The following is a 71224-nucleotide window of genomic DNA, read 5'->3' as shown; positions in this document are numbered from 1 at the left end:
ATAGCAGAAATGCCTATATTAGAGACTTAGAAGAATTGTGTCAGAAAACTCTATATAGCTCAAGTTGGCAAACAAATTCAAAAAGTGTTATATTTGGAGCAAGAACAGGGAAAGGGCCAAGGGTGCTGTTTGGGCCTGAAGATGTCAGTTTGGAGGCAACAGAGAAAGCAAGATTCATCCAGCCTTTTTTTTTTTGCCTCTGTTTCCTATCAAAGAGAATGATTTTTGCACAACAGCAGCAGCAGGAACTTGGTGAGGTGGGGAAGTGAGCTAAGAGAAGAGATGCAACCCAGAAAGCACCAGACTAATCTAAAAGGGATCCAAGTAAATGACAGTCACAGGCACTGAAAGAACATGTGAGGGGCCACTATTGGTAATGTAGGAGCGTCTGAGAAAAAGGGGCCAGGAGCCTGAGAAGCCACAGAAAAGAAGGTGGATTCTGTAAACAGCTGGTGATTTTGACATAGTTCCCCAGCAAAATTCTAGAACAAGTTGTCAGGGCCTGCTCTGGGGGCCTGGGTCCTGAAACAGCACGCATTAGGAGCTAGTGTGGGACCACGATGAGCAGGTGGCTCAGACAGGCCGCACAGCCTTCTTAGAGTGAGAGTCCAGGTCCATAGAGAAATTAAAAGTTAATTCAGTAAGTATTTATTGACTGTGTACTGTGCCCGTCTCTGTTCCAGGCTCTGGCCATAGGCCAGTAAACACAACAAACAACAGCCCATGTCTTCACAGTTCCTTAAAAATTTAAACACAATTACTATGTGACCCAGCAATTCCACTTCTGGTTATAAAGCGGAAAGAAATGAAAGCATGAACTCAGAGACATTCACACACCCGTGTTCATAGCAGCACTATTCATATAGCTTAAAAGCGAAATAACTAAATGTCCATGAACCGATAAACAAATTGCCATATACATATACAATGGAATACTATTCAGTCTTCAAAAGGAAGGAGATTCTGACATATAATACAAAATGGATGAACCTGGAGGACATGCTAAATGCAATAAGCCCTTCACAAAAGGATAAGTATCGTATGACTCCACTTATATGAGGTACGTGGAATAGTCAAATTCACAGGGACAGAAAGTAGAATAGTGATTATCAAGAGGTGGGAGGAGGGGAGAATGGAGAATTACTGCTTAATATGTAGAGTTTCAGTTTGGGATGAAAATTTTGGGAGATGGATGGTGGCGATGTTGTGTAACAATGTGAATGACTTAATGCCACAGAGCTGTAGGCTTAAAAATTTTCAGTTTTAGCCCTGGCCAGGTGGCTCAGTTAATTGGAGTCTTGTCCCACACACCAAAAAGTTGCAGGTTTGATCCCTGTCGGGTCATGTAAGGGGAGGCAACTAATCGATGTTTTTCTCTTACATCAATGTTTCTCTCTCTCCCATCTTCTCTCTCTAAAATCAATAAAAACATATCCTCAAATAAAAAAAATTTAAAAATTGCAAATTTTATGTATAATTTTACCACAATAAAGATTTTCTTAAAAAAATAAAATTTACATTCTGGGGGGTGGGGGAAGGACAATAAACAAAATAAATAAGAGAAAAAGTAGATTGCATTAGCTGCAGAAAAAACAAGCAGGAAGGGGGACAGGGAGTTCGGATGTGGAGGGGGTGGACAGGGAATATCTCCCTGATGAGGTGACTTGAGTAAGGACCTCGAGGTGAGGAGGCAGCCATGCAGAGACCTGGGAGAGGAACATCAGGCAGAGTTGGTTAGGGCTACTCGTAATACTGAAATGCACGTGGGCCACGGCATACTCGGCATGTTAGAGGTGCAGCACAGCGGTCACCTGGAGGGCGCAAGGAGGTGAGCAGGAGAGCAGGCGAGAGGGCTGTATGAGTGAGATGGGAGCCTTTAGAGCAGTGGTTCTCAACCTTCTGGCCCTTTAAATACAGTTCCGCATGTTGTGACCCAACCATGAAATTATTCTCGTTGCTACTTCATAACTGTAATGTTGCTACTGTGATGAATCGTCATGTAAATATCTGATATGCAGGATGGTCTTAGGCGACCCCTGTGAAAGGGTCGTTCGGCCGCCGAAGGGGTCGAGACCCACAGGTTGAGAACTGCTGCTTTAGAGGTTTTTGAGGAGAAACTGGCCGGATTTCTATTTTACAACAGTGCTTCTCAAACTCTGCTGTGCACGAGAGCCTCCCAGGGACCAGGTGAAAATGCAGGTGCTGATTCAGGGCCTGAAATCCCGAACACCATCCCTTTGGAAAACTGAGCCCGCTATGTCGTGAGGAAGCTGGATCCAGCCCACTGAAGGGTGAGAGACCACACTGAGTGAACTGAGGCACCCCGCACCCACTGCTCGGTGTGAGGGAGGTCGTCTTGCACCTTCTGGCCCAGCGGACCATGCAGGGGACTGCGGCTCCATCAGTGTGAGCACAGGTGAAAGCAGCAAAGGAGTGCTTGGCCAACTCACAGAATTCTAAGAAACAATAAATTGCTATTGTCTTAAGCCACCAAGTGTTGAGGTGGTTTGTTATGCAGCAGCAGGTAACTGAACAGAAATTGATTGTAAAGGATCCTGTGAGAAGGTGGGGACAGAAGTAGAAAGAGGTTCGACCTGGCACAAGGGCACAGCTGCACCCACCCAAAGGCGGAGCCTTCTTCTAGTTTGCACGAAAACACTGACTGGGTCTAGCAGCAGCTCTCAGAGAAAGTGGTGGGATTCTGGATGTGTTCTGAAGTTAAGACTGACAGCATGTGGGGTGAAGTCAAGGATGACATCAAGGTTTGGGCCTGAGTGACTGGAGGGAGGGAAGGCATGATGCGACCCGAGATGGGAAGCCTGTAGGAGGAACTGATTTGGAAGGGTAAATCCAGATTTGGACAGACTGCTTATCAGATATCCAAGTGCAGATGTCAAAGCTGGAATTTTGGGAAGAGGTGTGCACTGGAGATTTAAAAGTCAGCATATTTAAGATCATGAGAGTGGGTGAGCACCCAGGGAGCAAGTACAGGTAAAGGGGATCAAGGACTCCTGGGTTTTGCCAAGCATAAAGTCATGAATGACTTTGACAGAAGCAGCTTTGGCAGCCCTAGCCGGGTAGCTCAGTTGGTTAGAGCGTTGTCCCAATATGCCATAGCTGTGGGTTCAATCCCTGATCAGGGCACATAGAAGAATCAAGCGATGAATGCATAAGTAAGTGAAAGAACAAACTGATGTTTTTCTCTCTCTCTTTCTCTCTCTTCCTCTCTCCCTCAAATCAATAAATAAAAAAAATTTTTTTAAAGAGAAGCTTTGGTGAAGTGCTGAGTATAAACCCCTGGTTTACAGAAAGTTTAAAAAAAATGGAATGTTGCCCTGGCTGATTTGGCTCAATGGATAGGGTCCCGGGTTTGATTCAGGTCAAGGGCACTGTACCTCTGTTACAGGTTCCTCCCAGACCCGGGCCCTGGTCAGGGATCGTGCAGGAGGCAACCAATCGATGTGTTTCTCTCACACTGATGTTTCTCTCTGTCTTTCCCTCTCTCTAAAATTCATTGGGAAAATATCCTCTGGTGAGAATTAAAAAGGAAAATAAATGGAATGACAGGAATCAAAGGCATAATATAAATAAACTTTTTTTTTTTCCTGTACAGGTGAGCAGAGAAATGGGCTATAGCTAGAGTGAGGAGGGAATTCAAGCTTTTTGTTTGCTTTTGCCTTTTTTAAGGATGAGAGAAATGACAGTATGTTTATGTACGTACAGGAATGAGTCAGGTGTGAGGGAACAACTGATGATGCATGAGAGAGGAGAGTGGCTGGAACCATGGCTTGAAGGGTTTGGGATCTAGTATATAAATAGAGGGGTTGGCTACAGACAGCTCGGGGACCACTCATTATTAATATGTACACAGGAACAGAGGCAGGTAATAGGCAGATGGGGGGGGGCGGGGATAGGAGCCTTTGGCAGTTCTCTTCTGAGAACTTTAATTTGTTCAAGGAAACTGAATACAAGGTCATTAATTGAGTGAGGAGAGGAGGGGGTTGAAGGTGCCGCGTGAGTAGCTAGAGAGCAGTGGTTCTCAACCTTGGCTGCACATTAGAATCACCTGGGAATCTTTTTAAAATCCGGAATGAGGCCCAGAAATCAAGATTTTAAAAAGATTCCCAGGTGATTCTAATGTGCAGCCAAGGTTGAGAACCACTGATCGTGCAGGAGGCAACCAGGCTCCTCACAGAACATAGGATAAAACTATTTATACTATCCTTGTGGAGTAATACAGCCTAGTTGTAAGGACTAAGTGGGGTGGTAACTGACTATCAAGGAAAGGAGTGAGTGATGCCAGTCTAAACAAAAGTTCTTCCACTATAATTTGACTTGAGTTCTTTTTGAATTGGTATTATTATATCAAACCAGGGATAGGGCTAAATTAAGGCCTTTAAGCAATTAAAAAAATTAACTCACATGACAGAAGAAAGTCCAATAATATAATGTGTCCCTTATGATAGTGACTCTGGCTTTTTTGTTTGTTTTTAAAAAGATATTGAGTATGAAATTCTTTGCAAGATCTTTTGTTTTGTGTCCCACTTTATTGGTACCTTCCCCATGGGCTTAGTGCCCTTTGGGTAAACATAGCCCCTGCAGGCCCAGGGAAGGAGGGACAAAATTGTGAAACACTCAAAGCTAGAGCGGCGACCAGTAAGCTGATAAACAGAGAGATTTCAAATGACTGAAGAAATGGGCCAAACTGACCAAGATGAGAATTTAACAGATTCCCTGCTCTGAGGTCCAGGAAACCAATGAACTCACAAGTAACATGGGGACTGGGGAAGAATGGGGAAGCCATGGCTTAGTGGCAGCATATACAAAAGGCTTATAGTAGGGTCATTAGAAAGCAGCTGACACAGGAAGGATATACCCCCAAATAACAGCAAGAGTGACAGGTAAGTTACAGAATTTGGGATCGTTTTTATTTTCTTCTACTACATGCTTCCCCTTCTCTTCCAAATTTCTTACGATGATAATTACTCATAAAAAATGTTCAACTTGCTGTTAGATTAGGCACCATTAATATGGTCTCTAACAATGGACACAGCAGTGAAGCCTTCCTTTGCGCCACACCTAGACTGCTGAGTTGCGTCTGGGTGTCACAATTTTGAGGTGAGCAGCCAACATTGTGAATGGTCTGGGAACCACTCCAGATAAGGAAAGCTTGCAACAGAAAGCCCAGAGAGAACACTTAGGGGGAGCCCAGAACTTGAATGCTGTCCTCAAATATGCCAACGGATGGCCTGTACAAGTGGCAGAAACGAATGGGAGTCTGATGCCACCCCACAGAGGAAGAGCCCAGCAGGGCCGATGCTTCGGGTGCTGGCGAGATTCTAGCCGAGTGGGTGGTTGAACTAGCTGGCCCTCAGGATCTGTCTCAGCCTTAACTGGAATTGTTAGAAATTGAAAGTGTTCTATCAGAATTTACTTCAAAATCCCATTTTCGAACTGGTGAAATCTCAGTGAAGTCTGTAGTTGAGTTAGTAATATTGTACCAACGTTAATTTCTTGTTTCTGCCACAAATGTACCATGGCCATGTAAGATGCATTAAGGGGAAACTGGCTGAAGGGTATATGGGAATTCTCTGTACTATGTTTGCAACTGTTCTATAAATCTAAAGTTATTCCAAAATAAAATGTTTATTTTTTATTTAAAAATATTTTATTGATTTTTACAGAGAGGAAAAGAGAGGGATAGAGAGATAGAAACATCGATGGGAAAGAAACATCGTTCAGCTGCCTCCTGTCCAACCCCTACTGGGGATCGAGCCTGCAACCAAGGTACATGCCCTTGACCAAAATCGAACCCGGGACCCTTCAGTCCACGGGATAACGCTCTAGCCACTGAGCCAAACCGGTTAGGGCTAAAATGTTTATTTTTCAAAAATTAAAATTTTGAGCCAAAACCGGTTTGGCTCAGTGGATAGAGCGTCGGCCTGCGGACTGAAAGGTCCCAGGTTCGATTCCGGTCAAGGGCATGTACCTGGGTTGCGGGCACATCCCCAGTGGGAGATGTGCAGGAGGCAGCTGGTCGATGTTTCTCTCTCATCGATGTTTCTAACTCTCTATCTCTCTCCCTTCCTCTCTGTAAAAAAAAATCAATAAAATATATTTAAAAAAAAAAATTAAAATTTTGAAATCACACAAAAGTGCTTATCTCAGACTAAAGGTCAAAAATGTCCCGAGAACTGATGAGCTAGAGCCTTTCAGGCTTCAAGTATCAGAATTATCATCTGTATTTATGATTCACAGTTTACAAAACACACAGTATTCTATCTCCACCCCAAGAACATGATGTAAACAGGGTTGTTATCATTCTGTGCAAGCCAAGAAACTGAAGCAGCTCCGCAAGCACAGGGTCACTCGGCAGCTGGCTGAGCTGGGTTTCGAATCCGTCCAAGGTGCCTTCTACCACAAACTACCTACCCTCCAAGATCCGGAAACATCCTGTGCTGCCTCCAGTGAAACTGAGTTTGTTCTCTGAGTTTTACTGCAGATGGAAAGGGTGTTCACTGTTGCACTGTTTGCAAGAGTGACACATATCTGAATGCCCCTAGGCAGAAGAATGATTAAATAAATTACAGGTCATTCATTCTGGAAACACTATACAGTAGTTAAGAAGAATGTGGTAGATCTGCATATACCACGGGACAGGACATGTGGTTAGATGAAAAAAGCAAATTGCTGGGGCAGCATGTAATATGATTACATGTTTGTAAAAACTGTAAATTAAAATAAAATCATAAACACACATACATATATAGAGAAAAGGTCAAGGAGGCTATTTTGAGGGGCATGAAATAGCTTTTTAATGAAAACAACAACGAAGGTTAACAAAGTTCAGAAAGTCTGGGATAAAAGGGGGGATGGCTTACAGCTCCCCCCCCCCCCATTGTCTCCTGTTGCTACCCCATTTCTCTTCTGTCTCTTGTCCAACAAAGGAATAATAATGTTCCTCTCTGCCTTCCCTTCTCAGGCTTGGAAGTACTCTAGGGCCGCTGGCTTTTCTTTCAGGTGGGAGGTCTGGGGCTCAGGTCCACACAAAGGTTCCACCCAAATCCTAACCAATAGCAAATGAACTTCAAGATCTATTTTGCTCATTCACCCTCCTCTCCTGTTTTTGTTAACCCAGATACAGGTTGGTTTCTTTGTGTCCCTTGTTCCCCTAAATCTCTTATCACTAAGGCATCAGATCCTTTGCCACCTGAGTCTGCCAACCTACTTATTTGCTCTAGAGCTGGCCCAACACAGGGTGGCTCCCGCAATCCTCCTTCCCACGGGAACCCGCCCTGGAATTCTGCTTCTTTCTCTTTCATGTGGCCGGCCAGTGGGGTGGAGTGGCACTTTAAGAGCAGTATACCATGACGGAAAGAACACAGGCTCTGGAGTAAACCAGACGTGGCACAAAATCCCGCTTCTGCCATTATTAGCCACATGACCTTGGGAGAATTTCTTAACCTCTGAAAATTTCTTAACTTCCCTGAACCTCAGTTTTTGCTTCTGTAAAATGAGACTAAAACCTGCTCATAGGGTTGTGGTAAAAAATAAGTGAGATGAAAAATACCGAGTGTCCAATCCAGAGTGAGGAAAACCTAGGCAGTAGCTAGAGTGATTAGGTGGAAAGGGCTGGGCTTTACTTGTGGGTGGGCAGAGCCCCCAATGGCGGGTTCTACGCCATCCTACTTCCAACAGGGTGACTTATGCACTAGGCACAGCAGGCACTGTGCCTAGGCTTCATGGTACTTCTAGGGGCCCATGAAAATGGTTTTGAATGACTTTAATAGTAATGGTTTTAATTTCTTTTAAAATTACAGGAAAAAAACTGAACATGTAGGTCAAGGAAATTGTAGTATTGTTATTATCAATTAATTATTAATTATACGTACAACTTTAATATTATTTTATTTTTCCTTACACCAGCACAGTTGTAAAATATAATTTTTAATATATATCTTTTTTGTTTATTTGATAGTCCTCACCCAAGGCTATTTTTCCATTGATTTTTAGAGAGAGTGGAAGGGAGGGGGAGAGACAGAGAGAGAGAAACATCTCTGTGAGAGAAAGGCATTGATTGGTTGCCTCCTGCACAGGCCCTGACCAGGGCCAGGGATCGAGCATGCAACTTGACTGGAATCTAACTCAGGACCCTTCAGTCCAGGGACCAACACTCTAATAATATACATCTTTTTTTTTTTTAAGATGATAACCTTCTTCTTCTTCTTTTTTAAAATATATTTTTATTGATTTCAGAGAGGAAGGGAGAGGGAGAGAGAGATAGAAACATCAATTATGAGAGAGGATCATCAACTAGCTGCCTCCTGCACACCCCCTACTGGGGATCGAGTCTGCAACCCAGGCACGTGCCCCTGACTGGAATCAAATCTGGGACCCTGCCCTAACCAGTTTGGCTCAGTGGATGGAGCGTCGGCCTGCAGACTGAAGGGTCCCAGGTTCGATTCCGGTCAAGGGCATGTGCCTTGGTTGCGGGCACATCCCCAGTGGGGAGTGTGCAGGAGGCGGCTGATCGATGTTTCTCTCTCATCAATATTTCTAGCTCTCTGTCCCTCTCCCTTCCTCTCTGTAGAAAAATCAATAAAATATATTTTAAAAAAAATTTGGGACCCTTCAGTCCTCAGGCCATATCCACTGAGCCAAACCCGCTATATATATCTTTTTAAATGGAGGAATGAGCCCACAAAGGCAAAAGTGCCAAGAGCCCATGAAAGTAATAATGTGGCCCTCACTTAATTCTTTTTTTAAAAAATATATTTTTACTGATTTCAGAGAGGAAGGGAGAGAGGGAGGGATAGAAACATCAATGATGAGAGAGAATCATTGATTGGCTGCTTCCTACTGGGGATTAAACTCACAACCCAGGCATGTGCCCTTGACTGGAATCGAACCCGGACCCTTCACTCCGCAGGCTGACGCTCTACCCACTGAGCCAAACCAGCTAGGGCTGTGGCCCTCACTTTCAGCACTCCAAGAGTTCCTTCAGGAGATCTTTATAGACGGACCAGGGGAAAGGATGGGAGGGACGGAGGTGGGAGATGGGGAAGAGACATACAAGACCCGCAATGATCTCACTGTTTGTGATTTCTCCCGTACTGTCTCTGAACTTGATCTTTGCTTGGACCCAGTGGGTAGGGGACTGCATAATACGTCCTAAAATACCACATCACTAGTTGATGTCACCAGTTGGGTCAGGAATGTAAATATACAACTCAACAAGAACAACAAAACAAGCCAATTAAAAAACGGGCAAGGGGCTTGACTAGACATTTCTCCAAAGAAGATATACAGCTCAACATCACTAATCACAGGGAAATGTAATCAGAGCCACAATGAGATACCACTCCGCACCCATTAAAATAGCTACTATATAAAAAGATAAAGTAATGAGAATGTAGAGCAATTGGAACTCTTGGGCACTGCTGGTGGGAATGTAAAATGGTGCAGCCACTGTGAAGAACAGTTTGGCAGCCTGGCCAGCGTGGCTCAGTGGTTAAGCATTGACCATGAACCAGGAGGTCATGGTTTGATTCCGGGCCAGGGCACATGCCCAGGTTGTGGGCTTGATCCCCAGTGTGGGGCATGCAGGAGGCAGCAGATCAATGATTTTTCTAATCATTGATGTTTCTCTCTCCCTCTTCCTTCCTCTCTGAAATCAATAAAAATATATTTTAAAAAAGAAAAAGACTATGGCAGTTCTTCAAAAAAATTAAACACAGAATTACTACATGATTCAACAATTCCACTTTTGGGTATATATACCCCAAAAAATTGAAAGCAGGGACTCAGAGAGATATCTGTACGCCCATATTCATAGCACCGTTATTCACAATAGCCAAAAGATAGAAACAACAGAAGTATCTATCAGTAGATGAATGGATAAACAAAATGATATAAATAATATAATTCAGCCTTTAAAAAAGGAAAGAAATTCTGACACATGCTACAACATGGATGAAACCTGGATATGTTATGCTAAGCAAAATAAATCAGACACAGAAGGACAAATGTTATATGATTCCACTTATATAAGGTACTTAGTCAAATTTATACAGATAGGAAGTATAATGGTGGTGGTTACCAAGGGCTGGGGGGAGAGGGAATGGGGAGCTACTGTTTAATGAATACAGAGTTTAGGAATATGGAAAAGTTCTGGAGATGGATGGTAGGGATGGTTGCACAGCACTGTGAATGTTAATAATATTACTACACTGTCCACCAAAAAATGGTAACACATATTATGTGTAATTTATCGCAAATTTAAAAAAAAAGAGAAAAGGAATGTAAATACCTCCCCTTTTACCCAAGTGCTAATTGCTCAGCTAGCTGCCGAAGCATCACGTCGATTCCCTATGGAGGTCCTCTGCCCTCTCTTTCTCTCTTTCAGAACACCCTTCAGGGAAATACAGTTCCACACATGGTACTACCTCCATCGGAATACTGTCTATACCCCACTCTGCCATATCCATTCTTCAAGGGTAAGGGCTCCGCCCCTTCCCCACTCACGAAGACTTTGCTAACCAATCTAAACTTCTACCCATTTCTCCCACCAGACAACTAACAGTCTGAATTGTGTGCATCACCCACCACTGAGGACATAGTTTTAGCTTTCCTTGGGGTTCTCATGCACCCGTTTCCACATCAGTAAAACAGAGAATGCCTGTCCTATCGATAAATGAAACTGTGTATATGAAAACAAAGGTGTTTGGGCCAACCAAGTCTCTACTCCTCCCTTAACCTAACTAGCACATAATGAAAGTAATCAATGAGTATATTATCCCACAAGCAGCTCAGCTTGGTGGGAATCCATTCTCCAAGTGATGAGAGCATAACTCCAGGAACAATGGGTTTTTGATACTGGAGTGTGTCACCAGAGGAGTGGAATTAGAAAGATGCAGAATTCCTTTCCAGGAAAAGGTGGGTTTCTAATAAACACGTAATAATAATCATTATCATCATCATCACCATCAATGTTATTGAGAGCTTATTAGATCGGAGACACTGCACTAGGTGTTTTATATAGGTTGTCTTATTGAACCCTCACAAATAACCCCAAAAGATAGGTATTATTTCCCCCATTTTACAAATAAGGAAACTGGAGCTTAGAGGTTAGAGAACTCGCTCAGTGTCACAGAGCTTTAAGTGGTAGTGCCAGGAACTGGCCCAGCCCAGGAGACTTAGATGCAAATGGCACTAAAGTGCACCCTAGTTGCCTTCTGCTTTCTCCCAGGAGCTTTCAGGGCTGAGGCAGCCAGAGGTCCTCTCCTCTGGCCTGAGGCCTCAGGGCATTCAAAGATGGGCTGGGGTGAGGATGTCGAGAAAGTGTCTACCGTTCCAACGGGAAAAGGCCTTCACCTACCTCCTGGAGAAGGCGTGGTTGGGAGGCTAGTCATTGCCGCAAGCGGATGGGCACCTTGAGGACCTGGAGAAGGTGTGACTGGGAGGCTAGTCATTGCTGCACGTGGTGGCCACCTCAAGGAAGGAGCAGATCTGTAGGAAGAGGGGGAAAGACAGGAATGAGGTGGGGGGCTGGAGACAACTGGAAATGCAGAAAAGCCGTTGGTGCCAGATTCTCCTGGCCCCTTCCAAGTCCCCGCTTCCCTGTGGAGCTGGTCCTAAACCCTTGTTTGGTTTCCCTGGTATCTCCTCGGGCTGCAGTTATCAAGAGCAGATCCGCGAGACCACCTGTATTGGGGGTGCATCATCTTTCCCGGGGTCACATTTACCCGGAAGATTTCTCCAGGCCGAGAAAGTTGGGCACAGGTATGCCCATGAGCCGCGGCACCGGCTTCGCCAGTCTCGGCAGCAGGTACCCAGTTCTCTCACCCCGGGAATTTGGGCGGAGCCACCCTCCCGGTGTCGGGGTTGGGGGTGCGCAGCACCTGCACCTGGCTCGGGGGTGTCCTGGGGGCGGTGGTGGAGGGTGAGCCAGGCAAAGGAACGGGGAGGTGAGGGTCGCCTCTTGGCCTGAAACAACCGGTCCACCGGGCTTGGCCCGCTCCCCGCAGTCCTCCCTGCACCGCCCACCGGCGCCGTCCGCGCACAGTCTACCGAGCTCCGCTGGCCGGCCACGAGGGCCGAGCCCCAGCCTCGGACGCCGGGGGACCGCGACCCGCCCGCGGCGCCTGGTTTCGCCTCGCCGAGCGGCCCCGCCCCCGGGCCCCGGGCCCCGGGCCCCGGCCCCGTCCCCCCGCGTTACCCGCACCCGCGTGCTCGCTGCGCTCCGAGGGCGCCTCCGCCGAGAGCCGAGCTCGGGCCGCTCTCGGTTTCAGTTCCTGCCGGGGCTGAGTGTGGGCGACGGGCCGGCCGGCTCCCCGCCCTCCCCGGCCCCCTTCCCGCGTGCTCACCTTACCAGTCGGGCGGGCTGCGGGGCAGGGCGGGCGCCGCTCCGCGCGTCCTTCTGCTCGAGGGGGCGGGACCGCAGCCCCGCCGGGGGACGCGGCGGCCGGGCCGGGGGAGGCGCGCGGAGCCGGCTGGGGAGGCCGGCGGGTGGGGGTGCGGGTGGGGGTGGGGGGTCGGCGAAGGGGTGGGACAGGAAAAGAGGAGAGAAGCCGCCCTCTGCAGGTTCGCTCGGCCCGCCCGGCGCTGCGCCCCGGGAGGAAAGGCTGCCTTTCCTTCTCCGCCGGTCGCGGTGCCGTCCATCCGGAGCGCTTCCTCCCTCGCCCGAGGCTGGGGGCGGGGGCCGTGGGAGCGGAACCCGGGCTCACTGGGACCCGCTCGTTTTCCTCCCGACCGGCCTTATTTGAGTTTTCAGTGAATGTGGGGAATCACAGTGACTTGCGTTTCCTTATCACGTAGGCAAATAGGTCTGTGCAGAAGCGGAGCGCAAGGTAGCTTCCCGCGTGCGGGCGGCGGGGAGGCGGGGGAGAGGGACGCCGCCCGGACGGACGGGTCTTCCTTGTGGACATCCGTCTGGGGTTGGGGAGCGGCATGGCCTTTGGACTCACACCGTCTCCGCTCGGCCGCTGTTGGTTGTTGACTTTGGGCAAATAACTTAACATCTCTAAAGCCTGTTCCCTGCCCCTGGAAGGGGGGCGGAAGCTGGCCGTGCCCGAGAAGCCGTTTCATTTCGCAGACATGGTCCGCACACGGCAGGATTTAATCAATGCCATACTGCAGCCACCTCTTGACTCACCTCTTTGTGGCAGGAAAGTTGCCCAATTAACGATGAGCTCAGTGACTAAGGATGGGCTGGTGTACACACAGGCTCTGAAATCTGCTCTGCCGCGAGATCTTGGGTAAATTACTTGTTTCATTTCTGTTGTGGGGGCAATCCTTGTCTCATAGTTACTGTGAGGATGGAATGCGTTACTACATCTCATGGCACACAAACTAATTACTAAAATTCTAGGGCACATAAAAATATTTTTTGCCGATCTGACAAAAATAGGTATAATTTTGATTCAGTCACACTGGACGGCTATTGTGTTCTCTGTTGTCATTTTAAAAATTTGCCAACCTACATAGCCAGCATATATTCCATTATGTATTGAAAATTGTTAGAACCACAGACTCTCAGAGGCCATCCAGCCGAACTGACTGACTACTGATCTGCACTGTTACTTTCATAATTTAAAGGTTAATAGTCTCTCACAAGCATCTTTTTTCTCTGTAAAATGTAACCTTAAAAGTTTTGCTGATATGTGATTTGATCCCTGTAGGCACATACCATTCATTTTAAAAGCGTAAACATGTAGAAAGAGGACCCGGTATGTACACACTCAGCACCAATTTAGCGGTGTGTATACTCTGCTCTTTGCTATACCCTAGATGACCTGGATATTTCTAGTGTACTCTGGACATATTACCTAGTCTGTCAATATTGTCCTTCAAATTGATAGAAAGCAGGGACTGGGTGATGTTCTTGCAATTAATTCTACACAGAGATGCATACAGATGATGAACGAAGCCTCGTGTGGTGACCTGCCAGTGTTCCCCGAGGACTAAATGCTGAGCCTCAGAAACTAGAGCAGCCATCCTTTTGTCAACAGACCTCCAAGGGCCTCAGGACAGGGGATAAGATATTCATCTCTGCCCAATTTTACTGGATTTCAGCCCTTTATGTTGCTGCCAAGATGAGTCTTCTGAGTCCTGACCTTTCCCCCCTGGACAACTTTACCATTTTGTATATCTCAATAGACAGTTTGGTTCTTACCTGGGAATAGCTATCCTAGATAAGCAAAATTATCACTCATGCCCAACCTACTGGCCCTTTCTCCTGCCTTTCTGGACCCTCCAGTAGTGCGATATACAAACAAAGCGTTCATTTCACAAAGAGAATCAATTTCCTAGGGGAAGAGGGTCAATGAAAGCCCTGCAGAGAAAAGGCCTGAACTGGGTTTTGCCAGGTGAATGGGTGGGGCATTCCAAGCAGCTCAAAGAACGCCCTGAACAGCTAGGGGCCTGTATTCCCAGCAGTTTCCCCATCCTTCTAATAATACCCCTGGAGTATCACTCCCAGCAGTGATTCTGAGTGCTAAAGGACTGGGGTGCCTTCTAGGAGAGGTATTAAAATACAGGCAGTAGGCCTTTTAGAGGGGGGCATGCAACCTTCTCTCCATTACAACAGAAGAGATTCTCTGAAGGTTTTTAAATAAAAGAATAGCAGGATTCAATCTTAGAAAAATGACTTCTAAATACAAATATGTAGCCTGGCTGGTGTGGCTCAGTGGTTGAGCATCAACCCATGAACCAAGAGGTTCCTGGTTCGATTCCCAGTCAGGGCACATGCCCGGGTTTTGGGCTTGATTCCCGGTGGGGGGTATGCAGGAGGCAGCTGATCAATGTGTCTCTCTCATTGATGTTTCTATCTATCCCTCTCCCCGTCTCTCTAAAATCCATAAGTATATATTTAAAAAAAATAAATATAAACATGTATTTCCAGTTCCCTAATGGAAATATCTACTGGAAAGTCCTGCAAGTTCTCAAATATTTGTATGAGATTCCCAAAAATCTGCACATAAAGCATACAATTTGATCAGTTTTGACACATGTATACATGTAACAAACTATGACCACAATAAAAATTAAGAACATTTTTATCACCCCAGAAGTTTCCTTGTACTTTTTTTGGTTATAAATATGTTTTCATTGATTTCAGAGAGACGAAGGGAGAGGGAGAGAGAGACAGAAACATCAATGATGAGAATTATTGATTGGCTGCCTCCTGCACACCCTCCACTTGGGATGGAGCCCACAATCTGGGTATATACCCTGACCAGGAATCAAACTGTGACCTCCTGGTTCATAGGTCAATGCTCAACCATTGAGCACAACTGGCCAGGCTCCTTGTACTTCTTTGTAATCCATCCTCCTTACTACCATCCCCACCACTGGTCTTCTTCCTGTCATTGTAGACACGAACATGCCTCCCCCCAAACTGGGCCCGTCAGGGTCTTTCTCCAGGGAATCTGGATCTGGAAAGGACACAGTGGCAGAAGGTGGCTGAAGCTGTCCTCCAATGACAACTGCCTAGAGCAGCGGTTCTCAACCTGTGGGTCGTGACCCCTTTGGCGGTGGAATGACCCTTTCACAGGGGTTGCCTAAGACCATCCTGCATATCAGATATTTACAGTACGATTCATATCAGTAGCAACATTACAGTTATGAAGTAGCAACGAAAATAATTTTATGGTTGGGTCACAACATGAGGAACTGTATTTAAAGGGCCAGAAGGTTGAGAACCACTGGCCTAGAGGGACAATCCACACATTCCTGCTACAGATATCTGTGGGCTGGTTCCTGCCTTCTGCAGCTTGTTTGTTTTTTCAGTTCTATGAGCTGCCTAATATCCTTTTACATATCCTTTATTGCTTAATTGTGTCTGTTGCTTGCAAACATAGAACCCACATACACTGCACTTCCTCCTATAGTCACTATTTCAGGGAATGGCACCATGAAATTCTAGTCTCTCAAGCCTAACCTAGAGTAATTCCTTAAAACTTGAGTCTTTATCATGTGTCATCTTCTAACATTAAATCCTGCCCATTCTTCTCCCTGCTCAATATTCTGTCTCTATAAAATTCTTACTTGTTCTACTCATTATTTTTCTAGTACCTAGTACAGTGTTTGGCACTGAGCAGGTACTCAATAAATGCTTGCTGAGTAATTGAACGAAAGGTGATATTGTCCATCACCCTTAGAAACAAAAACAGATGGATGGATGAGTATTTACATGTGTGCGTGTTTACCAGGGTGGGAAAGACTTCTAAGTTAGCTTTTAATGTATCGCAGAAGCAAGTGATACAGCTGAACCAGGACTTTTGATTCCCAATTCCATACCATTTCCATTATATTATTATACTTTGTACCCTTTTCCTTGGAATTCCGTTTCTTCTTCCATCCTGCTCAGGTCCTTACTTCACCACCAAGTACCAGACTATTAACACTAGATAGAACTCTAAAATGTAACCCCATTCCAAGGATATTTGCTTATTAACCAAGGGTGGGGGGTAGGTGCATGCAATAGAGCAGGGGTCCTCAAACTTTAAAAACAGGGGGCCAGTTCACTGTCCATCAGACCGTTGGAGGGCCGGACTATAGTTTAAAAAAACCCACTATGAACAAATTCCTTTGCACACTGCACATATCTTATTTTGAAGTAAAAAAACAAAACGGGAACAAATACAATATTTGTATTTGCATGTGGCCAGCGGGCTGTAGTTTGAGGACCCCTGCAGTAGAGTATCTAGATCAGTGGTTCTCAACCTTCTGGCCCTTTAAATATAGTTCCTCATGTTGTGACCCAACCATAAAATTATTTTCGTTGCTACTTCATAACTGTAATGTTGCTACTGTTATGAATCGTAATGTAAATATCTGATATGCAGGATGGTCTTAGGCGACCCCTGTGAAAAGGTCGTTTGACCGCCAAAGGGGTTGCGACCCACAGGTTGAGAACCTCTGATCTAGATTGAGGAGCCTGTAGCCCAGTGGTTCTCAATTTTGCTGCACATTAGAATCACCTGGGAATCTTTTTAAAATCCTGACTTCTGGGTCTCATCCTCCAGAAATTCTGTTTCTTTGTTATAGGGTGGGGCCACATCATTAGTAACAAAGAAACAGAATTTCCAGAGGATGAGGCCCAGAAATCAGGATTTTAAAAAGATTCCCAGGTGATTCTAATGTGCAGCCAAGGTTGAAAACCACTGCTGTAGCCCATGGCATCATCATATAGTTAAAGCCAGAAGGTCAAGTGAGCTGGAGGTCATGGATGTGACTAAAGATTTCTGAACCCAGGTTTAGAAGCAATAACCTTGCCAACTCGGAGAACAGTGTGCTGGACTGGGATAACCTCCCTGTGTCAAGCAAAGACTCCATACATAGAATAAAGCTTTATTTAACAATCTGAAAATATGTTCTTTTGGCTTCAAGTCTTGAAAAAATGAGTGGTAAATCCAAGATTTGTTTCCCGTTCTCTAGATGTATGGTTGTGTGTATGCATCTATAGATGCTTTTGCTTGTTATAGTCATGTTAGCCCCACTTTATTTAATATATAAAGTCTTATTATATAATAATGCTAAAGTCTGAATTAAATATTCCCTGAGTCTAACAATCTCTTCTTCCAAGCCTGTCTGCCTCCCTCCTTCCCCTAAGTCTGCTCCTCAGCCTCCATTAATGCTAGGTCTTTAGAGACAACCAGCATCCACTTTGAGAACCTGGAAATGAATGTCAGACCTTAAGTCTCTGTGCTTATATACCCTCTAGCTGAAGAATCTCTCTGGGAGATGTACATATGTGGGAGGTCTTGGCAGTTACTCTTCAGAGTTGTGCACTTTGAACTGTAGATACCTGGAAAGTAAACATGATTGCATTAGATGCTCACCTGTCCTCCCACCAACCACTCAAGGAGGGTAAAAACTCAATTTGCTTCTATCAAACTATATTTCATGTCATGTAATATTGAGGGAAGTGAAGCTGGTTGTTGGGATTATTGTCAAAACTTTTTGCAGATACTGGTCATTGCATCCTTCATCATCTCTTTACAAGGATTCACAGGAGAAATTTCCTTTTCATTTTAGTAGCAGGAGTCGTTTGAAGGAATGGCATCATGAATTGGGTGCACGGATCAGATTTTTCTCTTCTTGGATGTTTAGAAAGTCTGGAACCAATTTTGTGATCCATACTTAGTAAGTTTATTTCATAGAATGTATTTTTCTATTTGCCTAATTAATCACTCCATTTTATGTCACTGTCATTAATATATTTGAGTTACTTTGCTATATTTTGTGTGTATATGTATTTGCCTTTTTGTATGTAACTTCTTTTTCTTTTTGAAATAAGTTCAGAAATAAATAAGTACTTGGGAGATAGGGTTATGGTGAGAGTTCAAGGCCAAGTATTGGGGAATGGACACCCCAAACCCACAATGTCCCAGTTTATGCTTGGTTCCCCTGTTCCCACCTGCTTGACTTTGCTCTAAGGATATTGTTCACTGCTGGGTTCCCCTAGCAGCCATGGTGAAGATTCTAATCTGTAGTCAAACTTCTGTGCACTCCCAGTGACCAATCTTACCACCCATCTTGGTCTCTGTGTATCTGTCCACCTTACCTCTTCTTGAAGCTCAGGTGCTGCGACGCTGCTGTCTTCTGGAACCACAGAGGCACGACGCTGGAGACCTTGGCTCTATAAAAAGAAGAGTTCTGCCAGTGAGAGGTGGCTCAACCTCCCCAGCCTCTCAGCTTAGGTCTTCTTTGCCTTACACTACAGGGTCACAGACAATACAAAGGGTAAACATACAATGTTGTTTCACTACAGCCTGACGGCACCAGGGAAGGCTTTACTGTCATCCTCTTTCACAGGTTAAGAAACCAAGATTCAGAGGGTGAAATGACTTGCTGAGACAGGTATCCAGGTCTTTGGGCTCCAGAGTTGTTTCCATAATCAGACACTGTAATTTGTGTGACATGCATCAGTATGTATGTCTATGTGGGAGTCTGTGAGGATATAAATATAGGTCTTAAGAACACTACCTACCACTTTTAGACTAACTCTCCTTAAGAATACACTGCAGTTAACACACTGAGATGATCCTAACCTATGGCAGTTAGGAGAGGCAAGTGGTATGCAGGGGTCCTCAAACTTTTTAAACATGGGGGCCAGTTCACTGTCCCTCAGACCGTTGGAGGGCCGGACTATAGTTTAAAAAAAAACTATGAACAAATTCCTATGCACACTGCACTTATCTTATTTTGAAGTAAAAAAACAAAACGGGAACAAATACAATATTTGTATTTGCATGTGGTCCACGGGCCGTAGTTTGAGGACCCCTGGACTATAATGTTTTCTTTGGGAAAAGTTCTAGGTTCTGCAGTAGGAACCCAAAGTGTGAAAAGCTCTGTCTAGGAGCTGCTAAGCCAGGAGAAGGCCTTGGAACTCTACAATTAAGAATTAATTTATTTTTAATTGAAATTTAATTCACACACTATAAAATTCACCATTTTAGAGTATAACCAATTTCTATCAGTATGACAGCTACTTGAAATTTTCTGATTTTTCCTTATAGGAAAATTTTCTTCTGCTCTCTCCTCTGATTTCTGGCCAGGAATTACCTGAAAGGTAATACTACCTCCCAGAAAGTTATCATCCTCTCACAGGTATTTCAAATGCTAAGCAAGAACTAATTTCCTCATAATGATCTTTTTTATATGTGATCCATTTTATATGTGATATGTCCATAATTCTGCTTGAGAGAAAATACGATTTATGATGTATCTGCAAGGGAAGGGAAGTAAACAGATCTAGTAGGACAAAGGTTTCAGAGAATTGATGACACTGATAGGCCTAGGATCTAAGATGCTCTAGCTGCTTAATTCCATAGGAAAAATAGGTTTCCTTAGCTGATGACCAAAGCAATCCCACAGGAAAGGCTGTGAGTAAACACTATAATTCTCAAACAAAACAAAACAAAACAAAAAACAATAACACTGTAATTCTCAAATATAAGGAGGTCGCCTCAGGGGAAAGGAGGTTGTGTCTTGTACCTCTTTCCAAAGGAGAACAGTATGATTAGCCTGTTCTTCAAAATAGACAGCAGCATCTTGGTCCCCATAATCTCCCTTTCAATAAGATTACTCCAAGAATGAAAATTTCTTTTATTATTCATCAGAGCCAAAAAGCTCACATTATTGCTGCCTCCATACTACAGTCATATATTAGAAAGTCAAATATAAATTAATTTTGGATTTTCCATATTGTTGAGTTAATCTTCTTTGTGCAGAAATGTGAGAAGTAGCTATACTTGATTCGAAATCCCACAATTACCCTGGGCTTCTTCACTATCCATATGCCCCACATCTCTCTATCAGCATAGTGACCTCACACCAGAAACCAGCCAAGAGAAAGTTTTATATCTTGCTCTGTTAGGACATTCAATACCTCATGTGAATCAAGTCTCAGGGCATAATAATGTTGATGACTTAGATTTTAGTACCTCAGGGGAGTCAGCCAAGATGAGCTTGTTGTTCTCTTCTTTGTCTTCCATCTTACTTGCCTTGTCAGATTCTGAAAAACCCTGCAGATCAAAGAGGACAACGTAGAAGAAAGTTCCAAACCTTCACACCCTGGATACCACGCTGGTGCCTGTTGTTCATGTTAACTCCTCTCAGATAGCGGGAGGCTCCCAAGGTATCGTGGTCAACCTTCCTTAGGCATAGGCAGGGATAGGGTAGTGTGATCTGAGGGGTACCAGAAATCTCATACTCCCAGACAGCCACATGGCTCGTGCCCTGGCCTCTTTCATTGCCCCAATGTCACCTTCTCTGGCCACTCTGTTTAAAATCGCAATTCAGCCCCAATTCCCTACTTAATTTTTCTCCCTATCTTTTATCACCACTAATTATAATTTTACTTATTTACTCTGTCTTGTATTCATCTTCTCCCCTCCTCCACTAGGACATAAGATGCAGGAAGGCAGGGAATTTTACGCTTTGTTCACTGTAATACCCCACTTCCTAGGAAAGTGCCTTGTACATTGTAAGGACTCACTAAGTAATTGTGGAATGTGTGAATGAATGAATTTTGGTACCATACAGTCAGATGTCTCACCCAAATCCTCCCTACACTGCACCTGACAGATGATCATATATCTTAGCTTTTAATATCAAGGAAGGAGAACTATTTGTCATGGTGGCCCATCACATTTTGTTGTTTAGAAGCCCCTTGTGTCCCATTTCATATATATATGTGTGTGTGTGTGTGTGTGTGTGTGTGTGTGTATATATATATATAATATTAATATTTTTATTGATTTCAGAGAGAAAAAATTAGAGGAAGAGAAGCCTAGAAACATCAATGATAAGAGAGAATCACTGATCAGCTACCTCCTGCACGCCTCCTACTGGGGACTGAGCGGCAACCCGGGCATGTACCCTAATGGAATCAATTGTGGCCTCCTTCCTGGTTCATGCACTGACGCTAAACAACTGAACCATACTGGCCGGGCACCCCTATATAGTGGGGCCTTGACTTACGAGTGTCCCGACTAATGAGTTTTTCGAGTTATGAGCCATCTCTTGGCCGATTTTTTGCTTTGAGTTGCGAGCTAAAATTCCGGTTACGAGCCAGCTTCAGATACCCCACCGCTAGTTGGCGCAGCGAACGTCACAGTGAACGCCACAACATCAGCCCAGCATCACGTGTCTCACTCGTTCACTGTTGATTTGACATACGAGTAATTTGAGTTACGAGCTCCGTCAATGGAACGAATTAAACTCGTAAGTCAAGGCCCCACTGTATTTAAAAAATTTTTTTCCATACCATTTTTTAACAGAGCTAATTGCTAAAAGTTTCCCTGGTATTGATTCAAAATGTACTTTAAAAAATCTTTATACATAGGGCCTAGTTCTGCCCTCAGGAATCTCATAGAATACATCAAATCTCTCTATGATAGCCTTTCCATCTGAATAGAATATGACTTGATTGCTAGATTCTTCACAGACCTGCTTGTTCTCCAGAGGGGCTGTGTCTCTATTTTAACACCATTCTTTTCTCATCCACAATCTCATCTGTCAAAAGCCCATCTTTTTTGCTTTCCTTCCTCTCTGAGTTCCCTCTAGGTCTTTCTTATCAATGAAATGATTCTTTGCCAATTTGGTTGAGGTCTATTTACCACAGTCACAAGTATGACAAACTGAAGTGAGACCTTCTTCCCTACCCCCTATTCAAAAGTTAAAGCTTGCTGTTACTGGTTTGGCTCAGTGGATAGAGTGTCGGCCTGCGGACTGGGGGGTCCCAGGTTCGATTCCGGTCAGGGGCATGTGCCATGGCTGCGGACACATCCCCAGTGGGGGGCGTGCGGGAAGCAGCTGATTGATATTTCTCTCTCATTGATAATTCTAGCTCTCCATCCCTATCCCTTCCTCTCTGTAAAAGATCAATAAAATATATTTTTTTAAAAAGTTAAAGCTCAAGATGTCAGGTATAGATTCTTTTTGCCCCAAACTTGTAGCAAAAAATAAAATTAGTAGAAATCTTTCATAATATTCTTAGAGATAAGCCCTTTGTAGAAGTCAAATACCCTAAGAGTACAGGTCAGTAAATTAATTGCTCTGGAGATGTGAAACAATCCCCAGAACAACAACAAAAAAGTGGTCAAGAGTATTCTTGAGACTATAATATGACAAAATCTGATTAACTGTGGGACAACCTGGCCATAGTAAAGATGATCTACAGGGAGGTTATAAGAGAATAGAGACTTAATCAAATGCACTCTCACCTGAGGGGTCACCGAGGTGGGGGAAGTACAAAGATCTGGGTTCAGATTGTCGGTGTTTTCCTTTTCTCTGTCCTCAGGAGTTCTTACTGGCTTCTGTGGTGGCTGTGGATCAAGAGGAATCTCGAAAGTGGCCCTAGAACTAGGACTTGGAGGCCCAGTCCCCAAGGAGGCCCTGGGGCTGGTGGGTGAACCTGGTTCAGAGGCTGCAGGACTGGAGGGTATGTTCCCTGAGGGGGTTCTGGAGCTGGGAGTGCCTCTAGGTGGAGGAGGCCTATTAGGGGGTGCTGAGGTCCTCTGGACAGGGGCTCTCTTCTTTACTTGTTTAGACCCTTCACTTGAGGTTCGGGTTCGGAGGACAACTTCTGGGAGAGATGCCGGCTGCTCTGAAGGGATTAGGGCTCTGCCTGGGGATGGATCTGGGGAGCTAGAGAAAACTTCCTCCTGGGAATCGCCACCCTCAGTGGGCTGGGGAGAAGAGGGCTGGGCCTGGGTAGGGCCATTGCAGGCTGGCAGAGGCTCTTCCTCCTCAGAGGAGTTTGCTTCAGCCGCTTCTTTCTCTATTTCCTTTTCTTTTAATGGCTCTTCTTTAATCTCAGAGTTGTCTTCTCCCTGAGCTGGATCCGATGTTAGCTCTTCTTCACTTGCTGAGATGGACTCCCTCTCACTTGTCAAGGAAAGTGTAGAGGGACTGGTAGGTGAGGTAGGAGGGCTGGAGACTGTAGATGTTCGAACTGGGGAAGAGATGACTAAAGAGCGTCTGCTGCTGCTAAAAAATGAAGGACACTCAGATTCAGAAGAGCAAAAAAATGCAAGTTTTATTGGGTATTTTTAAGTACCCCCAAATAATGATGCATGCTATAGAATAACAGAATAAAATAAAATGACACTAGAAAGTCTATATAATTTGCAATAATGCTTATGTTATCAAGTAGAGTGTAAAAGGCTATATCAAAATCTCAATTATTTACAAATATATAAAGAAAAAGAGACCAGAAAGTAACAAGAACATACTAACAAAATATTTTCTCTAGGGAAAAGATTCATGGGTGATATGCAGTTGATCTTCATGGATTCTGCATTTGCAAATTCACCGACTCCCTAAAATTTACTTGTAACCCAAAATCAATACTCGTGATGCTTTCATGGTCATTCATGGACATGTGCAAGCTGTGAAAAATCAGTGCCTAACAGCACTTTCTCACCTGAGGTCTAACAAGGAAATATTCTGCCTTCTTGTTTCAGCTCTCACATTGTAAACATGTCCTTTTGCCATATTTTTCACTGCTGTACTTTTGTTAGTGGTTTTTTTGTTTAAAATGGCCTCCAAGTGTAGTGCTAAAGTGCTAAGAGCTAAAGGACTATGATGTGCCTTATAGAGAAAATATGTATGTTATAAGCTTTGTTCAGACATGAGTTATATAGTTCTGCGGGCTGTGAGTTCAATGTTAATGAATCAACAACATATATGAAATAAACTGTCTTTAAACAGAAACACACAGAACACAAGGTTATGTATTGATCAGTTGATGAAAATGCTGGGACCAGGGACTCACAGAAACCTAACCGTGTTTCCCCTGGGAACAGTGGTTCAGTACTCACTAATTTAGTGCTTATGGTGACTTTATAGAACGTAACTACCATAAATAAAAAATTTAACTGTAACATATATCCAGTAGGCTGGATACTGTGTTAAGTGCTTGTACAGCCAGCATTAGCTTAACTCCTCACCTTCTTAAGGCCTCCTGTGTACTGTACACTGAGTGATTGGGCAACTCAAGTCTTTCCTTGACAGGTGCCAACTATGTGTTGTGCCCTGAGCACTAGGATGGGAGATGGGGATAGGAAGAGAAAGAGGTAAAGAAAGTTCCTTCTAAGGGAGTTTCTGATACGACATAAGCTGAGTGATACAAGGTTCTTTCTAGCACTACAATTCTAGAGGTCAGTAGGTGTAGAAGGCCCAGGACACAGCAAGAAAACACCAGATTTCCCTACGAGGGTCTGAGACATCTTGGTGTAATCATAAGTTTTAGATGAATGAACAATTAGAGAGAATCATGGTTTTCAATATTGGAAAGAGGAGAGAATTTTTTGATCAAAAGGGATTTCTCCTAGGAAGTCTACTTTGGCTCTTTAGTGATTCTTTTTAATAGTTTGTAACTAATTGCTAAATGAGAAGTTCAAGCAACAGATGTGAGCCCTATTCTTTCCTCAAGTCTCAAGCTCAATTTCACCACCTCTTTAAAGCCTTCTCAGGCTGTCTGTACATTGGCAATTACTTATCTCTCTGGCATTCCTACCGGTCTCATTAGGCACTTTATATGTGCAAAAGTTTAAGTTGGTCCTTATCTCCTAATGCACATTTTCTGTCCTTTCAACTTTTTGTAAATCACTTCAGGGAAAGAACAAATCTCTATGTCTTTGGATCCCTAATTCTCAGCATAAAACTTGACCATAGAAAGAACGTAATCAAACGTCCTGAATAAAGGCTTCCAAATAAGAAAGTGATCACATTCTGAGGGACCAGTGAATTGCTTATACTCACCAGCATAAAGAATGTATGATGGCAATTGACACCACAAAAAAAGGAAAAAAGTGGAAAATCAATCCATAACAGATTAAAAATATTTGCAATGAGTATCATTAAATAATTAATATCCAGAATATTTTTAACCCCCCCCCAAAAGTTCATATAACTAAAATATTTTAAAAAGGGTATAGAGCCTGGCTGGTGTGGCTCAGTGATTGAGCACTGACTCATGAACCAATGGGTCACAGGTTTGATTCCTGGTCAGGGCACATGCCCAGGTTACAGCTCAATCTCCAGTAGGGGGCGTGCAGGATTCTCTCATTGATGTTTTTACCTCTCTCTCTTCCTCTCCCTTTCTCTCTCTCTAAAAAAAATAAATAAAAAGGGTAAACAATCCAAATGAAAAATCTGAAAAAAGGATAAACAGGAGACTTACAGAACAGGAATCTTAAATGGCTAATAATGTGAAAAGATGTTCAAGCTCATTAGCAATTGTGGAGATGTGAATTAAAACTGCAAAAAAATTAGATTTCATACCCATTAGGTTGAAAATTAAGTATGACAACGTTACATATAGCAAGAATATGGAGCAATGAGGGCTTTTATTTACTGTTGGTGGATTGTAAATGGAAACGATCACTCTGAAGAACAATTTGGCAATGGCAGTATCTAGTAAGGCTGAAGAAGCCCAAATGCACAGACTCTGTGGCTTGCAATGCCACTCCCTGTACACACCCTAAGGAAACGCCTGATAATATTCACAAAGAGAAATGTAAAATGTGTTCACTGTAACATTATTTGTAATAGCAAAAACTAGGAAACAATCCAAATATTCATTAGCAGGAGGAGAGATAAATTGTGAACTAGCCATACAACAGCATCCATAACAGTATGGAAAGAACAGAGCTAGCAACATGAAACAACAAGAATAAATAAATCTCACAAACAATACTAAGAACAAAAGAAGTTTTTAAAAAATACAGTATAATTCTATTTATATGGTTTAAACATGCAAAAAAATAATTTCTGTGTGTATAATAAAAGTAATTATTATACCGGTAGGAATGCAGGGGGATAATAGACACTAAATTTAAGATAGTGATTACCTTTGGTGGAAAGTGAGTGGAGAAGAGATACTGGTAGCTTCAATTATATATATAACTAGAGGCCTGGTGTACAAAATTCGTGCATGGGTAGGGTCCCTAGGCCTGGCTGGTGATGAGGGCCGATAGGGGCCTTCTGGCTGCCAGCTGGGACCTTCCTTCGTTCCACACCACCCCTGGTGGTCAGTGCACATCATAGCGAGCGATAGAACTCCTGGTCTCCCAAACTCCCACAGGGACACTTTGCATATTAAACTTTTTTATATATAGTTGTTTTCTTAAATTTTGTGGTAGGTATGTGGCTATTTGTTGTCTTACTCTTTATACTTGTAGTTATAGCTGAAATATTTCATAACAGGTAAAAGAATTTATATAGGGTGTAACAACAGACAATATCATGCACATAAGCACACAGGAATGGCCAGGATTTGGGATGGAAGACAAGACTGTTGAATATGTTCACATACCGGACAAGTAAAACAAGAAAGAGTCTCAGAAATTGCTCACCTTGATAGTCCTTTGACCACAAAGACTTTGTTGGAATGTTGCTTCTCCAGTTTGCTCATCACTTCGTAGAGATTGTGGTTCAGCTACAGCCAGCAAGAGAGAAGGAGATGCTAGCCAGATGGAACCTGAGACTGGCATATCCATTCTCTACTTTCTTTCAGACAGCTCTCCCAAATAAAACCTTCCCACCCTTAATTATAAAACTCCTCTTCATTTCTTGGCAGGGTCCTGTCCCACCACCCCTTCCTCCTTGACTTCCTTCTTAAGTTCTGCTTCTTCCATCAGACTGGCTGCTTTTAAGGTTGGGTCCTTGATGTTTGAGATTCTAGCTTCTCAGGTGATCCAGGAAATGGAAACTCATGGTAATATTAACTAGGCAAATCATAATTTAGCCAAAATAACTGTGGAGCGGAACATGTGTGCACGTGGATGTGAATATAGTTGATGATAGCTAAGAGTCTTGGAATCCCAGGACTAGAAAAGACCCCATGAGGTCAGTTCTGTGCCTGCATGTCCTGGGTAGGGTTGGCCCTATTCAAGACCAATGAACTACCAGAGAAACTGACTGGTGCTTAAACACTGTCCTCTTTGTTCTGTAGCAACCAAAGACAGATATTCCACTACTTAGTTCCCCATTTCAGCTGTTCCTTCCATAGGCCTAACCTCCTTTATTCATCTGAAGTTCAAGTTTTGATCCTATTATTCACTTGTTAACGGGGATGGAAAGGACCCTCTGATATGTACTTATGCTTTAATATGGTCAACACAGTTTAATCAAGTGCTTTTGTTTCATGAGAAAAGGGTAAAAATCTGTGGTGCTGATATGGATACTAATGATTATGTAAATTAGGACTACTTTCATATTTACTAGAAAAATCCACGGAGATGTCTAAATTGACCAGCTGTGTCTCACCTTGCTCATTTCTCTGTAGAAGACATCCTTCAAGTTGGAAATGTTTTGAAAGATGGTCACATAACAGCCAATACGACTATCAGGAGACAAAACAACAAACATCCAGGTAAAGGGTTGGTAAAGAAAGTCTTTTTTTGAAAACACAAGGTAGGAGCTTTAGCCAAAGCCAGCCACCACCAAGGACCATCAGAGAAAAGCACCCCACATCCTAAGACCCAGGATGTTCTGGGATCTGCTTCATCAGAGCCAGCCCAGGAGCACACCTGACTCTCAGGAGTGAGAAGGCCAGAGGAGACACTCAGCCCAGGCTGACACCAAATTGTAACAGATCTCTAGCTGCATGAAGTTATCTGATTCAGGCTCTTTAGGTATTGAAGCAGACATTAAAGTGCTTTGAAGAATTTTTAAAGTGCTATATAAATATAAGGACATACAAAAAAGGGAAAATATTACATGCAAATAAAAAAATAAATATAGGGCCAATTACAATTACAATAAGTAATTATTCTTTCTCATTATGCAATATTGAACTTCTGTGAAGCTATATGTGCATTAGTGGAATTCTACTGGAATTGAATTGGGAAAATTTACATTTCAAGAAACTATTAAATTTCACTTCTATTTAAATTAAGTCATATAATGTTTTAGAATACATGTAGTTATTTAAAAGGTTCCATCATATGTAAACTAATATTCAGTGACAATATGAAATACAATGGCTGCAAATGCATTAAAGCATAGCTTGTACAGTGAAAAGAAAATAGGATACAAATGGAATTTCTGCTCAGATTCCTCTTCCAGTGTAAAAAATTTACATCTAAAGTACTTTTACCTACTGTGAAACAAAGACATCTTCATTAATGGAAATAATCATCCCATGATTTATCTATGTAAATGTGGATGGTCACAAACCACGCTTGTTTAAAATAATACATCCTTGTGGCATGAAACCAGATACTCTTACTGTGCATAATGACAGCACTTTACTTGCAAGCTCTCTCCTATTCAACAAGCATCTTGTCTTTAAAGCCGGAAAAGCTGGCAGGGCAAGGATGGTTATCTCTGTATTGCATATGAAGAAACCAATGTCTAGAGTGATAATATTGCCTAATATTATACAAGTTAGCCAGGCTGAGGTTACAACCTACTCTTGGATGCTTTTTTTTCATGAGGTGACAGCACTTTCCAGAATCGTAGTCATTACCTATTATAAAGAACAGGTAGCTCCTCTAGTAGTTCTTGGTTCAGGTCTTCAAACACAAGCTGGGCTTTGTTGAACTCTTCATCTGCCTGGTTGGTAAAAGAGACAGGACAATTCCCCTCAATCCTGAGCCCCAGGATAGACGCTGCTGCTTTTATCCTTTCAGGGACCAGGCTTACTTGGAACCATGCCTCTCCTTCTCAGAGCCATGCCCTCCCCAGCCTTGACTCTCTGGCTATCCTTAGAGCATCAGTGTCAGAGGAAACAGGGACTTCCTTCAGGACACTGGAGGTTGAATTTATCATTTCCTAAACCCAGCGTGACAGGGGAGGCTTTACCAGGCTTTTTTTTTTTTTTTTTACCTTGGCAATCTTGGCCTCATCTTTCTTCTTGGCATTCTGCACCGCCTCCAGGTGGTGTCGGGCACTGTCATAGTCCACAAGTTTCCGACCCCTCTTGGCAATTCTTTCCTAACCCAGAATCATGAGGAAAAAGCCTTGATATTCTTCAGTGGCCACGAAGTAGGTAACAGAGTATCAAACAGAGAGGCAAGATTCCTGGGTCCTATTACCAAATTTCAAGTTCTTTTTTTTTTTTTTTTTTTAAATATATTTTATTGATTTTTTACAGAGAGGAAGGGAGAGGGATAGAGAGTTAGAAACATCGACCAGCTGCCTCCTGCACATCTCCTACTGGGGATGTGCCCGCAACCAATGTACATGCCCTTGACCGGAATCGAACCCGGGACCTTTCAGTCCGCAGGCTGACGCTCTATCCACTGAGCCAAACCGGTTTCGGCAAATTTCAAGTTCTAATATGCTTTTGTACCCAAGGGATCTCCCTTATCTGGAAAGAATGGGAGTTTTCAGGGGGAAATAAAGGGCATTCCCACACTTGGAGGCCTGCATTAAATATTAACATTTCCTACGAACTCACTAGAAACTAGTTCAGCCTCTGGGATAAGTGGTCTTGAGAATCCTATGAAATTGAAAGGCAGGAGTTTTGGATTTCACGCCCAACACTGCCATTTATTAGCCTTGTGACTGAGGGCAAGGCCCTTCTCTTTTGAAGCCTCAGTATCCTTATTTGTCTTTTGGTGTTATTTTAAAGATCAAATGCTGAATATGAAGTGCTTTGAAAATCCTAAAGCACAATAAAAATATTATGACCACTGAGAGTCTCCTCAATCTCATCCAAACTACAAAGTATACTGTTATTGACCCGTCTCATTCTTTCAATCACAGAATTTGAAAGGATCTTAACAATTATTTGGTCCACGTTCCTATGCAATACATGAGCTATCTCTACAATTACTAAATTAAGAAGTACTTTGACTTCTGTTTGAACAGAGAATAGACAACCCATTATCTTATAGTATATTCCATTTTACTTCGTTTTGGGAAAGCTCTAACTATGGGAAAATTAAGGCTCCCTCTCATTTCTTCCTATTAATCTAAAATTAGTGCCTGGCAGACTAGGTGATATAATTGAATGAATTCTAATTCTGCTTTCTGGAACTATTTAGAACAGGTTCACTTCCTTTTTAAACTAACAGACTTTCTAATATTTGCAGATAACTATTATGACTCCTTCTGCTTCTCTACAATAAACATCTTTTAGTCTCATTAGTGGTTTCAAACAACTAAAAGGGATGCTCTAACCTGGATCTAGTTTAAAATCAGTCCAAATCTAGTTCACTGAAATCTAAGTCTAAACATAACCTCCACACTACCTTTAACCCTCCACCCTAACCTCTTGACTAACCCTCAACTTTAATCCTTCTCCTAACCTACTCAACTTTGTTCCTAACCACGGGCTCTAACTCAGCTTATAAGTTTAACCCAATATGGTCTCTTATATGGGCCACTCATAACCCATCCCTGATTATGTAAATCCAGTGAGTACCTTAATTTCACCAAACTGGGCTACATAGTTTTCCATGGTCCTCAAAGCCTGGTCAGCTAGTTTCTCTTCATAGTCTTCCCAAAGGAGATCATTATTCTGTGGGACAGAGGCAAAGGGGAGTTGTGAGGGCTCCACTTCTCAACAACTGCATACCAGGGAAATACCCAAAGTCTTTCTGCAATGGACTTCCTTGTTTGAGCACTGAGAAGAATCAGATGAAGAAACAGCCCTTCCCCAAGGAACTGCCCTATAAGAGGTTAGACATACATTCAGGGATTAAAAACAGGAATAGATGGTCAGAGTATTGGACTCTAGTGCTTGAAGGATAGGTAAGTTTGGGAGTAAATAATTACATGAAGTTAGGTTTCATGAAACCTTCCATAAGGTTTTAAAGAGGGGAAAAGGGTCAAAAACAGAGAGTCCAGATTAGGAAAAACTTGTTTCTACCTTCATAGTTGCAGTTTTTTCTTCTACCTGTGACCGAGACTATACAAATGAACAGTGTGAATTGGCTCGTGCCCTTGACCAGAATCAAACCTGTAGCCATTCAGTCTGCAGGCGGATGCTCTATCCACTGAGCCAAACCGGCTAGGGCTGGCTCCTTTGTTTTCCTATTTGCTTGATGGAGACGCTAAGGTGATGTTGAAATGAGGGCAGGAGTGAGCTGGGAAGAGTTGGAAAGCCGGGAACACTTACCCCTACAATGGCCTTCAGCTCCTCATGACCGTCCCACTCACTGCTGTAGATCTCCTGCAGGGTTTCTGACACTCTCTTTGAGCTTTCATGCATTACTGAAAGGAGAGAGCTCCATAAAGTTTCCCAAAAGTAGTTTGGAATAATCATACAGGTGACAGGCATATCAGGGGGATAGACTGAGAAGGTTTGGGTTATCAGTGAGGGAAGCTGGCTGGGGCTGGGATAGAAAAAGTTACTCTTCCTTGGCCCACCAAGTTCCAGGAGTCAGAAGCAAGCAAGCAAGCGATAAAAACCCTGAGTACGGTTGGGTTTTCCCCATCCCCCAAACCTGCCAGAGCTGCATAAAAGCCTCTGCATTTTCTCCAGTGCTACAATACCCACCTTTGACTGCACTCAGGAAGTTCTTCAGCTCCTTGTATAGCTTGAGGCCCTCTGCCTGAAAGAGAAATGCCTTTGGTGACTAAAGAGATATACAGTGGGGCCTTGACTTACGAGTGTCCCAACTAACTAGTTTTTTGAGATACCAGCTGTCTCTCAGCCGATTTTTAAAAAAAAATATATTTTATTGATTTTTTACAGAGAGGAAGGGAGAGGGATAGAGAGTTAGAAACATTGATGAGAGAGAAACATCAATCAGCTGCCTCCTGCACATCTCCCACTGGGGATGTGCCCACAACCCAGGTACATGCCCTTGACCGGAATCGAACCTAGGACCTTTCAGTCCGCAAGCCGACGCTCTATCCACTGAGCCAAACCGGTTTCGGCAATCAGCCGATTTTTTGCATTGAGTTGATAGAGTAATTTGAGTTAACGAGCTCCTTAATGAGCTCGGTCTCGGAAAGAGTTAAACTCGTAAGTCAAGGCCCCACTGTATGTGGAAAGATGCTGCAGAGGTCAAAGTGTAAAAGTAGCTTAAAAGCAGGGATCAATCCTGAATTTCTTCAAACACTTGCAAATGTAAATTAGCTTTTACTCTCTTTACCAAGAAGTTGAAGGTTGTCTCTTTGGGGCAATTTTTAAGGGGAAATTGTTCCCACTGCATTGGTATGTCTTCTTTCCCATGTCCTTCCTTCCGGTGAACAAGAGCCTATACCTAAGTTTCTTTGTTGAAATTCAGTGATCATCTGGCTTATGCCTTCCTCTCTGGGTAAATTGCTACCATCTTCTGCAGACACCAGACCCTCTTCCTTCCCTGCCCCCTCACACAGGCCATTCTTCTCCTCCCCTAATGTCCTTCTCTGCCTTGGCCCACTTTACCCTTCCCTTCCATCAGCCACCTGCTTTATACTTTCTTCCAAGGAGCCTCATCATTGACTCTCCTGTTCCAACTCCAGTGTCCTCACTTATAGTTCTATCTATCTGCCTGATTCGATCTTTGCTCCTGTGTCTGAATTCTCACTTTTTATGCTAGGACTCCCAAGCAGAGGTTAGGTCTCTTCCCTCTAAAAACAGAAGGGAGGAAGAAATGAAGGTATCATTTAGGTTTGGCAGTTCAACTCTCAACTCAATAGATGAGCTACTTTTGTTACAGCACTGACAAATGTTCATTTAGCCTCTGCTTCTTGAATACCTCCAGCAACCAGAAACTCACATAATCTTTTGTTGAGGATGAACTTCATTTTAAAATAGCTCTATCAGAACTTTTGCCCACTGACCTTACACTGGCCTTCTGTACTCTTGGCAGATATAATTTCTCTTGCACATATGTTTAAAGAGATCTTTCACATGCCCTGTACCAAGTCTTTTTCACAGGTTTCTTCAGTTGTTCCTCAGGGTGTTTTTTAGAGACCCTTCCCCTTCTGTGTGAACTCCAGCTTTTAGGAGTTAGATAAGAAGGAAGTTAGAGGCCAGACCAGCCGTGGGCAAACTACGGCCCACTGGCCGGATCCGGCCCGTTTGAAATGAATAAAACTAAAAAAAAAAAAGGCCGTACCATTTTATGTAATGATGTTTACTTTGAATTTATATTAGTTCACACAAACACTCCATCCATGCTTTTGTTCAGGCCCTCTGGTCCAGTTTAAGAACCCATTGTGGCCCTCGAGTCAAAAAGTTTGCCCACCCCTGGGCCAGACCATTGACATTTTGGAGCCTGACTTTAGGAGTATGGGACTGGACTGAAAGGCCAGGCCCATGGGTCAGAAGCATGATCCTCCTACCAGTTCAGGTGATGAAGTATCTTAGCTAAGATGCATTATTCAGTACATACTTGTGAACTAGTTCATTTGTTTTATTTGCTTGTGCTCATTACTGGGTAGGCTAATGAGCATACCAAACATATAAAAAATTTATAGGAGAAAACCTGAAAATTCTAACAACTTAAATTAAAATTTTGTGTACATCTTTGAAGTAAAGACCATTATTGTTTAATTTTAAAAGAAAATCTAGATCTACTCAAATAAAGAAAACTGGACTAATTATTTCATTTATCTTCTTGCCTCCAGAGCTCTCCTCTAAGCCAGTCCAAACTTTTCACCGTACTTCAGGTTAATAGTCCTCCTCAAGGGGCTGAATACCAGGCTCAAGGGACATGAAAACAAAGATGGTCTCAAGGTAGTCTAACACACTGTGAGAGAGGGGGAAGAACTGGGATTGTGTAGTGTGTCATAGCAAATGAGAATAAAGACAGCAGTAGAGAAATTACCAAAAAGAGTCAGATGCTACAGAGCGGTTAGAATGCAGGAAGAATCTGTAAAAGTTACTGGACTTGGTAATGGGAGGTCACTGTTGACCGTGAGAAAGTGTTTCAATAGCATTATGGAGACAAATTTGGTCGGTTAAAAAAAATTCAGAAACACTCAGCATTCACCAGAAAGGATGTCTCACTTCCTCCTCGTTTTTCCATTAACAGAAAAAAAGTTTAATAGTCTAACATGTTAAATGTACATAATATTTGTTTTAAAATCTTTATTGTTGAAAGTATTACATATGTCCCCCTTTTCCTCCCATAGACCCCTTCTAGCCCACCCCCACTCCCACCCAGGCCTTCACCACCCTATTGTCTGTGTCCATGGGTTATGCATACATGCATATAAGTTATTTGGTTGATCTCTTCTCACCCACCAACCATAATACCTTTTAAACATGGCTATGGTAGGTAGGTATAAGTTTGGGAGTTTTGCAAATGTGATAACCCAGGTTTTAAAAAGTTCTGAAAGAGTTTTATGGATTATAGAAATTAACAAGGATTTAAATTTATTTTTTTGAAAGAAAACAATTCGGACTCAACTCTTTACTTCACCGTGAAGATTTGGTCTGAAAAATACATACGTGAGGAACAAAAGCTGGTAAAATCTTACATAATTTCTATAAATAAAATTCTTAATTTTTATCCCATTGGATATTATATGGCCTAGAAAACCAGGTCAATAATCAGGCTACCATGTATGATCGTGCAGGTTGTATGCACACTGTTCAATACTAGGGGGAACTATTTATACCATAGTCCATAAAATGTGAATGCCTTCTGCCCTCCATCACACCTCACGAAAGTCCAAATCTATTTTTGTGTTTTAGAATCAAGCCTCCTCAAAGTTCTTCCTTTATATTCTTGTTCCTTCCTTTGAGGAGATGAAGTGGTGGTAGTAGGATGCGGGGTGGTGAAAAACACTGAATGTCATTCTTTAATTATTATTATTGTCTAAAGTTTTACATATGTCTTCTTTTTCCCCAATTGACACCCCCTCCCCACACTAACCATTTCCACCCCGGGCAAGTCCCCACCACCCCAGTGCCTGTGCTGAATGTCATTGTATTTCTCTGACCTGTCTTCCCTGAAATGTCTCCAGGCTAAATCACCCCAGGTTCTCACTTGTCTGGGAGTCAAATACTTGTCTCTGCCACCAACTAGCAAGTTATTCTGCTTCTCTGGCTTTAGTTTCCTCATCTATAAATGCCGGGTAAGGCGATGTGTAGCTCTAAATCTTTGTATCGCTTCTGCTCTCTGAAGCCTTGTCAAATTCCTGGCAGCACTATAAAGAGTCTGAGTTAGTCCCTCCAATCCCTATACAAACAGTCCCAGCCCTCAGTTAATGAACCACTCACTCTGGAAGCTTCTCCTAAGCACACAGGTAGGTAAACAGAGCTATGTTCTCTAGGAGACTGGGGTAGTGAGGATAAAGAAGGCCCCAGTCCTGGGGTTCCCTACTTGCTGGAGAAAAATGGACCAGAGAAACCCAAACATTCAGCAAAATAAGTAAATAGCATGACCAACCTTGAGCAAGTGCTGAAAGTGTTTGATCTAATGGAGGTCCAGAACGGGAAAGATAAAGCTAAATTGTTAGATTGGATTTTAAAGGCAATGATTTGGAAGCAGCTCTCAGCTACCAGAAATAAGGGATTAAAGTACTGCTTGGGAAAAAGAATTCTTCCTATATAATGTTTTGGAGAGAGGGAAAAGAGGGAAGCAAGTAGAGCCCTCAAAGAAAAATTACCTATGGAAATTTGATTAGGAACCTAGGGAAGTGCAAGGCCTTGAAATCAGGTTGGAAAGTTTGGGAGTGATATTTTTTTATTAACAAAAAGTTTACCTACAAGTTGATTGTGGATGAGGAAAAGGGCACGTGACCAACTGGTCCAATTTCCAGAATGCTTAACTTTCAATCTCTGGCCTTGTCCTTTTTCCTCCTGTTCGTCTTAGCCACCCCAGGTCAGCCTCAGACCCGACTGTATTATCACTCTCTTTCTTCTTAAACTATGAGAGCCTTGAGGGCAGGTATGTTTCTTATCTGTGAAGTCCCAGCATCCAGCCCAGTACCCGCATGCAGCAGGCACTCATGAAATAAATGTTTGTTAAATGAACTTTCCAAGCATGTTCAAACACGAGTTACTATAGGTGCAGCATTCTCTCAGAAGAAAAGTTTTTCCTTGTTCCTAATCTAACTCCATTTCATTTCTCAAAAATATTCCCCCTATCAAGTGACATTTAGTTGGTGGGATCGCAGAGAGAATTCTGAGGGAACTGTCCCATCTGATATTCTTTTTCTTCTTGATGATCCCATCTCTTATCCTTTCTATTCACACATCTGCCATTGCAGCACCATCTTATAAGGCAGAGAGGGAGAGAAAGGACTGAGGGACAGAATGGGCCAAGAGCTGGAAACCTTTCAAAGTGGGTGTCATCTTACTGACTCCTGTTCTTTTTACCCTGGAGTTGAAAGTAGAACAATAACTGGAGTTGAGAAGAGGCCATGGGAGGCCTTTATTGAGGTACAGGGGGGAAAAGCACAGGTTTTAAGTTTGAATCCTGCAACTCTTATGCTGTTACCTTGATGAAATCATTTCCCTCTCAATCAGATCCTATTTCCCCTCAGAGGAGTTAGTCTAGATCAGTGGTTGCCAAATGCTGTTCTCAGAGTAGCTGCTACATCACAATTACTTAGAGAGCTTAGTGTAAAACACAGATTCCCTAGTTAATGAGCACCTATGGCTGTTAATACCACACAAAAAGGAGACAACCATAATGGTGTGCCTCCAGCTGGGAGAATAGAACACCTACAATAATAAATATTCTTCCCACCAACCAAAAGAAACAAAAACAAAAATATGAATCTCATCAAGGCTCTAAATCTAACTATTAATATTCAGAAAATACAAGTGATAGAGGAACATGTTAAACATACCACGGGGATTCAATCAGCAAAATTTAGACTGCAGGAAACTACAGGAAAACAACCTAGTATCATCAGCAAATAAACTACAAAGGGAGGGATTAGAAACCTACAGATTAAGAGATTTAATTTTAAGAGATTTAAACATGTCAACCAGTTGCTGATGTAAACCAACTATAAAAAAGACACAATTAAGGGAGTGTGAACATTGACTGGATATTTTATGATATTAAGAAGTTATTGCTAATATTTTTCAATATCACTAAGACATATCTTTTTTTTACATATGTTTTAGTGAGATAGTCAACATGAACTATCTGAAAAGATATTTGTGTTATTCTGTTAAGTGAAAAAGGCAAGTTATAAAACCATATAAATGGAATAATTTCACTTTTGCAAACCTCTTTTATTTATAGTGGATATATTTAGAGATCATACACATATATAGCAAAGTAATTGTAAGGATATAAAACAGTATAAAAAATCATTTTTAAATTAATTTTTTTATTGATGTACTTTCTGATTTGTTATGAGTAAATGTTTACAGAAAAATATTTTTAGGTGCAAATAAATATTTTAGGTGATTTTATATATCACAGGGTATTTTTTCCATTGCTTTTTTTTTAGAGAGAGAGTGGAAGGGAGGGAGGGGGAGAAAGAGAGAAGGGGGAGAGAAATATTGATTCGAGAGAGCCATATTGACTGGTTGCCTCCCACATATGCCCCAACCTGGGGCAGGGAGCGAACCTGCAACCCAAGTAGGTACCTGCCCTTGACCAGGAATCGAACCTGAGACCCTTCAGTGCTCGGGCTGACGCTGTAACCAGAGAGACACCAGCCAGGTAGGTGATTATATTTTAAAAGAGTCCTTATCTTTAGAGGTCAATAATGTAATTTTTAAAAATTTATTTTTATTGTTTAGAGTATTACAAATGTTCCCCATTTTACTCCCTTTGCCCTTCTACACCCGGTTCCCACACCACCCCAGACCTTTACCTCACTATTGTCTGTGTCCATGGGCTATGCATATCCATATAATAAAAGCCTACGCGACCGTTATGGCGGAATGACCAGAACGATCGATCCCTATGATGTGCACTGACCACCAGGGGGAAGACACTCAATGCAGGAGCTGCCCCCTGGTGGTCAGTGTGCTTCCATAGAAGGAGCGCTGCTCAGCCAGAAGCTGGCTCATGGCTGGTGAGTGCAGCAGCAGAGGTGGGAGCCTCTCCCGCCTCCAAGGCAGCGCCAAGGAGCAGCGAGCCGAGTTGTAAGGAGCAGCAAGCAGACGGGCGGTAAGGAGTGAGGGGTCCCAGACTGTGAGAAGGATGTCCAACTGCCGGCTTAAGCCCGCTCCCCTAAGCTGGCAGGTGGACATTCTCTGAGGAGTCCCGGACTATGAGAGGACACAGGCTGGGCTGAGGGACCCTCCCCCACAGTGCACAAATTTCATGCACTGGGCCTCTAGTATGCATATAAGTTCTTTGGTTAATCTCCTTTCCCCTTTCCCCCCAACTCTCTTTCATCTGAGATCTGTTAGTCTGTTCCATGCTTCCATGTCTCTGGATCTATTTCATTTGTCAGTTTATTTTGTTCATTAGATTCCACATATAAATAAGATCATGTGATATTTGTCTTTCTCTGATTGGCTTATTTCACTTAGCATAATAATTTCCAGATCTATCCATGCTGTCTCAAGGGTAAGAGATCCTTTTTTACAGCTGTATAGTATTCCACTGTGTAAATGTACCACAGCTTTTTTATCCTCTTATATACTGACTAGGATCCCAGTACGCCTGGCTCAACCCCAAATCCCTCTGGCCGTCTCTGGCTGCTTCAAGGCCTGCCCTCAGTTCCTCAAGTTGCCTCAGGCTGGTCCCGCCTTCTCCAGGCGCCTCCCTGTTTCTGCCCTGTCTCAGGAGCAATGTGGGGGCTCCACCCTGTCATGGCACCGGAGGAGAGCATGGAAGCCTCCTGCCTGCTGCGCTGTGCTCCTTCCCCTGGCAGGTGGGCAGTGGGGCGCTCTGAGTGCAAGCGTGGGTGGTGAAGGACTGGTGAGAGGGGTGCTACGGGCTCTCACCCCCTCCCTCCTTGGCACAGGATGGTCCCACCTCCTCTGGGCACCTCCCCGCTTCAGCCCCATCTCCGGAGCAATATCCCGCTGCGCACGCAGCCTCATGCGATCGGTCGTTACGTGTTATGGCATCCTGACCATTAGCATATTAGCTCTTTATTATTATGACTAGAGGCCCGGTGCACAAAATTTGTGCACTCGGGGGGGGGCTCCCTCAGCCCAGCCTATGCCCTCTTGTAGTCTGGGACCCCTCAGAGGATGTCCACCTGCTGGCTTAGGCCAGCTCCCTGGGGGATCAGGCCCAAGCCGGCAGTCAGACATCCCTCTGGCAGCCTGGCAGCTCTCGGGGGATGTCCACTTGCCAGTGGAGAGCAGGCCTAAGTTGCAGTTGGACATCCTTAGCACTGCTGAGGAGGCGGGAGAGGCTCCCACCACCACCGCTGTACTGGCAGCTGTCAGCCTGGCTTGTGGCTGAGCAGAGCTCCCCCTGTGGGAGCGCACTGACCACCAGAGGGCAGCTCCTGCATTGAGCGTCTGCCCCCTGGTGGTCAGTGTGTGTCATAGTGACCAAAGGTGCGGTCAATTTGCATGTTTGTCTTTTATTCGTGTAGATGGGCACTTGGCCTGTTGAAGTTTTTATAGACAAATAATATACCTAGAATTTGCTTCATAATGATCAAATATGGGGGAAAGTGGTGCAGTCAGATGAAACAAGATTCCCAGGAGTTGATAAATTATCAAAGCCGAGCAATGGGTACATATGGATTCATCACACATCACATATCTTTGTGTAGGTATGAAAATTTCCATTAAAACAAGCTTAAAAGTACAGATTCCCAGGCCCTTCTACCAATGAGCTTGCATTTTAAAATATTCCTAAATGATTCTGATACAGTCTACTACAGAGTTAGATAATAGCTAATAGCTAATATCCTTTTAATATAATTTTAAAGAATTATTTTGCATACTAGAGGCCCAGTGCACGAAATTTGTGCACGGGTACGGTCCCTAGGCCTGGCCTGTGATCAGGGCCATCTTTCCTGCTGCTGGCAGCCAGCCCCGCCCCCCCACCACTCACTCCCAGTTTCCCGTTTGCCATCGGGCCATCGGAGCCTGCCGGCCGGGGGGAGGGACCAAGATTCCGCCCACTCGCTGTCCCTGTCCCTGGGGCGACCAGCGGGATGGGGTCCTTGGCCTGGTACCACCTGCATCCATCACCACCCACCCCTGGTTCCCCGTTCCCCATCAGGTGATTGGAGCCTGCCGGCCAGGGGAAGAGACCAAGAGGTTGGCCGGCAGGCCCTGATCGGATGATTGGGGCCTGTGGGCTGGGGACAGCTCCTGTGTTGAGCGTCTGCCCCCTGGTAGTCAGTGCATGTCATAATGACCAGTCGTTCTGCCGTTCGGTTGATTTGCATATTACCCTTTTATTATATAGGATAATTTGACTAACTGATGTCGAACAATAAAAATTTTGGCTGCGCCCTAGCTGATTTGGCTCAATGGATAGAGCGGCAGCCTGCGGACTGAAGAGTCCCAGGTTCAATTCCAGTCAAGGGCACAGGCGGCCCTGATCCCCAGTCGGGGGGCATGCAGGAGGCAGTCAATCAATGATTCTCTCTCATCATTGATGTTTCTATCTCTATCTCCCTCTTCCTTCCTCTCTGAAATCAATTAAAAAATATTTTGGCTGGTTTTTGTCCCTGGTTCCTGGGAAGTAAGTTCCAAATACTTGGGATTTCCTGAGTGATAGGAGTGTCTTTATTATTCATGGTGGGCCTCTCAGATCATACCTCAGGATGGTAGCAGTTCAGGCTGGAAAGATGAACCATGAATTAGAGGGTTAGGGCTCTGAGACAGGTGATATCAGCCCAACTTCTAGGGGAGGGGAGGAGAGGGATACTAGAGATTAAGTTCAATCACATGGGCAATGATTCACTATGCAATGAAATCACAATAAAAACTGTATAGACACCTGAAGCTCAGGTAAGATTCCTTGGTTGGTAATTCTAGATCAGTTTGTTGGGAGGGTGATATGTCTTGTGGACACAGAAGCTTCACATTTGGGACCCTCTCAGACCTCACTGTATATGTCTTCACTTGGCTGGTCTTGACTTGTATTCTTTATAATAACACTGTAATTGTACCTAGAACACATTCCTAAGTTCTATGAATCATTCTAGAAAATTATGGAAGCTGAGCAGCTAGTAGGAAGCCCAAAATTTATAGCCAGTTGGTCAGAAATGCAGACGGCCAGGAAACTCTGGAGTTTGTGCCTGGTGTCTGAAGTAAGGCAGTGTAGTAGGGGACTATGCAATGTAACTGGATATTTGTTTAAGTTAATAACTCCCTTCTATTAAAAGAGGGGGTCACAATCTCCAAGACTAATGTAAGAATTAAATGAGATGTGTGTAAAGCACTGTGCACGATGCCTGGCACATGGAGATGAAAAGTCAAATATCCCATGGAAGGCTAAACCTCTGTTATCCACTTCTTAATGTAAATTTTCTACATAAAATTACCTATACTATCCAGTGAAGACAGAAGGAACAGTGAGAACAGAAGGTGTTGGTGAGAATGACAGGTGAAAAGATGGAGGTATTATTTTAGAATAAAGGGTTTATGTAGATGTAGTGAACAAAAAGGCCACAAGGAAAACATGAGGCTATTGAGATAAGAAGAGTCCTAGGGTGGAAGAGAGGCACCCTGGGAAGTAAATAAGGTGACAGGGGCTCATTTTGATTTTGTCTAAAGACCTAGTCATGCCACTGTACCCTGGGGAAACCACTAAGAAAAAAGAACACTTATCTGCCCAACCGTCCCCAGAACCCAGGGTCAGCAGAAGCAGGAAAGGTAAGTTCCTCTGGTTCCAAGACAAGGATAAGCAGCACCGATGGCCCTTACACCTGGGGAAGATGAGGTACTAGGAATGCTTTCTGATTTGAAGAACGTGCTGTTCCTCTACCACTCAGCCCTCTAAGCTCCCCTTCCCCACCCTCCAGATTACCTGTTGTTGGTAAAAGTTGTTGGCACTTTGTTCAAACCGTTCATCTTTGGTTTCCACAGTTTTCCCCAACTTCTGCAGTACCTGGGAATATAAGTCAGAGAGGCCCATAAGGTTATATATAGTCAAGTCTCTCTTATCTATTGGCTTCACATAACCCTGGCTTCGCTCAGAGTTTCAGATGCAACTAAAGGGCCACTGTACTCATATCAGCTCAAAAGAATTAGGTATACAGCACATTGTTGAATACATAATCATATTTTATGGCTCTTTTCACATTGGATACTCTTAGGGATATGCAGCAGTGTGCTAGAGGATATACATATATAAAGCCCCAAATAAATAAGGTATATATTCCTGGAATGACATTGTTATTTATTTATAGTGTTCTTTGCAAGGGGATGGGGAAAGTATTATATTAAAACAACAATTAATACCCAGGACGGTGTGGTTCAGTGGGTAGAGCATGGACTGCACACTGAAAGATCACAGGTTTAATTCCCGGTCAGGGGCACGTACCTGGGTTACAGGATTTTTGTTGTTTTTTAATATATTTTTATTGATTTCAGAGAGGAAGGAAGAGGGAGAGATAGAAACATCAATGATGAGAGAGAACCATTGATGGGCTGCCGCCTGCACACCCTGCTGGGAATCCAGCCCACAACCTGGGCATGTGCCCTTGATCGGAATCGAACCCAGGACCATTCAGTCCACAGGCTGACGCTCTATCAACTGAGCCAAACCGGCTAGGACAGGGTTGTAGGTTGATGCCTGGCCCCGGGTTGGAGTGCATGCTAGATGCAACCAATTGATATGTTTCTCCCTCCTCCTTCTCCTGTTCTTTTTCCTTCTCCTCCTCCTCCTCTTCCCTTTTACTCTTTCCACAAATCAATGGAAAAAAAATATCCTCAGTGAGGATTAACAACAACAACAAAAAAAAGTAAAAAGTGCATGGCTTTTAAAGACATAGAATGAGCCTTAAAGACATTTTTCACTTGAGAAAGTCTCTTCCAGCTATAGCCCAGGTTCCCCTAGATAGATGAGGTCAGAGAGGTGCACAGGGGACTCCTCTCTTATGAGGGCCCTTCTTTAAGAAGCCCTGATAAAATGCATTTAAAACTCAGCTAAAATTAATGCTATCCATGTTTATTTCCTTTCCACTGGGAACCTGAGAGCTAAATATTATTCCGGTCTTGGTGCTAATGAAAAGGACATGGAAATGAAAAATGTACAGTACCCGTTTTCATAGGGGACACACACATAAACAAGTAAGAAAGTCCTGCCTCTTCTATCTGTGACCCATTTTGGAAGGAGGTACCACCAACCTTAGGTCCAAGTTGGAATATCAGGAGTTTCCTGCCCTCAATTCCTTCTCTCTCATCTCCTTCATTGAGTCCCTCAACATGCCCATCTCTGAAAATCATCCCATGCTTTCTAGTCTCATTGCCATAGCTTCAGCCCAGGCCCTGATTGTTTTTCACCTGCTCTGCTATAATAAGCCTATCATGCTGCTACTTAAAACCTTCTAATGATTCTCCATTTATCTTCTCAAAAAAATGTTATTACATACCCATTATGTTTCTGTAAGTTATAGTTCAAGCTCTAGCATGCATGCAGGTCTCGGTGATCTCACTACTCACTTAGCCTCAGCTCTCATAGTTCCTTCTTCCTGTACGTCCCCCCCCACCCCAACACTTTATTGGTTTCCTGAATAAGCCATATTTCTGCTTGTTGTAGATGCTGTGCCCTCTTGCTGGAATGTTCTTCCCCACCTTGGCTGTCAGGCCACTATCTAAAAAACTCAGTTCATAATCTATATTCTTTGTGACACTTAATCACATCTACTTCATCTTATTAATCAAGTTAATCACTCCCTCCTAAGCACTTACAACTTCTGTACCTTATATGCACTTCTGTTATTGTTTTATTATTTTGTATTTATCTGTCTATGCTTCTTTCTAAATTGTGAGCTCCCTGAGGATTGGGTACTTGCCGTACTTATTTAGATTTCTCAGTATCCAGCAAATAGATACTTAATAGTTATAACAGGAAGGAGAGTAAGACTGATATAGGAGAGGACAAATGCCAGGCCTTTAATAAAGATTTTTTTTTTGTTAATTCTCACTGGAGGATACTTTCCCATTTATTTTTATTTTATTAAAATATTTTTATTGATTTCATAGAGGAAGGGAGAGCAATAGAGAGATAGAAACATCAGTGATGACAGAGAATTATTGATTGGCTGCCTCCTGCACGCCCCCTACTGGGGGCAGGTCGAGCCTGCAACCCGGGCAGGTGCCCTTGGCTGGAATTGAACCCAGGACCCTTCAGTCCACGGCCAGATGCTCTATCCACTGAGCCAAACCGGTCAGGGCAGGAAGACTCTATTCTTAATCCGGGGGTTAGTGTCTCTCACTTCTGGAGCTTTCTCTATAATGGTTAAGATCAAGGACTCTGGAATCAGACAGATAGATATATGCCCCCATCTTGGCCTTTCCACTTACTGGATATAAACCTTTGGGCAAATCACTTAAACTCTTGAGCCTCAGTTTACAGAACTCCCTTTCCCCTATTAAGATAATAGTATCTCCTGGGGTTGGTGGCAGAATTGAATATTATACATATAAATTGCTTTCACAGTGCTGCCCGAAGGTGAGTACTCAAAACAAATCCACTAGCACTATGTCTAGTTCCACCCCCTCCCCTATTTCCTTTTCAGTTTAACCTTATGAGTTTGTCTGTCTCTAACTCTACCTTACTTAACACCCAGCACTGGGTGTGCAGAGTAGGCCATCTTCCTTGGCTCCACCCTCTCCCCCTAAGAAAGTTGCAAAACCACCTTGTTTAGTGATTAACACAGCTCTCACTTCCTTCCTGCTACCCCTCCCTTCCTTTGCTTGGGGCATAATTCTTCTTAGGTGGAGGAGGCTGAAAGGATAGAGGAGTCCACTGAGTCTGGAATCAACATGGCAAACTACAAAGCAGACCTATGTTCCCAATCCCCAAAAGGCTCAAGGCAAAAAGGCTTGGAAGGTGTGGGAGTGTGTGTGCTGAGGGAACACTCCCACCTTCAATTCTGAAACTGAGAAGATGAGTATTATCACCCTGGAAACATAACCCAGTGCCCTGGGCCCAAAGTCATTTGTTGTCGTAAGCAATGGGGCCAGGAACATAGATACTTACACTATGTTATAGATGTTCTTTCTTAACTAGAGTTCCTTGAGGGAAGTGGGTGTACACATGCTCCACAGATGTTTGTTGAAAGAATTAGTAAGTTCTATCTCAGGATCACTTCCTAGTAAAGGCCCACGTAATGCCAATCCCCAAAGTCCTGCACTGAAAATTCTGACCCAGTTTGTTTGGCTTAGCAGCTGGGAAGGTAGAATATGGATATTTAGGCAGAAAGAGCAGAGACAAGAGAGAAAGTAAATGTGGCAAAATGTTAACACTTGGTGAAACAGGTAAAGAATATTCTAGTGTCCATAGATTTACATTCTGTGTGAGTTGAAGTGGGAAGGTAAAGCTTTAAAAAAAAAAAATCACCGCCAAAACCGGTTTGGCTCAGTGGATAGAGCGTCGGTCTGCGGACTGAAAGTACCCAGGTTCGATTCCGGTCAAGGGCATGTACTTGGGTTGCAGGCACATCCCCAGTAGGAGATGTGCAGGAGACAGCTGATCGATGTTTCTAACTCTCTATCTCTCTCCCTTCCTCTCGTAAAAAATCAATAAAATATATTTAAAAAAAAAATCACTGCAGATATGTTTGGTACCTATAGTTCCTCACCATGACCTTTCCCCATAATCATTTATTATATCTTAGTTAATTCTCTCAGTTGGGATAATTTGAGTAGGGCCTGCACATTAGATATTATGAAATTTTACTGCATTTTTTTTTTTACTTTTTTTTTTTTTTTATTGCTTAAAGCATTACAAAGGGTATTACATATGTGTCCTTTTTTCCCCCCCACCCTTGACAAGCCCCTGCTGCATTTTTTTCCTTAGGTGCGATAATGATACTGTAGATATGTAAGAAAATTTATTTTCAGGATATATGCTAAAGTAGGCTCTATTCAATATGGCCCTAATATACTTCCCAGCCTTTTCTCCCACCACTCCTTGCCTAAAAGGATTTCCAGAAGCCATGTCTGACTCATGTTGGCATTCCTCATCTCTTGCCTAAGGAACTACTAATTAGCCAGAATTCCTACTTCACATTCAGACTCCACTACAAAACCTCCCTCAATTCTCCTCAATCTTTTTGTCTGAATTCCCACAGAGGTGCAGCTCTCTCAGGTCACTTATTTTATCTTTAAAAAACAAACAAAAAACTAGATTGTAAGCTTCTGACAGGCAAAAATGCCTCTTACTCATCTCTAAATTCCCTCCTGGGTCCAGCCAGGTATCCTGGACAAAGGAGTTTTTCTCTAAATATTGTTGATTGGACCATCTGAGATACATGTTGAATAAAAGTCAACAGAGGGAAAAGAGCAACAAAGGAGTGGGGAGTTAGAGACCTGAGTTTTCCACAGAGATATCACAACCAGTTGGTGAAAGCATTAGCGTGAAATGTGAAAATGTATCATCTTGTAAAAACACAATAAAGCGAGTTTGAATTGTCTCATGCTGAGTCTGGATGGGAACTGGAAAATGACACAAGAATGCTTCGCCTCCATCGTGTTTAACAGTCACCAGACCTTCACGCCTAGTTTTTCAGAGGAGGTGGTCTGAGCAAAAGGTGTTCCTACTCCCAGCTTTGCTCCTGAGAAAAGATCAGAAGGAAGTGGGCAGGCCAGCAGGAAGTGGGGAGGCACAGATGTCCGAGTGGTTTATCGGGAACCTTGCAGAGAGCAGCCTGCGTTTGGCATCCAGAGGCAAGACACCTGGGTTCCAGTGATAGTTCTGCCACATGCCAATCTCTTTTGAGCCTTGTTTCCTCATTTCTAAAATTGGGATACTAATAACATGTGTAAGGGTTGAAAAGATGAAGTGAAATCATATTATGACTATGTTGGCTCCATAAAGAGAAAGATCATGTCTTTCTTAGTGGGCACTTGATATTTGACACATTTGACTATTTGACATGTTAGTTATTACATACCACTGAGAAGAGTACAGCCAACTGCTTATAGAAAGACTGCAAAGTTTCCTAGGGAGTCCTTTCTTTTGACTGTAACTTTCGCCGTCTTTATCTTGCCTTCAATAACTTCCCATTCAACCATAGAAAAATAAAAATAACTTCCCAAGACTCAAGAACTCCGGCAGGCTGAGTAAGCTGAGCTCCTCCCCACATCCCAAGCCGTTCCCACTCTGTCCATGCATGCAGTATCCGCTATCTTTAAGGTGCCAGCTGAACTGTCCAATTTCTGCGTGCCCTTCTGTCTAACTTCAGAGTATTTTCTTGTTTTCTGCAACAACTTGGGAATTCCCCAGGGCAGATTTGAGTTTGTCCCTCCCTCTGCCTTCTCAGGGTTCAGACCAGGAAAAACAGTGTGTGCCTGGGCAGCTGGTTCTCCCTTTGGGAGGCATTTGACACTGTGGTTCAAAGAGCCCTCTCTCCCCTTCTCACTTTAGTGTCCTTACCATGTTGAGTTTCCAAATCACTCAACACCAAATCGCTCGTTTTACAAATGCAGAATCTGAAGTGGGCAGAGCAGGGACATTATTTACCTAAGGCTTAGGACTCCATGCTTAGAAAAGGAGAGAAATCCCAAAGCAAGGGCATAGTGTTGATAGGGTAGATGAGGACAGAAGGTGAAAGAGTTAAAGTCAATTTCTGTATCTTTTAAAAATAACTATTATCCCTAGTTTTTATCTTTTGGGTTTTCTTTTTGTTTTTCCAACCCCTAGTATCGCTAGCCTTCCCCTCTTCTCTAGTACCTTCTGTTTCTAACCAGACCTTAAACTCCGATCTCTATGAATCCGATCTGTAACAAGACAGCCTTTTGAAGGCTGAAACCATGACCAAGGTGAAGTTAGGGCAAGGTGATGTCGCAGTCTAGCCACACAATGTCCCCTTTCCTCTGCTTTTTCACAGGAACCAGCTTCTCCCCGCCCTCCCTCTTCCACTGTGAGCTTCTTAAAGACAGGAACTGTATCTACATTCCATCAAGTCTCTGTTGATAATCTCCTGTGGGAGTGCTGGTTGCCTTTAATCCTTCCAGGACCTAAGCCAGTGCTCTGCTTTTAGAAGATGACAAAAGTATGCCAATTCTTCAGCATGTGGTATTCATCCAAATGCTTCTAAGACCACGACCCCTTAGGAAACCACAATGCTATGTCAGGTCCTTCTCTCTCTCCCTCCACCTTTCCTTCTGGCTTATTCATCTTCCCAGACCATCTCATCTGCCAGAGTGTTAACGGCGGGAGCAGGAGTCGAGGTTAGAGGCAAAGAAAACCCTCTGGGTAGGTAGACACAAGAATGCCATTACATGTGTGGAGAAGTGTCCACATACTCCACATAGGCAGGCACGTCACAGACCGACAACCTGCCTACCCGCTAGGGCTGGAGTAGGACCACCGAGAGCGAACCAAGGGCACAACGTAAAGGGAAGCACCTTCATCAGCCCGGACCGGACAGGAAGCAGACACGGCCGCTCTTACAACAGCTTAGACAGCACCCGGGGGCCAGGCGGGGTGAGGGACAGAGACTCCTGCAGCAGTGGTTCTCAACCTTCTGGCCCTTTACATACAGTTCCTCATGTTGTGACCCAACCATAAAATTATTTTCGTTGCTACTTCATAACTGTAATGTTGCTACTGTTATGAATGGTAATGTAAATATCTGATATGCAGGATGGTCTTAGGCGACCCCTGGGAAAGGGTCGTTCGGCCGCCAAAGGGGTCGCGACCCACAGGTTGAGAACCGCTGTGCCCTGCAGAATGGCTCGTCCTTGGACTCCAGGCCAAGCCACCCGGGGGCACAGGGCAGCACAGCGGGCCATTTCCGTCTCAGGGCTTTGAGGGAATCACCACCTTGGAACCATCCATGTCATCGTCTGTGAAACCCCATCCCCGCTGAATTGCCGGGGTCAGCACTGCGCCCAGCCTCGCAGTGTCAGGTCCCTCCCTTCATCTCTCCGGGGTCAGCCGAGCGTTCAGGCTCCTGGAGAGAGGGCCGTCTCCCAGCGCCCTCCTCCTGCCAAGATGGGGTGATTTCTGCCTCTCCTCGAGCCTGCCTGTTTCCATAGGCACCTCCCCGCTCCTGCTTCCCAGGAAGCCGGACCCTCCTCTCAGCCCAGGCCTCGGGCCCCTCCGGACACACCGGCCTCGGGCCTCGCTCCGGCGGCGGCGGGCGCTTACCTTCTCCTGGGCCCGGCTGAACTTCTTCTGGACCTGCTTGGCGAACAGGCCGGCCGCGCCGCCAGCCTTGCCCTCAGCCATCCTGTCGCTCCCGGGGGCGGCGGCCCTGACCGGAGCCCTGTGGTTTCTGGAGGCTCCTGGGGAGGAAGTGCGGCTCCCAGCATGCCTCGCTCCGCGGGGGCGGGCCGCCCACTTCCCCTGGGCGCTGCCCCTGCGGGGCTGGGCTGTCCGCCTCAGGCCCCTCGGGACCGCCCACCCGGAGGCCCCCCAAGACCACCCCAGGCCCCTCAGGACCACCCACCCGGAGGTCCCCCAAGACCACCCACCCGGAGGTCCCCCAAGACCACCCCAGGCCCCTCAGGACCGCCCACCCGGAGGCCCCCCAAGACCACCCCAGGCCCCTCAGGAGCACCCGGAGGTCACCCCAAGACCACCCTAGGCCCCTCAGGACCACCCACCCGGAGGTCCCCCAAGACCACCCAGGCCCCTCAGGACCACCCACCCGGAGGTCCCCCAAGACCCCCCAGGCCCCTCAGGACCACCCAGAGGCCCCTCAGGATCCCCCCAGGACCCTCTGGACCTCCCCGAGGTCACCCCAAGACCACCCTGAGGCCGCCCCAAGACCACCCTGAAGCCCCTCAGGATCCCCCCAGGCCCCTCAGGACCACCCACCCGGAGGTCCCCCAAGACCACCCCAGGCCCCTCAGGACCACCCAGAGGCCCCTCAGGATCCCCCCAGGACCCTCTGGACCTCCCCAAGGTCACCCCAAGATCACCCTGAGGCCCCTTAGGACCACCTGAGGTCACCCCAAGACCACCCTGAGGCCCCTCAGGACCACCTGAGGTCGCCCCAAGCCCACCCGAGGCCACCCAAACTCCATTGCAGCGAGCCTGGGCCCATACAGCGGCCACCCTGAACCCTGAAGCCCTCCCTGCCGCCCAGCACGGGGATTTGGGGGGGGGGGGGGAGTGAGGTGCCGCCCAGAACAGCAGGTGAGGGGCCAGGTGGGGACTTGTGGAGCTCAGGGTAGAGACTGGGCCTGCTGGGAAGAGCCAGAAACTCGGCCGCCCTCAGGCAGTGCTCACTCAGGACCAACTTCAAAGATCTCCAGCCCTAAGGCTGAAGGTATGGGAGCACCAGCCCCCTGAACAGTTTTCCAACGGGGCCAATTAGCTACAACTACTGGCGCAGGAAAGTAAGGAGGAAACAGTGGGGTGGGAAATATTGTGATTTTTCACTCAGCGAGAGTAGTTATTGTTTGGGAAAGCGCCTTTCATTTATACGGGTATGTATACTGGGTGGCCAAGCAACATGTACTTCCTTCTGTCAGGTTACCTGTTTTAAAGATGGAAAGCCTCTATCAGAGGCTGGCTCTAAGGCTAGAACTGGTAGGGACAGAGTCCACACCTGAATTTGAAAGGGAGGAACAACTGAGGTAGAGACAGAAATGGAGGTGCTTAGGGAAGGAGAGGATCTTATTGAAAGAAGAATGAGGAGGAGCGTATGGAAGCCTGTGCTGGGATGGAGAGCAAATCTTTCTAGCTTGATAAACTAGTACAATGTAACTGGAAGGAAGCAGAATGTGAAGACAGACACAGATTGTGAAAGTCTGGGTGGGACCGCTGCTTTTACAACGGTCGCTTCTCTATGTAGGTCTCCAACAGGAAGTTACTCTCTGACTTGTTGGAGGGGATGGCTGGAAATTAGGACACTAGATTTGGAGGAACCATTTACTCAAGGATTTTTCAGTGCAGATAAAATTCCCTTAAGGAAGGGAAGAGGGTCAAAATACTACTTCCTAAGGAATGGAGAGGGAAACTGGAGGCCTGGGACAAAATTAGAGGCCCTTGTCTATTGTTTTCCAAGGTCATTCCCCAAAGTGGATGTACTACTCTGAGGATCAGCCGTGTGACTGGCATTGCTGAGTGTTGGGAAGCCAAAGATGAATGAAAAACATTTGATCTTTAACCTCAGATGCTTCATGTCGACAGATGGAGAGAGGTTGGTAATCAGATGATCATAATGTTATGTTATATACTAGAGGCCTGGTGCACAAAATTCATGCACTGGGGGAGAGGAGTGTCTCTCAGCCCAGCCTGCACCTCTCCAATCTGGGACCCCTCAGGGGAAGTCTGACTTCCGGTTTAGGCCCGATCCCTTAAACTAGCAGTTGGACATCCCTCTCACAATCCGGGACTGCTGGCTTTCAACTGCTCGCCTGCCTGCCTGATCACCCCCTAACCACTCCTCTGCCAGCCCGATTGATGCCTAACTGCTCCCCTGCCAGCCTGATCACCCCCAACTGCCCTCCCCTGCCAGCCATCTTGTGGTGTCCATCTTTGACCACATGGGGGCGGCCATCTTGTGCGAGGGTGTGATGGTCAATTTGCATATTACCTCTTTATTATATAGGATGTTATTCATTTATAGAACTAGAGCCAATATTTTCAGGTAATAGATCAATAGAATTCATTCTCAGTGTTAGTTGTGAGGATGGTCTAGAATGAAGAAAATGGAAGGACTTGATGTTGGATGGGGAGACGTGGGGGAGAAGCCCAGAGAATGGTGGTGTTGTGGGGACACCTGAGAGAAGATGGTGATGATAACAGGTGTGTCACTGGCAGAAAGAAGCCAATACCTGTGTCACTCTCAGGAATCTGCAGCATCCTCAGCAGTGCAGCCCAGCCACTGCCTCCCAAGAAACTCTCTTCAGTGCTAATCTCTTGGGAACTGAAATTGGTGGTCACCAAATCATGTAATATTAGAACACAGACAATCTTTAGAAGTTAACTAGATAGGGAAGTTGAGTCACAGAAAGGGCTGGTGGCTTGCCCAAGGTTACCCATCCCTCAGTGTGGAACTGAGATTGGGGATATAAGCATCCTGATCCCAGCCCAGCTTCTTACAGTGTATACACTATTCTGGAGGCCTCCGCTGACATAGTAGCCTACAAGTTCCAGGACCTGTCTTAGCCGTTTCTCCTGCTATAATGTTAACTACCCTGGTCCCTTTTGTCTGGTCCTCAGTAACTGCTATAGTAAGTGGCTTCTCAAAATGGGTGCCCCAAGGAAGCCCCGCAGTGAGGTTTGAGGAACTAGCTTCTGTGGGAAAGGGGAAGGAGGATTCTAGGAAAAACCATGGGAAGGACCAACACCACCCTGAGCCCCACAGTGCTCTTTCACTGAATATAAGGATTTTAAGCTGGTATATCAGCAGTATGCAGCCCTCTTCATTGTGGTTGGAATTAATGACACCAAGGATGAGATGGCGATTTATGAATTCACCCATAACTATGTGGAAATTTTAGATGAGTACTTCAGCCAAGTGAGTGAATTAGATATAATGTTTAATTTGGGTAACATACACCTCATTTTGGATGAGAAGATATTAAATGGCTGCATTGTAGAAACAAATCGGGCAAGAATTCTTGCCCCTCTACCAATTCTTGATAAGATGTCAGAAAGCTGAATAATGGAAGGCTCTGCCAGGCATCATCGACATAGGAAATGAGAACATGAACATGGAATACCTCTCAACATCTGTAGCCCAAAAGAATCTAGGAGAGCATACATTGCAAAATGGGGCATCCTTCCAAAGACATTTTAATCTTCATCCAAGGACATGCTTTCTATTTGTTTGAGAGAGAGAGAGAGAGGAAGAGAGAGAGAGAAACTATGATCTGTTACCTCCTACACGTGCCACGACCTGGGATCAAACCCGCAACCTAGGTATGGGCACTTGCCAACTTTTGGTGTTCAAAACAATGCTCCAACTAACTGAGCCACACCAGCCAGGGCCAACAACATTTTAAATATGTGTTTTTCACAGTTCCTAACTGGAAAACAAGACTGTATTTTAAAATATGATGTAGGAAAAAACATTTTCTGTGAGAGATAAATTTTATTTTCTAACCATAAGCATGCTCCCCCCACTAGTTTAAATTTTGTTAAATAAAATTGTTAGTCTCTGCTTCCCTTTGCAAATTAAATTCAGGAATAGCAGCATGAGGTGGGAAGGAAGTGTGGCAGTTTTTTATCAGCCAACAAAAACTTAAAATGACTTAAAAAAATAAAAGGTTGCTGCTTCTCTTCCTCTTGGCCTTCTCCTCTCAGCTTACTCTTCAGTCTATTGTAGACCACTCTAACAGACTGAGCCCTGGCCAGGATGAAGCAAATTATCAGCTTCCCAGTTCTCTGTGGTTTATAGAACCCTGGGTCAGGTTGCTTATTTTAGTCTCAGCCTTGAAGTGCTAACTCATACTTAGTTTGAGGATATATATAATTTTTTTTGAGAAGCGCTTGTGAGCATTTAATGAACTTCTCTCTACTAGTATGTAGCTTAAAGCTACCGGAACCCCAACACCCTTACTCTTCTCCTCGACTCTTCTGCTGAAATATATGGCCTTCATGATGACAGGCTGCTTTGGGAGCTTTCCCTTCCCCAGAACTTTGTAGTACCCCGATCACACCACATCAATGATAGGAACAGCTCCAGTCTTGTTTTTGGCAGCTTTTACCTACCTGTGTCTGCTCACTTACCAGGGTCCACAGTTTATCAAGGTTAACAGTTGGGCAGAAGCTCTGGTTCCTCTTTAAGTGATAATTCCTCATATCAACTTTACCCTAGTAACCTGGGTGATAGTTGTCCAAATTGACCCTGCAATGTTACAAGCCACCAGCATTACCTCAGCCTCCCAAGTGCTTCTGGTTCTTGCGGGTGTGGCTGTGGCCATGGCTCACGTGAGGCCTCTCCCTTTTTGTTCTGCCTCTTCCCCTTAAATCTTTATTTTCTTTGTTCAACATTTTCTTTTCTCCTTTTTTCTACTTTTTTACTTCCTAGTCTTTCTTTCTAATTTGCCACTTTCTTTGCTGGCATCTGACCTACCACCTAATCGTACACTCCTTTCTCTAGTGTATCCTTGTATGAAGTTGCCACCACCCAGAACCTTGGGGTGAGCACTTGTTCTAGGCACCGAAGGAGGAAAGAAAAGAGGGAGCCTACAGTGTACCTGGAAGATCAGAACACATTTTGTCACTCAGGAACATTTAAAAGTACTCTGTGACTTTGTATATAGAAAACATGCATTGGAGGAAGGCAGATGGGTAGGTTAATGGATCGGTAGATCCTAAGATAATTTAAAAAGGATAATATAAAACCACTCCCACTTGGCTTAGTTTGTGAACTGATAGAGGTGGCAGCAAATGGAAGAACCAGCCCAGAAATGTGGTGAAATCTGACTTGGGACCTATAACTGCATTTTTCTAGAGAGCTTAATTATAAATAAAAAGACACAGGTTGGTAATGTGTATGCAGTTTTATTTGCATTTCTGTATCTGGTTCAATAGTCTCCTAGAATGTTTTTTTCTTGATGGCCTCAAGTCCTGCTTCGAATTAAAGAATTATCTTGGCATGGCTGTTGTACTCAGGAAGATGTTCAGTTGCTGGCAATGACCTGAAGGAAAAGCAAGTTATATCCACAGTCAGTTATTTCTGCCTACATCCTTTCTTTTTCCTTCAGGGTTCCTAGTTGCATATGACCCTATACTGGGTTTATAGGGAGATAAGAGGTTGTAGGGCAGGAAGTATGTTGCAGCTGTGTCAAGACAATTCAGTGTTATGGACATACTAGTGTCTCAGTGCACGGATTCATGCACATTGAAAGGAAATTAATTAGAAGAAATATTTTAATATTGCTATTTGCCCTTTCTCTAATAGAAGTGTCAACCAAATTCACGATCGACAATGACAGATCAAAACACACATGTGTGATTGGCACCAGCGAGAGCTTTATATGTATCGAGCATGCGCAAGTCAACTTAGCCTTTTATATATAGAGAATAAACCTGCTTAATTAGACCTGCTTTCTGATTTAGCTAAACTTTTTCCAGCCCAGTGAAGCACCCCAACTTCTCTTTCAGGTAATTGTCAGCAACACAGCAGTAAATAGCAACATGAAGCACATTATTATTATAGATCACTCGGTGAGAACAAAGGGTAAAATATTTAACTGCAGCAGTGTTTGACTATATTCTGCACAGTGCGAAAATCTGAAGTCATTTTCAAGGTCCACCATTTCTTACTGCTTTTCAGTCGGGTCAAATTTCTAAACTCTCTAAATCTCCGTTTTCTGGCTAATGAAAAGAAAATAGGATTCTACCGAGTCTCCTATCTACCTACTCCAGGACTTCTGTGAGGATCAAATGAGATGAGGCATGTGAAAATGCTTCACAAACATTTGGTTAAAGTGTAAAATGTTTGCACCTGGCTATAAAGCAAGTCGGGTTCCTGGGCTGAAAAAACTCCAAGAAGGTTAGTCACTAGGGAGAGGAAACTGAGCGTTGCTATGTGACATCATTACCCAGCATGCCTACAGCGACTGTTTCTGGGCCGTGGCTGTGGGCTGCATTTTGCACCATGGGGTCTCAGCAGCGTTGGCTGCGATTTGCTGGGGTGTTGCTCCAGGGTGGTGGCAGGGACTGTGTCCCACTGGGGGGGAAGCTGAGTGTTGGTTTGTCAGTGCTAGGTCCATGTGCCGTTTATTTTTAAATAGCCAGTGCACATCATGGCAGCTCCAGCTCCTGCATTGAGCATCTGCCCCCTGGTGGCCAGTGTGCATCATAGCTACCAGTCAGATGGACACTAGCCTTTTATATATATAGATATCCAGGATTTAGTGGCAAGGACAGACTTTGCAATGTCTGTGAGTTAATGTTCATACCACAAGACTCCAGAATGAGTTAGAAGGCTGGAAGGCACAGGTGAGATGACTGTGAGGCTCTCCCAATAAGTCAGTATCAGTAGAGTCTCAACTAACTCTCAAAAATTATTTAAAGTGGTGAAACCTCTTTCTAAAGGGTAGAGCAAGTTCTCATAATGGGAGAGATTGTTAGTGCCTCTCCCCTTGCCCGGGAGAATGCAGGCTTTCTGAAGCTGTTTTTCTTTGACTTTAACTTAGGACAGCAGTGATAAATGCCTGGTTCAGATCTGTTGTTGCCACCATCTTACCCTAAGCAGTAAACAATATGGTGAAGCTTGCTTAGTGGGTATGTGAAGGGAATCTCAGGGTGGTATCATTATTGAGGGAAAGTGCACTATGTGGGGAAGGGAAAGGAGTAAACATATGAATGTGGTGAGGAAAATGATGGTTTCCCCTGCCCAACTTTTGCTCTCCAACCCAGCCAGTGCACAGGTCTCCAGGTGACCCTATTTCAACCCATTATTTGAGAGGACTCACGTTATTCATCCAAGAGATGTAAGCAGAGACCCGGGTGAAGACTGTGGGCTTCCTGGAGACATTACAGCCCTGGCTGGACACAAAGCTGGTCACTCCATGGACAGTATACTGACCATTCACCAAGCAGTGGAGGGGGCCTCCAGAATCACCCTGCAGGAAATAAAAGCAGAGTCCTGAAATTCCAGATTATTTTGATCTTTGGGCCTTTGCTTTTGCTTACACCCTGCCCACCCCCATCTCTGTAAAATTCTGTACAGTTTTAAAACTCTAATTCAACTCCCCACTTGCTTCATAATCCCACAATCAAGATGAATCTCTTCTTCCTTTCTAAACGACCACAGTACTTCTTCCTTTCTTTTGCATTATTTATGTCATGTTCTGCCTTGCATTTTGGTTTCATAATTTGTTTCTACCTCCCACGCATAGCTAAGAGCTTGAGACAGGAGCTATGTTTTGATGATAATTTTCCTTTCTACATTGCTAACACAGAACTTTGAACAGCTACAAGTTTAATAGTTTTTTATTGACTTAAATTGAACCTGGGATGGGAGAAGTAGGGTGTTCTAATGATTTCTTTATCCCCAGCATTTAGACCAGGGGTGGGCAAACATTTTGACTCGAGGGCCACAATGGGTTCTTAAACTGGATGGGAGGGCCGGAACAAAAGCATGGATGGAGTGTTTGTGTGAACTAATATAAATTCAAAGTAAACATCATTACATAAAAGGGTACGGTCTTTTTTTTTTTTTTTTTTAGTTTTATTCATTTCAAACGGGCCGGATCCGGCCCGTGGGCCGTAGTTTGCCCATGGCTGATTTAGACCAATGGGTCTAATTAGACTTAACATTTAAACACAGGATAGGTAGTCAATACATGTTAAACTAAACTGGGGTAAAGAGGAGAGAAATAATGTATTGGGTAGTGGTTACATGCTCAGACTTAGAATCAAGAACCTGGGTTTATAGAATATGACCTTGACATGCTTCTTCTTACTCAGTTCCAAGAATGCCAGTTCTATAATAATGGACATAAATTTGGAAGGTATTTCTTGGGAGAATCTGGCCAGCACAAGAGAACAGACCTAAAGATACTGTCATTGAAAGTCCCCCAATGAAATAGCTAGCCAGATCACCTGACAAAGTAGTTCACTATGGATAAACCGCACCTAAGATTCAGAGCTACCTATCTACTTCTTAACCACCCCACTCTAAATTAAGAGCAGATGGTCAAGGATTTTCCCAAACATTTGAAGACAGCCTCTAATATAAAAATAAAGATCAAAGAAAGAGACAAAGGAATAAACAAACAAAAAATGAAGGCAACTAAGATTATGCAGGGAGAAGAAAACAAGCAATAAAACTATGATTAATATTGCATCCATGATACAAGAACAGCATGCTGTTAACAGAACATTTAAAAATAAAAAGAGCCTTTGGAAATTATGAATATGATAGTAGAAATGAAATATTGGAAGTATTGGAAGATAAGGTAGAACAAACAAACAAAATATAGAGAAAATAAGAAGACCCGTTTAGGAGGTAAACTTATGAATAACAAATTCTAGAAAGAGAAAATAAAAATGGAGAGGAGGACATATCAACAATACATGTTTTCAGAAACAAAGCTCTGGAGTTTCCAGAATGAAAAAAAGCTAGTAAGTGTCCCTCATGATGAATGCAAATAGACCCATACCAAGACACAGAACACTATGGACAAGAGAAGATAAAATAGGTCACTTACAAATTAATTGAGAGTATGGGGTTGAATTACAATAAGTTGAGTACATGTTATGCAAATAAAAAAGAATTATTATTTTCCAGGGAAAACAAAGTTATGCAGGAAATGAAAATTAATCCCAGAATACCTGATTTGGTTGTGCATCACATTTTACATAATTATAACAAACATTAAATGTTAATCTAATAAAAATTATTTTTGGAATTTGAGGTGGTGATGGAAAAAGTTCATGCTTGAGGGCAAGTAAAAATGTGTAAAAGGAAGAGATATCGCATCTCTCATAATGCCTGAACTGATAAATTAAGTACAATATAACTATATATATTTTTAGAGAGGTATGGAAGTAGAAACCAAAAGTCTGCTGAAAAGAGTTGAAAGTAGTTCCTTTTAGGGAGCAAGAGCTCAAGGGGTAGAAGGAACACAATGACTATTCTTTTCCATTATTAAGCCTCATAGTTTTATTTTCCACCTTAAGCAATTTAAATGTATAGTTTCAATAAAAAATTAAAGCAAAAAAAAAAAAAAAAAAGGAAGAAGAAGAACAACAACAACAACAACTAGGGAAAGAGACCAAAAGTTCAAATCGGGGATTTGTTTTAAAAGGGATCTAGCTGTATCCCACCTGAACTAATGTTTAGGCAAAGTAAATGTTTTTAGATTATTGTACTCAAAACAAACAAAACAATCTAAACCTCTTCTATCCAAATTCTAATAGGGATTTGAGAGTACTTCTGGGCTATAGGATAGGAAAGTAATTGAATTATATGTAATACAATTATCTTATGCTAACTGATCTGAAAAGGAACAAAGGTTCTGGAGAGATGGAGGGCATGGCTGAGGATTAGGACCGAAGGAAGAGATTGACAAGAACTCAGTGGGAGCATGTGGATCGAAGTCAGAGAAGCTCAATGAATTCACTCTCAGGAAAGGGGTTGGGAACACAGAAGTCTGAAAACCTAGAGAGCACACTATTTGGAAAAGTCCAGTGGGAAGGGACCCAAAGACATAATTATCTTAAAGAATTGTCCATTTGGAGTGGCAACCAGAAGAGAAGTACTCTAGTTTTTTCAGAATTCAAGACCCTGGGAGAGAAGAAATTTGGACACACAGAGAACACCACAGATGAGAAAAGACCATATGAGGACTCAGCAAGGTCACCATCTGATAGTTAAGGAGAAAGGCCCAAGAAGAAACCAAACCTGCTGACACCTTGATTGGACTCCCAGCCTCTAGAACTTACATTTCACTGACCTGACCTTAGTTTCTCACCTTGGCTAATTGTTGACCTCCAAGCAGCAGAAGACAATAACCCAGTTTTGACTAAAAGTCACAAGGTTAAGCCCCTGGCTAACCCCCTGGCCAACATCTTAAGTTATGTGTCAGTTCCTGAGCCCTAAAGCTGGATGATCCCCTTGGCTACCTCTTTGAAACCGATTATGGACAGTTGGACTCTTCAAAAATATCAATGTCATGAAAGACAAAAAATACAGTAAAATAAAAGTAAGGGACAATAAAGGAGACTAAAGAGATATTTCTATTATTTAAAAAATATTTCTATTATTTAAAAAACTAGAGGCCTGATGCACGAAATTTGTGCACGAGGTGGGGAGGGAGGGGGTTGTCCCTCAGCCCAGCCTGTGCCCTCTCGCAACTGGGACCCCTTGGGGGATGTCTGACTGCCCAAACCATCCAATTGGGCCTAAACCAGCAGTCAGACATCCCTTTCACAATCCGGGACCCCTCGCTCCTAACTGCCCGCCTGCTCACTCCTAACCACCCGCCTGCTCACTCCTTGCTGCTCCTTAGCGCTGCCATGGAGGCATGGGAGGCTCCAGCCACCACCGTTGCGCTTGCCAGCTGTGAGCCCGGCTTCTGGCTGAGCGGCGCTCCTGCTGTGGGAGCGCACTGACCACGAGGGGGCAGCTCCTGTGTTGAGCATTTGCCCCCTGGTGGTCAGTGCGCATCATAGCGACCAGTTGTTCTGGTCGGTCCACCTTAATGGTTGCTGGGCTTTTAAATATAGATAGAAAAATTTGAAAAAAGACCCTAGGAAGTGAATTAACTCGAAAAGGTTAAACCTTAAGAGGTTATAGGTTAAGTTGGCTGAGGAGGACCTGAGAGGTTGTCTTAGTTTCTTTTTTTGCCCCTCCTTGCATGTAAGGTTCCTAGGATACAGGACTCTTAAGTTTTAACACTGGAAAAGTCCTGAGAAAACTAGGATGATTTGGTCACCTTACTTCCATAGTACTAAGTGCTCACAAAAAAACAATCTTTTGCTTCTGTTATTTCAGCCAGCCTACCAGCCTCCTGCTGGCTTCTCTTCCTGCTTCACCTAGCTTGCACCTTACATTTGATTTGCAGTCTTGCCTTTTGCCCCAGTAATGCAGAAAAACTTAGTCCTGGATTAATCCATTCTCTACACCTGGATCTTTGAATGGTTATTGTGTAATCTCTAACCTCAGCCTATCAGTAATATTTTGAAGGCCAATCCTTCTCTCATTCGCTTTAATTAATCCAGACCCATACAGTCCTTTCCTCTTCAGTTTCAACATCCAGTTTGACGCCTAGTTCATGAGTAAATGGAAGCAATAATGCAGAACACCTGTCCACTTCCACGTACCTAGCATGCACACTCACGTTTATGCACATTTTGGCATCCCTCTCCCTGCCCAAAGCCAGCTCTGCCTGTGCTCTTGGTTCCATCTTTTCTGTTTCCACTGGGATCTTGTGCTATCCATTCATTCCCTTTCTTTGACTCTATAGCAGTGGTTCTCAACCTTGGCTGCACATTAGAATCACTTGGGAATCGTTTTAAAATCCTGATTTCTGGGCCTCATCCTCCGGAAATTCTGTTTCTTTGTTACTAATGTTGTGGCCCCACCCCATAACAAAGAAACAGAATTTCTGGAGGATGAGGCCCAGAAATCAGGATTTTAAAAAGGTTCCCAGGTGATTCTAATGTGCAGCCAAGGTTGAGAACCACTGCTCTGCAGGGGTCCTCAAACTACGGCCCGTGGGCCACATGCAAATACAAATATTGTATTTGTTCCTGTTTTGTTTTTTTACTTCAAAATAAGATATGTGCAGTGTACATAGGAATTTGTTCCTAGTTTTCTTTTTAAACTACAGTCCGGCCCTCCAATGGTCTGAGGGACAGTGAACTGGCCCCCTGTTTAAAAAGTTTGAGGACTCCTGCTCTATAGGATCCTTCTCTTTCTGCCTTTTTAACACACTTAATTTTCTTCCCTCTTAAACGGTCCATCTCCTTCTTGACTTCTCATCCCTCTTACAGCTGCCAGACTTTTTTTGTTCCTCTCTTTCACCCAAGATTTTTGAAAGAGTGTTCTACATTTCCTTGCTATGTATTTTTAAGAAATATTTTTATATGTTTTTATTGATTTCAGAGAGAGAAAGGGAGAGAGAGATAGAAACATCAATGATGAGAGAGAATCATCAATTGGCTGCCTCTTGCACGCCCTCCTACTGGGGATCAGGCCCACAACCTGGGCATGTGCCCTGACTGGGAATTGAACTATGACTTTCTGGTCAACCACTGGCCCACACTGGCTAGGCCCTCGCTATGTTTTTATTGCCTCTTCTTCCTTACTCTTTAGCTTCTGCCATCACCACTCCACTGGAACTGTTCTTGCCATAGTTGCCAGTGACTCACCCGCTGCCGAATAGTCACTTTCAGTTATCTACTGTGGCTCTGGCTGCACTGTTTATTATGTGATGACCTATCCGTATTTTTTGAGATTTAATAAAACTCTTATTTTTCTCTTGCCACTAGTCCCTCTTAGATCTTTATGGGTTCTTTGTCTTTCACATATCTCCCTGAAGCACTCTAGTATTTATGTTATTGCAGTTCTGCTAAGTCACTGCTCTTTTTCTAGTGGTTTCCTCAGGGCTGAGAGGTGGGGTGGGAGTGTCTCAGTTGCTGTTAGGGGTATCTCTAGCCCAGCTCTCTCGCCCAGGTTCCGCTTTCTTTATATCTAATTTCTTACCAGTTAACTATACCTGAATATCCCACAGGGATCTCAGACTCAACATATCCAGAACTAAGCTCATCACCTTTCCTCTCAAATCCTATAAATCTTGTCTCATTTGAGGGAGCAAACCTCTCTCCCAAATAACTTAAGCCAAATGCCTGTAATGCATCCCATATCCTCCTTCTTCCCTCTTCTCCACTGCCCTAATTCAGACCCTCAAATTTCTTGCCTGGATAATTACAATAGTCTCCTAACCAATCTCCCTGCCAATCTTGTCCTCTTCAAAAACATGATTATTTGTCATCAGAGAGTGCTTCTAAAAGGCAAATCAGATCATGCTGTTCTCCTGTTTGAAACTCTTCAATAATTTCCCAGTACCTAAGTGATAAAGTTCATGTCCCCCAAGCATGACATTTAAAGCCCTACGTCATGTGGCTCCTACTTGCCCCTAGTGTCATCTCCTGACATTCCCTAGTATGGTAATAGTTTATGCTCTAGCTCAAGGAGTCAGCAAACTTTTTTCTGTTAACGGCCAATAGTAAATATCTTAGGCTTTGCAGGCTCTGCTACAACTACTCAATTCTGTAAAAGCAGCCATAAGCAATACACAAGAAACAACTATACTGTTTTCCAATAAAATATTTTTATGAACATTGAAATTTAATATTTTTCACGTGTCATGACATGTTATTCTGTTATTTCCCCCCCCTCCCCCCAACCATTTAAAAATGTAAAAACCATTCTTAGCTCAGGGGCCAAACAAAAACAGGCATCAGACTGGATTTGGAGGCTTGTGGGCTTCTACCTCTGCTCCAGACAGCTGTAGGGGACACCCTATAATTCTGTATGTGTCCTACCTAGGTTCTTGGTCCATGCCTTTCTTCATGCTGTACCTCTCCCTGAATGTCTTTCCCTCCTTCTCCTGTTTAACTTTCAGGACTCACTGCAGATTCCACTTTCTCAGAGAAGGCAAGTCTTTTCAGACCCCAACAGATAGAGGTAAGTACCTATTTTTTGGACTTCCCTACCACCTGGTGCATATTTTTATTGTAAACACTTAACCATATTATATTACAACTAGAGGCCTGGTGCATGAAAATCATGCACTTGGGGGAGGGGGGACCTCCTCAGCCCGGCCTGCACCCTCTCGAAGTCTGGCAGCCCTCAGGGGATGTCTGACTGATGGTGGGGGAGCGGGCCTAAGCCAGCAGTCGGATATCCTTAGCGCTGCTACAGAGGTGGGAGAGGCTCCCACCACTGGCGCTGTGCTCGCCAGCCCAGCTCAGGGCTTCTGGCTGAGTGGCGCTCCCCTTATGGGAGTGCACTGACCACCAGGGGGCAGCTCCTGCATTGAGCATCTGCCCCTGGTGGTCAGTGCACATCATAGCGACTAGTTGCTCTGCTGTTTGGTCGATTTGCATATTAGCCTTTTATTATATAGGATGTTCTCTCATATGTCTGCTCTTCTCATTTCTCCACTGTGTTTATCTTTGTACCCCTAGCATAAATGCACAGTATCTGGTATTTTATTTAGTAGCTAATCAAGACCATTTGTTGAATTGCATTAAGAAATCTGTAAGATGGTGTATTGCTGATTCATTGTGTCTAAAGAGAAAATTCTGTTTTATTTATATTATTATAAAACCATTTGTGCACTTTCCCCTACTATATCCACCCATATGTATGGCTGTAAGTACTAGTGAGGTAAAAGAGTGGAAATAGAGGAGCTATTGATCATTGATCAATAGATTGATCATTTTTGTAGCTCCTCTAAGGGGAGCTACCTTATACAAAATCACAACCATCACTCCAGGCTTAGCCCCACTGCATCCATAAAAAGTCTAGGTCATGAACAAATTCTAAAGAACATATACCAACACAAATATTAGACCACATACAAGCTTTTGAGGTGGAGGCTCTAGGCAAGATGCGTTTTTAAGATTTTTTCAACTTTGAGATCCTGTGAGCTTAGAGTTACTAGCAAAGAATCATTCTCATTCAGAAACCAGAGTAGAAAGTTGTATCTGTACATGGGGTGTAAATGTGGAATAGCAGGTAAGGAAAAGGTAGGAAGTGGTAGGCAGAGAGGGGAGAGATCTGGGGTGGGACCTTAGACACTTTCTATAAGTGTTCACCTGGCATCCAGAGCGAGCTCCATCTCCTCCAGCGCACACCATGGTGTTCTTCACAGTGGAGCCCCAGTAGGAGGAGCTGGAGCAGGTGGCGTAGTCCACAGTGGGCAGGTAAGCCTGCTGCAGGGTCTGGGCCAGCTGTCCATTGGCTAAACAGGACACACAGCATTGGAGATCAGCCCCAGATACTATCCAAGGGAAAAACCTTCCACATTTTCCCAAACCTTCCCAAGCTCTGATGAAAGCTGAACTCCAGGCAAGCTCCTTCTTCCTGCTCACTGCATGTCATAGATCCTCCTTTTTATCTCTTTTTATGGAAACAACAGGCTCTTTCCTTTAGGGAGTCATCCTTGATTACTGTTTCTGGGTTCTAAAAAACCAATCCTAGCCCTAGCCAGTTTGGCTCAGTGGATAGAACTGGCCTGCGGACTGAAGGGTCCCGGGGTTCGATGCCCGGGCTCGATCCCTGGTGGGGGGCATACGGGAGGCAGCCAATCAATGATTCTCTCTCATCATTGATGTTTCTATTTATCTCTCCCTCTCACTTCCTCTCTGAAATCAATAAAAAATATATTTTAAAAAACACAAATAATACAGATTAAAAAAAACAAACCCACAACCAATCCTACTCCTGCCTTTTTAAAAACAAAAAACAAAAAAACCTCATGGATACCTTAGTGAAGTAACTAGAATCATTTGTTGATAATTTATTTACCTGTCCTGTTTTTTCCTTACGCTGTATACCCTATGAAGCAGAAATGGGACTGTGCACCCTTGTTTGCATTTCTTAAGAGCTTGGTGCAACTTTTCTTTATCTGGCTCTTTGATTTTTCAAAGCCTTTGCACATGAATTATTTCTTTGGATCCTTACAACCCTTTCATGTTAAAGATCATGAAATTGAACCATAATGACATTAAGTGAACTGAGAGCAGAGCTAGATTAGAAGTATGTCTCTCAGCTCCAGATTTTCCCAGGAGACTGACTGCTCATAGCAAGGCCTTGCCTCTCTTTCAGAGCTCAAATACTGCCAGGTGGCTCATAGACTTCCATGTCAGGCCTAACGTCTCTGCCCCTCTTAACTATCTCTGCTCATAGCTTCTCCCACCTTTTTATGTTATCTGAATGACATTCCCTACCAGAAATCTTCCCATGATGACCAGAAGAAGGCGGAGGCCTCATCTGCATTGACTTTTCTGGACCTACAGCTACCCTGGTTCATTCACTCCCAACCCAAAACCCAGTGACTGTCTATGGAGGTAGCATAATGGTGTAATGACTACCAAAGTGGGAGCCAGGATACCTGGGTTCCAGCCCCAGATCAGTAGTTACTAACTAGTAATGTGATCTTGAACAAAGTGTTTAATTTCCTTTGGCCTCAGTTTCCTCATGTATAAAATAAAATGAGAGGCGTGTATATAATACTGAGTTAAGTAGTGTGGCTTTTTGTTGTTGTTGCTGTTGGGTTGTTTTTTGAGTTATAAGAGTCTATGAATCTCTGCCTTGATTCCATTGCCTGTTCTTAGCTTGATTTCATGTCTCAGTTATTTTATCTCTGGTTCCTTTGTGGTTTCTTGGGTTCTGGCTATGAATACCTAGGACCACAGAAAATTGTACCCTAGAAGCTCAGCTAATCAAGATTCATGTGGTAGATGGTGCCCATGTAGGTGACTTACTTCTGGTCCTGCCCCAGCCTGTGATGTAGCAGGGACTGTTGTTAGCCAGGATGGTTCCCTCCCGTGGCAGAACACCCAGCTGGACGTAGTTGTTGAGGGTAACGCTCTGGGCCAGGCGCAGCAGGGCAATGTCATAGCTACGAGAGGGAGGAAAAAAGACTGCTCACTCGTGGGCCAGCTGCCCTTTGGCTGAACAGGTCTCAGGTCTCAGGTCTCAGGCCTCAGATGGGCATATGGGCAGGCCCTCCCCTAGCCTTGTGTCCCCATAGAATTGGAAAACAATGATTTTGAAGGGGGAACTGACTTGCTAAATCTCAAACTTGAGGCGTTATACATTTGGATTGTTTAGGACATTATGTATTTAACAGCAGCACCTGCTGGTGAAGTCTTGGTGTTGTAGTCTAGCTCTGATCCCTGCAACCCGAGGAGTGGAGCTTACATATCTATCTATCTATCTATCTATCTATCTATCTATCTATCTCTCTATCTATCTAATGTATATTTTATTTCAGAGAGGCAGGGAGAGGGAGAGAGAGATAGAAACATCAATGATGACAGAGAATCATTGATTGGCTGCCTCCTGTACATCCCCTACTGGGGATCCAGCCTGCAACCTGGGAATGTGTCATGACCGGGAATAGAACCAGGACCTCCTAGTTCATAGGTTGATGTGCAACCACAGAGCCACACTGGCCAGGCTGGAGCTTATATCTTTCAGTTATAAGTGGGGAATCAGGAAGGAGCAGAGTGTTGTGATGATGATAGCAGAGAAGTTTTCAAGGAAGAAAGGTGTAAAAATCTGTGTGGTTCTGAAAGCTCTGCAGAAATATCCCAATTACTTGAACTGATCCCAACCCCCATATTCTATAGAATTAACCACCATTTTGATGACTTCTTTTCCAAAAATGTACAGCTCAGTCTTGGTGGAGTTTTCACATGTAAGATTCATTTTAAGAAATTTACTTTTGTTAGGCGAACGTGATAACCACTACACTACGGAAACGGGCGAAATTTACTTTTGTTGATGAAGTCTATTCTATAAAATCTTATATAATAAAAGGGTAATATGCAAATAGACCAAATGGCAGAACTGAACAACCAAAGTGTAATATGCTAATGATATGCTAAGGCTGCTTAACTGCTCGCTATGACGTGCACTGACCACAGGGGGCAGACAGTCAACCAGTCGACCATTCGCTATGACATGCACTGACCACCAGGGGGCAGATGCTCCGACCTGTAGGTTAGCTTGCTACTGGGGTCTGGCTGATTGGGACTGAGCAAGCTGGGCTGGACATGCCCTGTAGCTCTCCTGCAGTCCCTCAGTCTGGCCTATGCCCTCTAGCAATCCAGGACCCCTCAGGGGATGTCGGAGAGCCGGTTTCAGCCTGATCCCGCAGGCCACTCCCCTTGGGAAGGCTCCAGATGCAGGGTTCATGGCTGATGAGTGCTGCTGTGGCAGCGTGAGCCTCTCCCGATTGGGACTGATTGGGCGCGAGCCCGCGGCAGGCACAGTGGGGCTGGGATGAGTGGGAGCAGCAGGTAGGAGCTGCAGGTGGCATTGGACTGCGGGTTTCAGCCCTATCCTTGCAGGCCACCCAGAGGGACCCCACCCATGCACGAATTCGTGCACCGAGCCTCTAGTAAATAATAAATAACAATAAAAACAGAAACATTAAACTCTGCAGAGAAGGAGCTTTAGGTGATCCAATCATGCAAACCAGCTTATATCAAATAAATACCAGAAATTTTTAAAAATTCTCAAATTCTCCAAAATATAAATTCTCAAAGTCCTCGTGGATGAATGTGAAGGAAGCCAAAACCCTGTTGCTAGTTAGTCAGCCCTCCACTTCCCAGCCCAAGGCCAACCCAGCCTTGCCCTTACCCGGCAGCCACGTTATTGCTGTTCCAGTATGGATGCACCACGATCTTCTGCACATTCACGTACTGCTCAGTACCATCATTCTGACTCAGGTTGTGGTCTCCAACCACTACACGGAACGTCATTTGGCTGGAGCGACAGAAGGAAGCCATGAGTGATCCAGGATGCCCAAGCCTTCTCTTTCCCCCTTAGGGAAAAGTTGGGAAACCAGCTTATATCTTATCTTTAGGACAGGAACTCATCTTATCTGGTCCAGCAGAGGAAGGATGAAAAATCCTGGACGATGAGGATGTAACAAGCTCCCTCATTTCCTAATTAATTAACGTGGGAGGACAAAAACTACCACCAACTACGTTTTCCCAGTTTATTAAACTAAACATCATATGGTGAACATAAATGAAATAATGGCTTTTTAGCTCACAGAGGAATTTGGAGGAAAGTATAAACTTCTAGACTAATAATTCTTAAAGCATGGTCCCTGGAACAGCAGCATCCGCATAACCTGGAAATTTGCTACAAATGCGGACTATCAGGCCTCACCCTGGACCTACCAAATCAGAAAATGCTAGATGGAGTCCAGTAATCTGTGCCTGCCAGGTGATTCTGATACATGCTCACCTGAGAACCAACCATTGTGCCATAAGAAAAAATTGTTACCAGCCAACAATAAAGATAATTTTTTTAAAAAGGGACATCTGGGGGGTGGCAATGGGGGTGATAAGGACACATATGTAATACCTTAATTAAAAAAGGTACATCTGTAATATTTTCAACAATAAAGATCAATTTAAGAATATTGTTACCAGCCAGGCATTGACTAGGCACTCAAATATTTACCTTCTTAACCCTCACAATAACCCTACAAAGTAGGTTTTATTACCTCACTTTAGAGAGAAGAGAAAGAGGACTTAGAGAAGTAAGTCATCTAAGGTCATACAGCTGGAAGAAGGTGGAATGAGATTTGAACCTGAGCTTGCCTAATGCCAAAATTTGTACTTTTCATTATATGGTACTGCCTTCCCACAGGCCTCCAAACAGACCCTTAAAGTCCTGCCCTGGTGGTCAAAGATACATATTTCTCCAGAAGGGCCAGACTCTTCCCCTCCAGGGGCTCAGTAAAGCTGGTCTTTGTTTTTCTCACTTGTCCACACAGTGAGCAGCTGTCATCACCCAGTTCCGTCTGACGAGGGTCCCTCCACAGGTGTGATACCAGTTACCTCTGGACCAGTACTGGAGGGAAATCTAGACAGGGAGGAAAGAAAGGAAGAATCAGTGGTGTTCCTTAAAAGTCTTTGCCCCAAATTACGTTACCCCTGAAATTCCTGCCATCCCTCAAAACATTCTCCAACTTTCTGGGCTAGAGATGGCAAATAGATTTCATTTGATCTGTCAATTGCTATTGATTGATTGCTAGTGTCTACCTGGTGTGGTAGCGAGAAAGGATGTGTAGATGATCTGGGATCAGCAGGAAAGAGTGCACTGTTGTTTGGCAATGTTTGCTTTGTACATGGATGGGTGTGGGGAGGTAAAGGCATACACACAGAGTGTATTTGCCCCCCTCCCCAGCTCTAGGTTGTTGCAAAGGGCCAAGAACTCATTTCCTTCTACATCCATTTCCTCTTGGGAAGGAAATATAGCTATGGATTTGCTCCACCACCTAAGACCCACAGCTTAGGTCTCAGAGCCTCCCTTCCAATGTTTTCAAGATATACCCTGTCTCCCCCCCCCCCCCCCCCGCCCCCGCCACTTCAGGGAATATTTAGAAATACCATTGGAATGTCCATTTTTATCAGTACACGTCTTCTTCAGCTCCTCATATAACACAATAACTTCTGAAAATTGGGGCTCAAACTTTTGTAAGTTGATTTAATTCTAATTGTAATGATTCCTCTCAACTTGCCAATTTTTACATTTAGAATTGCTTAAATCAGAGCCTAGCTGTCCTGTTATGAAAGTGGAAACTCTTTAAATAGCCAAATAAACAACATACTCTACTTGGGGACAAGAGTGCACTTGAAAGTGTGACACATACTGTGTGAAGGTATATGTGTGTGTGTGTGTGAAGGTATATGGAATCTGAAGTGTGGGTCTGGCACACAGTCTTGTTAATGTGGCACAAATGGTGTTGCTGGGAGTGTAAATGTAATTCGTGTTTAGGTGTGTGCCTGGGAGAGTGAGTGTGGTTGATATTTAAATTCGCTCCTTCAAGCCTTTTGTACTTAGTAAAACCACCTAAGCCTGGTCCCATTCATCTTCAAAATCTAGAATACAGGCAGTTGGAGAGCTTCCTGTTGATAAGGACATACACAAACACCTGTAATACTGTGTATCAGTGCCCAGGCAACTCTTATTTTATTGGAAGTCTGGGGCTGTGAAGAAACACCCACCTGAGAGGGCCAGGAATTCTTCCGGGCCTCAATCCCTCCAACTACCCGAGCGTTGGTTTCCGGAAAATCCTGGGTGCTGTGTCCTTTGTGGGGCAGAAGAAAAGTGAGTGGTGACTAAGCATGGGGTCAGCCCGCGGTGGGGATGGGGAATAGCAGTTGTGCTTTGTCTGCAAATTCACAGTTCCTCCCTAGCAAATGAGCCCCCCTCCCCGCCCCCCACTGTGAGTTCCCTGAGCCCCTTTCTAAAGCAGGGGAGTCTGAGTGCCTTCTGCTTTCCCAGGGTGTCCTCAGAACCCTGGCATGCTGTGAAGGACCTACCTCAAATCACCAGGCTGGGCCTCAGAGGCAACTTTTCTCAACCTTCCTCAGGCGATCCCTTGGCCTGCCGGGAACCCCCTCCTTCCTGACTACTGTCCCCCCCCCCCCCCCCCCACACACACGCACACACGTACACACGCGCGCGCGTACACACACACACACAGTGCTTGGGCAGGATTCTCCAGGGTGCATGGACAGCAGTGCTCACCCAGCCAGGCACCTGCTGAGGATGTCTTCTTGTCAGTGGGGGTGGTAGGGAAGCCCAGGCCCCTGGTAGAGGCTTCTCTGCTTCATGAGGG

General features: G+C 44.1%; 3 protein-coding genes across 8 annotated transcripts in view; all 3 read right to left on the bottom strand.

Annotated features, from left to right (window-relative positions):
* The window catches only part of SMAGP (small cell adhesion glycoprotein), a 17399-nt gene extending 4954 nt beyond the window's left edge, over nt 1-12445 (bottom strand). Inside the window, exons 1-2 of one of the 4 annotated variants that reach the window (XM_070410215.1) lie at nt 12366-12445; nt 11378-11508 (exon numbers count right to left, since the gene is read on the bottom strand). In XM_070410215.1, coding sequence (XP_070266316.1) covers nt 11378-11471 — 94 coding nt within the window. In that variant the 5' untranslated portion in view covers nt 11472-11508; nt 12366-12445. Of the gene's footprint in view, nt 1-11377; nt 11509-11744; nt 11799-12217; nt 12331-12365 lie in introns of those variants that run through there. The other 3 variants (XM_070410216.1, XM_070410217.1, XM_070410214.1) reach the window with 3 other exon arrangements.
* Nucleotides 12446-17336: 4891 nt separating this feature from the next.
* On the bottom strand, nt 17337-49706 carry BIN2 (bridging integrator 2). Of its 3 annotated transcripts, none has more exons than XM_070410210.1 (13): nt 49572-49706; nt 42276-42356; nt 31967-32021; nt 31586-31680; nt 30890-30985; nt 29347-29454; nt 28988-29073; nt 27784-27859; nt 26871-26953; nt 22734-23499; nt 20451-20531; nt 18569-18643; nt 17337-17809 (listed from the first exon to the last, which is right to left on the bottom strand). In XM_070410210.1, the coding sequence occupies exons 1-13, from the start codon at nt 49650-49652 to the stop codon at nt 17780-17782; spliced, it is 1713 nt and encodes a 570-aa protein (XP_070266311.1). In that variant the 5' UTR covers nt 49653-49706; the 3' UTR covers nt 17337-17779. The 3 variants fall into 3 exon arrangements, with proteins under 3 accessions (XP_070266311.1, XP_070266312.1, XP_070266313.1); XM_070410211.1 differs by having other exon boundaries at nt 22734-23496; XM_070410212.1 differs by lacking the exon at nt 17337-17809 and adding an exon at nt 17818-18119.
* A 5165-nt stretch (nt 49707-54871) lies between these two features.
* CELA1 (chymotrypsin like elastase 1) overlaps nt 54872-71224 on the bottom strand; it is a 16628-nt gene continuing 275 nt past the window's right edge. Inside the window, exons 2-8 of the mRNA XM_070410209.1 lie at nt 70608-70690; nt 69362-69462; nt 68224-68349; nt 66339-66475; nt 64668-64813; nt 56807-56956; nt 54872-55024 (exon numbers count right to left, since the gene is read on the bottom strand). Coding sequence (XP_070266310.1) covers nt 55007-55024; nt 56807-56956; nt 64668-64813; nt 66339-66475; nt 68224-68349; nt 69362-69462; nt 70608-70690 — 761 coding nt within the window. The 3' untranslated portion in view covers nt 54872-55006. The remainder of the gene's footprint in view (nt 55025-56806; nt 56957-64667; nt 64814-66338; nt 66476-68223; nt 68350-69361; nt 69463-70607; nt 70691-71224) is intronic.

This window comes from Myotis yumanensis, unplaced genomic scaffold, assembly GCF_028538775.1.
Source record: "Myotis yumanensis isolate MYYU_CA2020_CCGP unplaced genomic scaffold, mMyoYum1.0.hap1 SCAF_3, whole genome shotgun sequence".
In the NCBI taxonomy this organism is placed as follows: Eukaryota; Metazoa; Chordata; class Mammalia; order Chiroptera; family Vespertilionidae; genus Myotis; species Myotis yumanensis.
This window is presented reverse-complemented; position numbering and strand designations above follow the sequence as displayed.

Excerpts from the sequence above, each read along its gene's own strand:
- BIN2 (XM_070410210.1), bottom strand. The coding sequence starts at position 49,652 with ATGGCTGAGGGCAAGGCTGGCGGCGCGGCCGGCCTGTTCGCCAAGCAG. Across the intron at positions 42,357-49,571 it reads TCAGCCGGGCCCAGGAGAAG|GTACTGCAGAAGTTGGGGAA; the intron begins GTAAGCGCCCGC and ends TTATATTCCCAG. Across the intron at positions 29,455-30,889 it reads CCCAGTTTGGTGAAATTAAG|GAAAGAATTGCCAAGAGGGG; the intron begins GTACTCACTGGA and ends ATTCTGGGTTAG.